Source organism: Aythya fuligula, chromosome 2 (genome assembly GCF_009819795.1).
Source record: "Aythya fuligula isolate bAytFul2 chromosome 2, bAytFul2.pri, whole genome shotgun sequence".
Lineage (NCBI taxonomy): Eukaryota > Metazoa > Chordata > Aves > Anseriformes > Anatidae > Aythya > Aythya fuligula.
Window position 1 is genome coordinate 82,016,510 of NC_045560.1, and position 60,948 is coordinate 82,077,457.

Below are 60,948 nucleotides of genomic sequence, written 5' to 3' on the forward strand. Positions count from 1 at the left end.
AGTTGAATGAGGGATTTTTTTTTTTTTTTAAATTAATGAAAATTAAATACATTAGCACAAAGCCTTTGATAATCTTGCTTGTAGCACCAGCTAGTCCCCTAAGTGCTTTTATCATCATCCATGAGATGCAGCTGCACTCACCTTGGAAATGTTGTTTGAGCAAGCATCAACTATCAGCCCTGCATTAACATGGTAAACAGCTACAGTTCAACCTTGTGGAGGAGGAAAACAAGAGAAGTCATTGCTAAGCCTAACTTCTCATGTACAGCTTTTCTTCATTTATCTGCTCTTTCTTTTCCTTTTCTCTTCACTATAGACAGGTCTTGCAGGAGAACGTGAACCAAAGTTGGTGGATTGTTGCCTGAAGTTGCCAAAGTTGCTAGCTAGCACTCCTGACTAAACATGTTTTAGTAAAGGCTAGATTGTTTATTCCCCTAGCTCCTCTCTCCTGGCTACACATGCATGCAGAGGCTCTGCACTGGCCTCTTCAGAAAGGCCTGCTAATTCACCCTTTGCTTTTGTAGTCTAGGCTCCCTAAAATTTTGTTGCAGAGGCAATGAGTTCTTCAGTGACAATCAGGTGAAGAAGGCTTGCTTCAGGTTTACAACAACCAGTTAATGTGTGAAAACAGCTTCTTCACACTAATACTTTTCTGCATAGCAACAAACAGGTTTAAAACATGCCATGTACTGCTCTCTTAGATGTGGCCAGCACTTTCTGGGTTCAAAAAAACCAGCACTGTACAGAGAGCCCCCAGTACTTGCCAGTGCAACCAAGGACAGTAAAAGCAAGGAGAAAACCATTGCATCCTTCTCCAGATTCTAGATTTTACACTTGCATTCAGTTCTTTCCTCCAAATAAAATGCAATAATAATCCTGGACAAAAGAGAGAAAGCACTTTTTCCTTACACAGCAAAATAGCACAACTTAGTTTAATAGTGTATTTTGCAACACAGACGGTTTCCTGCCCTCCAATACTCGAGCCACGACAGAAATAACAGTGCTTCCAGCAATCTGAAAAGACCTAATGGTAAAGGAGAGCACTACATTTCACAGCAAGACAAGAGGGTTGAGAATAACATCAATTTTCCTCTATTTCCCATTGGCTTTTACCTAGGGTGGAATGGCCATTACAGCTACAAAGCACATTTCCCCTGTCCCGGATGTGCTGGTTTGTGCATTTGCTCTCTGCAGATTTCTCACTCCAAGAGCAGCTGTGTCCTCGTAACCATGGAAACTGCTCGTGGCAAATTCCCTCAAAACATGAAAGTAGAAGGATAGAAAGGAACAAACATTTTAAGAAGGCTGTACACGAAGAGCAAGATGGCAGCTTATCTTCATAGCACGCTCCCAGTGACTTGGGGATCATGTGAGAGAGAAAGCTATGGTTTCTTGAAGCTGGAGGGTTGGTTGCTCACCTTCCTAACTGGACAAAATAGAGGACTTCATCCAAGGTTGCTCTGTAGCACTACAGTTGTACTCTCTGAAGACTTGCACCTATGTAGAGTCAAAGCTTTTCTAAACTTCTGGGGGAATCGAAGGACTCAACACTGAATTTTCATGGCAGTGCAAGACAACCTTGTGCCATGCCTAGGACAGAAGTACATCAAATTTAAAAGAGTAACTTGGATCATCTTCAAAAGGAAAAAAATAAAGGCGTGCACCTGTGTAAAACTGTAACAAAAAAAGCAAGTTGTATCTGAGTAGACCTTGGTCCTCCTAGTTCAGGGTTCTGTCTCCAACTGGGCTTGTAAATAGGGAAGAGTAAATACCCTTCATGCAGCCCTTCCACCCTAATACTGCCTACCTGTAACTCCCCCTTTTAACTCTTCAGGCTTTCTCCTGCTCCAATACATCTTGACATGAGAGGACCAGAACTGCACAGAGGAGGGTGAACCTTGGAGTCATACAATGGCTTTAAAAAAAATCTCTATTCTCTTTCCTAGAAGTAATATCGTTTAATCTTCTTTCCCATTACTACTGAGCACTGAGCTGTTGGAGCTATGTATTATAAACCCCCCAGTGTCACCCATAAGTGACAAAAATGATACCATAGCTCAATATTTTATACATGAGGCCAGGATTACTTTTATCCAGGAGTTACATTTACCTGCATTGAACTTCATCTTCTATTATTACTGTCTCAAATACAGCAGGTCCTTCTCTGTGCCTCAGTCTAACTCTGAGTCCCTCCAGATCACTTGGGTGAATACCACCAGACAGACCTGGACATTGGATAGTTTTTTGTTTTCTTTGTTTGGACACCTCAGCCTGCTCCATGATTAATTCAGACTTCAGGCTGATCATTTCCTGAGTCACTGATTAAAAGAACAGAGAATTTCTCTGTTTTCCTCTACAGCTATTGGGAAAAAAAATGTTTCTCCGCAGTAGCCTTGTACACATGGCTCTCAGATAACCCCACCAACTTTCTGGTGGAGTTTTTGTTAGGTAGCCTTGATTCCTCCTCCTCCCAGAGGTTTCACAGCTGCTGCTCAAGGCCAGCTCTGACACCGTGCAGCTGTGTGACCTTGGGCCTGACCGCTGGGAACAGAGCTGGGAGAAGTCTTGGTGGGAGCCCCTGCTCTTTCCCTTGGGAAATGCTTCTAAGATGTTCTGTCAGTCCCCTCCTGAGCTATGCTGTAGGTGTCCCTGTGCCCACCTTTACTCCTCACCAGCCCAGACCCTGACCCAATGACTTGACTTCCCAGCCCCAGGCCTCATCACCACCATGGGCTTGCCTGACCAGCTGGACTCCTGCCTAGCCCGGGTCACTGCCACCCAACCTGCTCTGCTCTTTGTGCCTGGGCACTGTGGGACTGGGACCCAGCCACGAGGGAGCAGTCCTGCCAACCTTGCTTCACCTTCATTCCCAGCTCCCCTTGCCCTGAGGGGCAGCTTCAGCCCCACTGCTCCCTGACAGACAGGCTGAGGAATCAGGAAGACTGATTCTTCTAGCCGATCTTCAAGTTTGGAGCATAATATATTATAATAATATTTTTCAAACCCAAGAAAACTAAGCATGAGTTGTTTTTGAAGAGAAGAAGTGAAGACTCCAGTTTGTTCCACCGCTAGCTGAGGAGGCAGGACAGCTGTGTACTCCACATTTCCTGTACATGACCTTCATCTTGTCACTTAGATGCTCCCTGAGAGTCTCTCTTGCTCTAGAAAGGGATAAAGTTTCCTCCTGAGAGCAAAGGAACCCTGCTTCTTCCCTCACTGTACCAAAATGTCAACAGTGACGGCCCTGGCTGGGAGGCTCTGGAAGTTTGCCATTTTCCCTAGCAAGCTACCAGGCTTCACATACAGAGCAGGGACAAGACTGACTACAGGAGAAGTTGGTCCTCCTCTGTGTATTAATACAAATAATGCACTAGCACTAGGATATAAAATTGGGCATCAGATATCATTCCCAAGCCTTGTCCAAATATATTTAGAAACTCAAAGAAAGAAGGTTTTCATACAGAAGCAGCAAGAATAATCTTTACTAGAAAGTATAACAATTTGAATTGCTTGCATTGGTATAGCTAGTTTGAGCCTCAGCTAGCAGGATTTCCTTTTTAAATGGGTATTTTAGCAACAATTTTACAATGCCAAGCTGTAAAGATGAAGACCTGTACTTTTCTTCTCACTAAGCTTCAGAAAATTACTCCTGCAATATTGCTTTCCAAAAAGAGTGCTAACACAATTTTGATAGCTGTGTGTTGAGGTACAGGCACAGAAAGTGAGAAATAAAATTCAATTTAAGATCTATAGTGCATGCTTAAGCATGTTGCAAATCTAAACTTCTACAGAGTGCTAAGGGCACCTTGGAAAGGCAGGAGGTCAAAACCACCAGGCTTCTTGGCATAGAAGCCACACAAGATATTAAAATATCTATTCATACCTATTCTGCTCTGTAGCACTGCAGTTGCATGTATCATACCTATTCATTACACATTTACATTTTCCAAACTGGCTAAAATGCTTATTTTAAATCAGATTCCAGTCCCACATCTAAGTTTAAGAAACACTGGTACTAACGGAATAAAATGAAAACACGCATGTTAATTTCCTCACTTTGAACATTTAACATCAGTTCTGCATTTGACTGTCCCTACCTGGGTGCAGGGAGATCCATAAAGCATCTGCACAGAGCATGTAGGAGATTGTTAATAGCAATAATTGCAACAGGACACACTTCAGTTCTGCAGCTGAAATGGAACAAGGACTTTGAATTTTGGTCCAAAAGTCTCCCAGAACAGGCTTGACATTTCTTAGGCAACTGATCATAGCCAAAGGGAAGATGTTCCTGCCTCTCCTGTGCAGACTGTCCTCCCAGCACAGCAATCTGGTGATTGTCTCGGCTGCCAGACAGAAGCGGGTGCACTGTCACACCGGGCCCTAGGGAATCAGGGCTGCTCATTCTACATCACATCCTTTCTCCCAGGCCTTAGTCATTCAAAAGGTTTAAAGTTGCAGTGGACCTAGAGAGAAAAGGAGACCTCCCCTTAGATATGCGGGGTGGCAAGTAAAAGGGGGCATCTACAGCAGGTGACTGAACAGCAGCCCCTGCTTGAGCCCTGTCCTAACACTCACGTTGAGGTGGAAGAGCTTGGCTATCTAAATACCACACAGCAATGTGCAGGGCAGGGGCATGTGAATCCTGATCTCAGCAGCAATTAAATTTCGCCACTTTGTGAAGTGTGTGAGCAGCAAGGTGGAAAGCTAATGAGATAGGAATAATTCACTTGGTGGAAATGGCCTATGGACTAGAAAGCCAGCTGCAGGTTTTAATTGTTCAGGATAACGTTTCCTTCAAATGCATGCCCCATAAGCTTCCCTTAACCAGAAATTCAACGTTCCTAAGTACCATCAGTGTCTCTGTTCCCAAGCTGTAGCTGTGGTCCCTGCAGCAGCCATAAGCAGAAGGCAGCTATTTTTAGCCCAGCAGCCCGGAGTCCCATTTCACGGGTGTTATGTCTGAGTATGCTTCACAGACCAAAAGGGTGACACTGCTGTACGCAGGCAGGATATTTTCCCTCTTTGGGTAATTAGATGTGTTAAGGGAGGTTCCTGATGAGCACATCTAACTGCATATAAAGCACAAAAGATATCTATCTCCCTTTGCAGCTATTAGTGAATCACCATTTCGATGCCTAGTAAGCTTGCACATTAAATTCTAATTGCTTCCTGCTTCCCTCATTAACCTGAATTACTCTACCTACCCATAAAAATCCTGCTCTTCCAGGAGGTACTGCAGTGCCTGACAGTCTCTGATCAGTCTAAATCCCTGAATCTGGATCTGCAATCTCAGAGCTGTCAAAAGCAATAATTCCATCTTCTCTATTTATCACAGCCATGTAACTCTTCGGCAACTCTCTTGACTCACCCAAGTATATTTCTCTGCCCTGTTGCTCGCTTCATAAAAATCCTGGCTGGCATTGTGGGTCTATGGAAAATAATGTCTGTTTTCTATATAAACACTTAAAAAAGCTTAAGCCAAAATCTGGTTAGTTCACTATATATAGCTGTAGTATCAGTTACTATATCCCTCAGCTGGAGATCTTGCTCCTGTTTTGCTAACACCTGCTTACACGTATTTGCCAACTTTTTCTCTCCTCAGTCATGTATCTAATCACCCATCCTCCACATCTGGCTTTCCTCCTTCATTATTTCTCAGGTTGTTAAGCACGGAGGAGACAAATCTAATTGGAAGTCTTCTTACAGCCTGCAAACTGCAGATCTCTGCATTGCAATACAAGATGGGTTAAACACCCTTACTGCCTCCTGGATATGGGGAATGGGACTCCCAGCCCCCCCAGCCAGTTCACAGCCAAACCCTGGGATATCATGTTTTCCTGACTGTGCTCCAGTAGTGCTGAAGTAGGAAGGAGACCAGAATTGTTTATTCCAAGAGTTCCCTAGCTTGCACATTGAAGATAACCAGCAGTCAGTGATTACGCAGCCTCCGCAGTAATGTCCCATCAGAAGAGAAACAGAATCAAAGTTCCCAGTAACCAAACATCGACCTCAAAGACAGTAAATTGATTATTTCTAGAAGCTACATGTGAACATACTTCATCATTTTAGACTAAAACCTGAAGAGCCACTGCTGTGGTTTAACCCAGCAGGCAGTTATGAATCATACAGCTGTTCCTTCACCCCATTGCCCCCATCTGGGTGTAAGAGAGGAACGAGGAAAAAAAAAGTACAACTCATGGGTTGAAATAAAAACAGTTTAACAGGACAGAAAAGGAAGGAAATATACTACTAATAATAGAATACACAAAGCAAGAGATGCACAATGCACTTGCCCATCACCTGCTGACCAATGCCCAGCCAGTCCCAAAGCAGCAGCACCCCCCTGCCCACCCAACTTCCCCCAGTTTTATTGCTCACCGTGACACCACATGGTGCAGGACATCCCTTTGGCCAGTCTGGGTCAGCTGGCCTGGTTCCCTTCTCTCCCAGCTTCTTGTGCAGCCCCAGCCTCCTCCTGGCAGGGCAGCGTGAGAAGCTGAAAAAGCACTTGACTCAGTGCAGGCACTGCTCTGCAATAACTAAAACGTTAATGTGTAATCAACATTATCCTTATCCTAAACCCAAAACACAGCACTGTAACTGGCTAGTAGGAAGAAAATTAACTCTATCCCAGCTGAAACCAGGACAGTCATTAATTCTTTATAAGTATCAGCATCACATCAGCGTTCTCTAGAAGTTGAGCCAACAAGCAGTTGTATTCTCCAGACAAAACTAACTACGCTATAAGCTTATATATCACACAAAGAAATATTCCCAACTATCCATTTCTTTAGACATCCCTAGAAAGCACTCCCCTACAACAGAACAGTTGACATCTGTATCAGCACAGGCTTGTAAAGACGAGGTTTACCAGAGCAAGCAGATCCAGGGAACTCACTGCTGGGTGCAGCAAGGGGTCTCAGCAGCCCTCCAGCAAGCACCAAGCTGTGCACCAGCCAACCCAGATGGCAGCCTAAGAGCTTCTAGGAGCCAGACTGAAGGTCCACGCTCTTACAGAACAGCTCGGGAAGAAGCTAAAGGCCCTGGGCTGTACTGAAGGAGAGCTGTGGTGAGAGGGTGTGGCGGTGCAAGCGGTCAGGGCAATCAAAGCCAATTAGTGCCCTCAGGGCCCTGGCACCTGCCTCTGTGTGCATTCCTAACCTGTGAGTATGAAACGGAGCACACCGTGAAAGATAGATGCATGGGGGACTAAGTGAAACAGAAGCTGGAATAGATAGATCCTATGAGCTGTGCAGTGTTTTTTACAGGACAAACACCACAGATTTTGCTGCTGCAAAATGTCTGTTTCTGCAACATTCAGCACGCTCATTTAATAGAAAGGCTCCTGATCAGACACACAAAGCTCCTTCCAACAGGACCAACCAGGACCAATACCATTCCTTGCAGGATAACTGGTGAGGAACAGCAATTTAGCACCCAGATAACACCCGTACAAGGGAACCCAAGTCCACTCTCACTCTGACAAAGATGACTTACTGCAGCTTCAAGACTGAAACGATCCCTGGAGATCTCTGCTTGCATTACAATCCTTCCCTTATTTCTGCATCCCTCTCTTTCCAAGCCATCCATGTGCCCCCTTGTGCCCCCTCCACATACACCCACTGCTTTCTTTTATACCTGAAGGTCACTTCAAGACTGCTGAATGCAGCATGTGGTATCTCTGCGTGCCCAGCCACCGTAGCCAGCTCCCTCAAGACAAAAAGAAACTTGACAAATTTCTGTAGGCTTCTGTGTTGGGAAGAGCTTATGTTCATGCAGAAGTCATGGATCCTTTTCAACTCAATTTTAATATCTACAAGGGAAAATAATGGACAATGGTTGTTTTGCTGGTGCTGGTGGTATTTTTTGTCTGTTTTGTTGTTTTCATTTTACGTAATGAATTTGGCTTCCGGTACATGCAATTACTTCTCTCTCCAGTCTGATTAGTACAAGGTGATACAGCTAAGCAAGAGGTCATGATTACCAATGGATGGTTTCCAAACTAAACTGCAAAGATAAATGAAGCTTATCTACCAATGGAAATTACCGAAGCTGCTTACAGCCCCCCATGATGCTAGAGGCATTTTAAGGTTACAAGAGCTTTGTATGGAGGACCAGTGCCTCCAAGCAGTTGAGAGCCTCCTGTAAGATGCCAGGGGAGCCAAAGGAGGCTCAGCATCTCACAGTCCTTATAAACACATACTGCAATTGTGGCTAAACATTGTTTTTTTGCCAGGCTGTGTCAGAAGTAGCTGCAACAGAACACACAAAGCCTGACATAGAGCTCCAACTTGTGCTGTAAGAGATTTTAGAGAATAATCCTGTTTGTTTCTTTGGTTTTGTTTTGTTTTGTTTTGTTTTAACTTCATTTGAAAACACATGCACAAAGCTGATGCCAGTATGGTTTTACTCAAGATTCAGTGTGTAGTTGGGTTTTCTTCTTGCATCATCTGTCTTTTATCAACTATTTTCTTTATCTAAAAGCCTCTGAAAACTGTTTAACAGACTCTGTACACTAGAAGCTGGTGCCTGCAGCCTGGGCAGGAGCTGGGTCTAATCCAGCCCTTTCTGTCAGCAGTGGGCCCTTGTACAGCAGAGAGCTCATCTAGAAGCCATCAGCTTTTCAGTTCAGAGATGCAGTTAACATCACCAGGCAGCAGAAAATGAATTTTACTCCTGCGCAGTGTTTGAAAAAGCATCTTTAGAGATGAAGAAGCTTTTCTTTACAATCTCACCTGAGCAGGTTCCCATAAAAGCAGCCTTTCAAGTGACGAATGGCACCTGAAACCTCTGTGGCACCTCCCGTCCTGTGGTGCACGGTATCTGCCTGCTAGCACTGGGACAAAGACTAAGCACTGCAAAAGTCTGTCCTAGTCATCTCTTGCTGATGTGGAAGTTTGAACTGTTCTCTCTCTCACCAGAGCATGTGGGGTTATACACTTCAACTGTAAGAAGCACAGGCGCGTAATGTTAATGGGGCCTAGGAGAACCTAAGAAAGTCTGAATTCATACAATTCAATAGTAAATGCATCTGAGCAAGCTCCACATCTTCACTGTTGCTCTAATCTTTTAGGTGAATGCGAATTCTCCCACTATTAGATAGAGATATATTGTATATAATATTACCTTGATGTTCTTCCCTTACCTAAATCCCCCAATGTATGTATCACTAACAGTGTTAATTATAATGAGAATGGTTTTAGAGCCTGAAGAAATTACGCTGAAAATGGGAATGCTTTGTCTGCTATAAAACTTGGGAACAGCACTTCAGGGTGTGAATATTTCCATAAGGAAGCAATTATATTGATGAAAGCTGACTGGTAAAATAGTCTGAATAATTTGTGTATGTGTGAGGAAGGGAATTCAGAGATAGCTGACTGGTACAGGAATGAACATTACTATGGGATGCAATGGGAAAACATTCACATATACATTTTTAAAGAGGTTGGTGCTGAGCTACAGACTATTCCTTCTACAAAAGAATCCAGTCTTGGAATCCAGTGCTGGCTTTTTTAAAGGTATTTGCTACAACAAATAACAAAAAGACTGATGGACACTATGTAGTGCAGTGTGATCTCTTTTATCTTCCCTTTTCGTTCTTGAGATCTAAAAAACTCTCAAGATTTGGCAACATTACAATGCCAGTGTATTTCATGACCTGAAAAATAAAACCCAAATGAGTTTGTCATCACTGCTCCTCCCAGAAGACATGTGCCTCCTGGTCCTTCAGTAGCTAGTAGCATACTTCACCTTTGCTCGTGCAGCTAACAGCAAGCACTGGTACACATTATTGCCTTACAACACGTGAAAGGAAGAAGCCAAAGCTGCTGAGAAAATAAAGCCTGGCATTTTAACAACGCAGCTTACGTAGGAGGTGGCTTTGTGTTGTGGAGAGGGGTTTGAAGATTAAGTCCTTGTGTCATCCATTTCTGTCAGAATCATCAGAGGCTAACTAATGACCCACGCCAAAAATTACATTTTCATCATTAGATTTCTGAAGCAAAACACCGCTGAGATGAATGGCAGCACTTTGCATCCCAGCAGATATTTTCTGCAGGGTTGTGCAGGCTGGGCAGAGAGGGTTTTATACCTGCTGCAATGGGAGCACGGGGGAGAGGTCTTGTTTACAAACTGAAGAGAAAGTTTTATTTCAGCTACTCTTTTCTTAAGTGATGACAGACTAGTTTTTGGAACACAGTACTGCAGCAAGAACTGAATTCTGCACTATAATCCATGTCTGAATACACATTTAGCTATTTGTAGCAATTGAAAATAATAAATGCATTTCTGAAAAATCTCTGAAAAATTTCTGAAAATCCTGGCATCCAGCATTTTAGGGAAGGACTGCAAGGAATGTTTCTGCAGGCTGATTATGAAATTGTTTTCCTAGCACTGGCTGCAAACAAACCCCAACATGTTAGGTATGAGCTCTTCCCCCAGTCACAAAACCTGGCATTGGTTCAGGCCTTGCAGCCCCATTCCTACACCCACAAAGTGAGGGAAAACCTTTGCAAAGCAGCTGTAACTGCCTGGTCCCAGCAGCCAAGAGAGCCCAACATACGCAGCTGATTTGGTGAGAAGTTTCTTTCCACTTACTGTGCAAGTCACTGCACCACAACACTAGGGTTGTACTTCAGTGACAGCTTTTGCCCATGTATTTGCACTTTCAGTACCTCCAGAGACTCATTCATATACAACCATATAAACTGGCAGTGTTGCCCTGCAGACAAATACATGTTAACTCACCACAACCATGGCCACAAGTCATTTGAACTCCACCATTTTACTCCTTTTCATCAGGATTGCCCCATGGAAATGGCCACTTCCCACCCAGTTATTAGGAATCTAGGATGGGTAAAGCCTGCCTGTGCTCCAAAATCCTCCCCTGCCCCTGCCTGGGGATCAGCTCAAGTCCCCTGGAGATCAGCTCAAAGTCCCCACCACCACTGGCCAAGGAGCAAGGCAGAAGCTCTGGTGTGACCACCCAGCCATGAGCTCCAGAGACACGGCCCATGTGGATGCCAGGTGGCAATGAGCTCCTCCTGCCTGATGGGATCCATGAAGGAGTGACAGCAGCATGGTGACAATCAACTCTGGACAGAAATTAAGGAACAGCTAAGCACAGATGTCAGGATGAATTCCTGTTTCTCAAGACTTTTTTTTATCCTCCCAGAGAAGCAACTACAAGACAAGAATCTTTCAGCCACCAAGGTGAAAGAAGCAGCAGCAGCTAAGAAATTGTTGTTTGCTTTTTGTTGTTGTTACTTGTGTTTTTTTAAGCTTTTCACTTCTTTGAGATAAATTCTCTTCTGTGAGAGATTTTGATGTGACACAAATCTGCTGACTTAAAAATGCCCGAAAAGGGCTCTGTAAAACAGAAAAATATCCCTGTAAATCCTCCACAGCTGCCCCAACGAACAATTGCGAGGATATTTTGTGGTGATTCCAAAAGAAGAACCACATCTTACCCAGGGAGTAAGTACCTAGGACTATATTTTTATTTGCTCCTCGATACTTGATGGCTCAGCTGAGGCAGGTCCCACAGGCCCAGACGTCTTCTCACACTTGTGTTATGCAGAGGACATTGCCTGGAAAGCCAACAGGAGTGGCCCAAGCACCACATGAAGGGCTGGCAGGACACAGCAGAACACATGTGCCTACTCTACAGGGCTCAACTGCAGGTGAACTGTGTGCCAGGCTGGCCCCATAGAGTAATTCAGAGTATTTTAAGACGTGAGCTGAAGGACAGCTGGCCTGGAATAGAATCCTGCAGAAATGTAGAAAGCTCTGAAGACTGTACCATAACATACACATACAAGAAAGCTTCACTCGAAACGTAAATGAAATTTTCTAAATTTCTACTGTTGCATTCAAGTAAAGTCTTAGTAGTCTTTTAACAAAACCTTGTGCACACATAAATTGCATCTTGGACTGTAAATGTGAATTTATTTTAATTCCTCAAAGATGATATTGGTTCTACGTCATCACTGATCTATTCTGAACCTATGAATTGACCATATGCATAATTCATACTCTGAACTTTTAAGTTGTAGAGAACTGGTCTGCAGGAGAAAATTGCAGTGGTTTAACAAAATTAGTGTTGTTTCTTCTTTTTACATTAACTCTCTGCACAAAGTAATATATGCAACGATTTATATTGCTTTGATTTACCAAATAGCTAGATTTTAGTTAAGTGAAATCAATTAGGTAATCACCTCTGGAAAATAATTGATTAAAATGTCTTTTGAAAAATACAAGTTAAACAGTGCAACTTCTGTTTGTAAAGAATTTCCTTTGCCCTACACTTCCCCTTCCTTGAAGACTTCAATGTCCATGCAGCTTAGCTGTTTTTCATGAGGAATGTGGTTGTACCTTTTAGAAATTAGCAATACTTTATTTTTATAACATATAACTTAACTACTTATCATTTCCAGAGCACTTTTTCACTGAGTTAAAAATTCATAGGAACATTCAAATGAACCAGGGGAAAATATTGCATCAAAAGCCAATGACACTGCGGTGCTCTAAAAAACATTACTCTAGAAAAAACTCAGGCATAAGGCAACAAAGCAGAATTACCCAAAGCACCATGGTAGGCTGAGAGCTGGGCCAGGAACTGGAATCAAATATTCCAACTCCCAATCCAACATATTTATTTACTACATACTAACCCACCACGGTTAACTGAAAGCACTGACAGAAGAGTTAAAAATAATGAGATTAAAAACAAACAAACAAAAACCCCACTGTTTGAATTCAAGAGGCTGTGCAGAAAGCCTTTGGATGAGTGAGGACATGCACCTTTCTATTCTAGAAGTGTTATGTACAAGAATCTGCTTTATCTTTAAAAACTGTGAGTGCCAGACTTGATTTACCTTATAGTTGTAATGATGCAGCATTCCTCCACTAAACTTAGTGGTATTGAACAACATTCACAAGATCAACAGTTACGCTAAGAGGCTGCGCATGTATTGTCCATAATGCTGAGATGGCACATACTCGTGGAGCAGCATAGAAAGAGTTCCCAAAACTCAGCATTTTTCCAAAACTGCTAGAGAAAGAATGAAAATTTGGCATGACTGTGAGAGAGTCCCCAAAGAACAAGAAGGGGAGAAAAAAAAAGTAGCCACCATTTAAAGCTGCAGAAATTTTACTGAAGGCGAGTTATATTTTATTTCATTAAAATATATTTTGAAAACATACTGTGTAAAAGAATTAGGGTTCTCAATAATTTATTATTTACATTAGCAAATGCTGTTTGACTGTTATTCTACAGATAGAAATGAGAAGTCTGCAGAAGGAATTGTACCAACTTCTTCAGGACCACACAAGCCCCATTACAAGGAAACATCCAAAACACACTCCTCCTCGTTTCAATCCTTTCAAATTCACGTTTGCAATCAGATCACAAGAAGCCCAATGACAGGTCACGCTGGCGAGTGTTGAACACTGACAATGAGAGCTGGGAGTTCACAGCGCTCCCCAAGAGAGAGCCCCCGAAGAGGTTGTAACCTTGCACTACTCAGTAGCCAAGATGCTGTAGGGTCCAATCCCTCTCTTGCTCCCACTGTCTTAATGCCACTGAAACCAAGAGCATTACGTGACAAGGCCTGCACCAGGCCCCCAGGCATATCCCAGAAAGCTAGACAGACTCCTCGAGCTTCACCAGCCCAGGAGAGAGTGTATGTCCTACCACTGTAGACACACTGTAGCTTATTCTTTTTCAGTCCAAACACGTTATAAATCTCATTGGCTTCCTCCCCATCCTCTGGGGAGAAAGATGCATAGGAAATTATCTCTCTGATGTAAACAACTGTAAGCACCATTCACATTTTCTGGTCCACGTGACAAAATTCATATCCAAGTGCCTGTCATAGCCTTGACCATTCTTAGCAGGGCAGCTCAGCTTTTCCATCAGCTTTCCCGATCTCTGACATCATCCAGGTACCCAAACATTGTGTGCAGTCCATTGCAATGCCAGCTGCTGTCTGCTTTACTCATGGAAAGAGGGTAAGAGTAGTCATCTCTTCAGGGATTTTATAAAAACCCACAATTAAAAGAAATAAAGCAGTCAGCTCATGTGTCCTGTGTCCTGGAGGCACTCAATGGTATTTCTGACATCTCATGTAAGGCACCAGTCACCCGGTAGCTGAGCAAAAAGTGACCTGCAAAGCCTCCATTTAGCAACCGCAGAGGGAACTGACAAAATTCAGCTGGTTTGCTTGCCTTCTCGTTTACATAGCATAAAAAGTGTGGTCGAGACATCTGGTGGAATCCTGAAAGAGGAAGCCTCAACTTGCACTGCAAGCCAAGGAGCACGGGTGACAGCACACCACAGCACGAGTTTTCATGGCTGTATCAGTCACAGTTGCCACAGACATTGCAGAGATTTCCTCAAGCCCCAGGAAGCCTCTGCTGCCTTGCTTTCATGGAAAACGAGTTTGTTGTCAGCAGCGAAGCAGTTATCTCCTCACATGATGTCTCTGCAAGACACACCGGAAGGCCAGACTCCGAAGCCAGCTTTGTGGTGTACTTGCTGCAACTTCTCTGCTGTTGGTCCTGTCTGCACAGCCATGTTCACAGAGCTGCAATGCTGGAGAGAGCAGAGAATTCACCTGTGGACGAAGAGGTTGGCTGGATGCTGGCTGACTGCAACACTGAACAGCCTCAGTCCAGAATATCCGTCTCAAATGGGACCAGGTGGTAGTACGTCAAGTTGGTGACATAAGCTGTTGGGTCATCACTGTCTTCTAGCTCTGAGGTAAAGTCACTCACACTCTCAAACCTAAGGAGAAACCAAACCAAAAAGACATTAAGTCATTAATATTTATTTTTAAAAAGTCAAGGGAATCTGAAGAAAGGTACTGGGGGAAGAGAAGGCTAGAATATTTGAAGACTGATCCCTAGAAATTTTGAGAAAAGACATTTGTGAGGTCATTTGGAATAAGGGCTGCAGGCAAGAATGCCTCTGCTGGCATCTCAGGTTAAATTTCTGAGTAAATATAATGCACTGACTTCCTTTGCACCTGAGTAGTGTTATTGTGATAGTCTTTCTAATGCTCGTTTGCAGCTTCAGCTTTGCAAAGCTCAGTTTGCAAGGCAGAGATCTAGAGTCCCAACCCTTTTCTGAATGAAATCATCAGTATCTCCGTCTCTCAGCAGCTTGAGATTTAAACTTTAGAAGCTGTCAAACAAGGTCCATGCAGATCAACCATGAATCATTAAGTTACAGTTTCAGCCTACATATTGTTGTGCTAGTGTGGAGAGACCAGAAATGGCATCTTCTGCCACTTAAGTAAACCCAGATCCAGCACTTACTAAAGAGGGTTGAGACAGAAATGAAAAACTTTGCTCTCCATGTCCTTAATTACAAAGAAAACCTGCTTCTTTGTAACCTGTGGAAATGAATGGGCAAAAGAGCTTACTTTCAGTAAAACAGGATGGCTATTCCCTTCTAAAACTGTGCCAAAACACAGCCACACAGCACACTAGGAGAGCCAGTTCCACATCTCTTTGGACAGCAGTCTTCAGTGGAAGGGACTTTTATCACTCCTCTCCCGTATGACACTGACTCTTCACAGCACTTGTCATGGTAATACCTGAACTTATCTCATGACATCTGGTGATCGTGTTGAGTTGGAGGTGACCTGGATCAAAACCATTATTAATTGATTTTAATTTCTTAGGGCTCCTCTCCTACTAATGAATGAATGATTTCATAGGATGTAGCCTTTCTTATCAGGCAATTCTGAATACCTTTGAAACTGGATTTTTATGAGTCTAGAAGAGCTTTCCCTGTGGTATGGGAAGAGCTCCATAGAAAGTACTCAGAACTTATCCTGTCCACCTCCTCCTCAACACAGCCTGGTGTTGATGAATCAACCACAGGACAGTGAGGACACGCAAATCTTCTCATCCTCTCTGATTTTCAAAGGTAGTTGTGACGAAGGAAGGAAGCAGCAAGTGAACTCTGGTAAAGTGAGTCACGAAACTGAGGTCCACATTCTTCCATTTTGTTCTCAGAGCATTTGGCAGCAACACGAAATGCCTCTGTTCCCACACAAAAGTGGAACAGAAACTGCCTTTGTATCCAGACTGAACTTGTACCTATGAAGTGAAAGGCTATGAGTCCCTTCTCTCCATTTGGCTTTTCTATAAGGACAAATGTTTAAGACAAACAGGAAACAATGACTAAAGCATCCTTTCCACAGAGCCTTGGTATCCTCCCCATAGCATGAGATCTAGATTTTGATAAGCTGAGGATATCTGAATACAGAGATTCCCAAATTTGGTTTAATTTGCTTTGGTATTTTCCTTCTCACTTCCTACCTCCTGTGTTACAACTCGTATTTCTGCAAAGATCACTCAGCACCTCATGCCTACTGTCAACCAGAAGGCATCAACTTGTTAAAACCTACACTTTCCTCAGTGACACACATTCCAGTTCCAAGGAGGCTGCGATTTCTGCACTAAGAAAACATTTTACTTCTTCCCAGATAGCCTAGCAGTTAAGAGCAAGTCACTTCAGACCAAGGATTAAATCTCATCTTAGTTCAGGCCAGGGACCTGAAGAACTGTCAAATTTCTTTTTCGTACACTGTCACTTTAGTATTTTGAAAGAACATGCATTCATTTAATACAGAGTGAAAAAATGGAAACTAAAAAATTGCACAAGATGGAAAAATAATTTCTAACCTAGCTCTGACTATTGGATATGTCCCTTTAGGGGACATATTTTCTAACTTTTTTTTTTTTTTTTAGACTGGCATACTTCAGCTCTCCGAATAACAGGTAAACAGAGAAAGCTTTAAAATGATTTGTTTTAAAACTGCATCTATCTTCACATCAACTACTTAAACTCCTGCAGTTAAGTAGGACAACTGCAGATTTCATTCTAACTTCAAACTAGAAAGCCCTAGGACTCAGATATCCCTGAAACTCAGGTATTTCAGAAGACACAAACAGGCATGGTAGGATAAAGAAACAGAAAACATCTCCTACTTCCATGTCTTCCCCAAAACTCACTTTCTTTGGAAGCATCATGGGTTACTGGATAGCAGTGTCCATACATCCTGGAATATATGGACATGGACAGCTCTGTCTTTTCCACACTCCTGTCTGGTCATTCTCAACTCTTAATGATGAGGACCACCACTTTCTGAACAGAAAATCATGCATTTTCTCCTGCAGTGCTGTCACTATGCTCTTTACTTACAAGCACATAAAAATTACACCGAACACTGAAGGTTTATACGTTCATTCCTCTACTCCCACCAGGCTGTTTGTTAGCTTTATGTGTGTGAAGGTGCACAGAACAAATTTGACTTAGTTTCCTACAATTATTTCACAGGTGATGTTGTGTTATCTTACAGACCACCAGTGATTCAGAAACAATAGGTTATAAAACACCAGTGAGGCAGACAGAATGACAAAGCCAGAAGAGGAGGCAAGAAGGCTATTCATATTCTTCTTTCCCTCTCTTATCAATTATAGAAAACTAGACTATTACAACGTGAAGAGCCCACAGATTTTGTGGTTCTTCAACCTTACCAATAAGGTTCTACAAGCAGCACACAAGGTACAAAGCTGTGGCATTCACATGCTGTGGGTAGGCAGAAAGGATTCCTTGCTGCTGGAAAGGAAAAATGGGCACAGGGTTCTGCAAAGCTCTTTTCCTGACAAGAGCAGGATTTTGCTTTCCTGGAAACATTCGGCATCTAACTTGACCAGCTCCCACCTACTTTTGCGTTGCCACCCATGAAAGCCTCTCCCACGGATAGCAAGATGCTAATGATGACAGCAGCACCGTCCTGAAAATACACATCTGTCACTGGAATGAGTTTGCCAGAAAGGCAGCACATCCAGCTCCAAAGCCTTTGCTGCCTGCTGCTGGCTGGAAAGCCAGAAGTGCAAACAGTCCTCGCAGGGAAAGGTTCTCTCTCTAACAAAATCAGAGTTCGTATGTGCTTATTCACCACCTTTTCTTTGAGGTCTACAGAGTACTGAAAGAAGCTTATATAAGAGGACTGTTTTATGGCACCTGGAGACCAAACGCACTGGGTTCACCACGTTTTGCAATAGTACGGTGTACTGGCAACTAAAAAATGGTGGAAGAAGAAAGCAAGTACTTCAGAACAACAGAGTAAGCAACTCCAACTTGCAAAAACACTAGTTTCTTCTGTAAGAAGTTTCAGCCTTTTCAGCTGATGGGCTGCTTGGTAGGTAGCACTGTAGGCAGTCCAGCAGCTGAGCAGTGCAGCAGGGCCTCAGCAAACGAATGCTACCTGATGAAGATCCAAGTGCTTCTATCCAAAAAATACAAGTTTGCTTTGCAAAATGTCTGATTCAAGCACATCCGCAGCCAAAACCCACATGGAGTTTAATGTTGCTGAAAGGAAAAAGTTCCCATTTGAGGATATACAAGTCCACAAGGAATTAACTCTAATTTCAGAACAGAAAACATGGGTCCCATAAATCCAATTTTACAGAGACCAAAAGGGAACTGAATAGGATTCCGAAAGATTTTAAAACTTCCTTTCTGGGCTACTAACCTACACTTAAAGCACAACATAGAAAACCTTTTCTTTAAAAAAAATAAAAAAATCAATTTTTACAAAAGAGCTGTTCTACACAAATGCCATTACTTCCTAACTACTACTTTCCAGCTTCAATATACAGCTACAGGAAGAGCAAATTTAGGGTACCATGCACAACAGACATTTAACATTTATTAACTTCTTCATTTCTGATATAACCTCCTTCAGGAAGTTAAGATACAAATCCACAAAGCCAGGCTGTTATCCTGGATTTGTTTCTTCTATCACAGTTTCTGGGAAAACAAAGGGATCCTCCAGTTTTTACTGTATTTTAGTATTTAGTACTATATACTGGCTTTAGTATCTTCTGACCTTCTATATAGGACAAACAAGGGGATGACAAGTAGATGACAGCAATTTCCAAACCCATACTACTAAGTTTTGCTTGGTCCAGAGCACATTTTTCAAATCAAGACTAATTTTATTTTTTTATTTTTTAAATAAAAATATTTTGAAATAGTAAAAATGGAAAGTCTTTTGCTGCCTTTTGGTAATCTGCTCCAATTATTTATCACTCTCAGCACTAAAACAAGATCCACTGTGAACTGTCAACATTAATTTCCAGACACTGGCCACATAGAATTATCTCCAGCACATCATTTCAACCTCATTAATATAAGCTTATGAGCTTAATGCTGTTAGCAAGGTCTAGGTTCAAAACAGTAAGTGATAAAACCCTGGTTCTTTTAAAAGTTAATAGAATGGCTTTAAAGAAATTACAGTGGAGCCAGAGATACATTTCAGCCCCTGACAAAATCTCGTCAAGCTCTAAATCCTTCTGCAGACTGGCAATGATCACATTTCAAACGTGGCAAGACAGCCTTGTATTCAAAGATAAAGCCTCTATAAGGCATTTAGCACTCTGTTTCCATCATTTTGACTGCTCTAATGAAAATGTAGGTCAATGTTTCTCATTAAAAATATTTAAAAGCTTCATTACCTGCAGCTCATTGAAATATCAATCGCTTTCCATCACAGAAATTTCTAGGAGCCTATTGCCATCGGTGCCCATCTGTCATTATAGTCACTGACTTTATATGTACATGAAAACCTTTCTGGTTACTGGTCTCTGACCCCAGAATACCCACATGCATTAACAAGCAAAATTTACAAATAAGGCTAATCCAACTTCACCCCTTCTTAATGAAATACACATTTCACCAACTCAGAGCATGTGGCAGCACCTGAGCAGCTGCCCAGCTTCCTTTTTTCAGGGATGTGTTCCCCCTCTTCTAAGGATGGTGTTTTGCTTCCTAAATATTTGGGATATTTCATCAGTAAGGATTCTCCAGCTTCCAAATCTGGGATCAAGTCAGCTCCTTCACAGTCACACAAGAAAGAAAAAGCTGTTCTGTTCTCACCTGTCAGGGTCCCTATGACAGTCACAGCTTTTTGATACACAGAGGATTGAGCTCCCTGGGGTCAATAATTCTCAGACAGCCATTTTATACATTTTAATGTAAAGAGCTGCGAAGCCTTAGCAACCATGCCCAGTAATCTTTAATCAGCTGGAATGACAACTGCACTAGTCTTGCTCCCATACAGAAAATATTTTGCTGGCAAAGGCATAGAGGGAAAGAAACAGCCAAAAACTGAGAGTTTATCTCAAACTTGACAGCACGACTCATGGACAAACCACACTTACAAGTGTTCTGCTGAGTCTACGTCCAGGTGCTTCTCTTTTCCATTGGGTATACTGTGGTCGATGACTATTGTTTCAGTGTTTGCTAAACAAAATCCATTTGATCGCATGATTTCTGTCAGGGGAAGAAAGAAAAACAAGATGAGAGTCCAAAAAAAAAAAAAAAAAAAAGAGGAAGCTGGAAAACAACTGCATGTCATATGTAGTTGAAATGATTATGAAATGGGATATGCATGTGACACTGAAAATCTGCACAGGAAAGCAGAAACAAAGAGTTTGTTTCATAGCTTCTAACACCTACAAACTGCCAGCACTTAAGTAGTTTTATTCATGTAAACAACTCCTGATACAGAGCATTTGAAGCAAAACCCAGGTTCAGTCCCACTAATGCCAGTGGCAAAATCTGCATCATTTTTTAGAAGAGTGGTAGCCCATCTATATAGCTGCAATCTACCACTTCTCATAATGATACTTTTCCTGGACAGATTTCCAAGTCTTAAACACGTTAAGCAGAAAAGAATAAATAAATAAATAAATAAATAAATAAATAAATAAAAACCCCACAACAGGAGATAAACAGGAAATTAAAAGTTACCCTCCAAATTAATTCAACCAGCATCTTTAAGTCATGTAAAACAATATCATCTGCTATACTGCCCACAACTCTGCTTACTCTCTGCTTACTTGTTTCTTACTGTGTAAGAAGCTCCAGTCCAGAAGAGCTAAAATTTACAGCTAATTCCACTGACTTACCGCCAAGGACAGAGCTGCTAACTAAAGAGTAGTATTTGATATCAATGAGAAGTTAATCCACATCTGTATTAGACAGAAAGGCAAACTAGGCAAATCACAAGGATTTTTCTTCTGGTCACACAATCTTAGATGAGGCTAGGGCCAACACAAAAGGAAAATGCTCTCTATTTAAATCAGCACCAGCTTAAGCAGGATGACCGATCATTTCTTCAAAGTAAGAGGACCCTTTGTTATATCCTTGAGTTATCAGTACAAGCAAAATGAAATTCTTCTGTGGCAGTAAATATGGTAGAGAGAAGAGATATGTACAGGGAATAATGCCTAAGACCTTGCCTCAAAAGCACCAATTTCAACTACACAGCTCAAGCAATGAGCAGGAGAGGGGAGCAGAGAGGAGGTAATTTTTAAGTGCACATTTGCATATTACTACCTAAAGGTAAAGCCAGAACTCACTTTCATATTTTGAGAAAGTAATCTTCAACTTTCAATCTGTATTTTATTGCAACCCACTTCAGCAGAATACATTTGAGGTGGTAAAAACACTGAAAAGCAGCAGAATCACCTTCAGTCATGACTCATCTCGAGCCAACATCATACTGCAGAATAAAATTTACATCATACATTCAAATTGAGCTTTCATCAAAGGATGGGGGCTTTCTCTCATCCCCATCACCTACCACCCTGAACCGGACCACGTGAGGGGACAGCTTGTTTGTTCAGAGAGCACAAAACGTGTTTGCCTGTTTTCCGAGTCTGCAGCCGTGCAAAAAGCTGCACTACGGCCAACATGAATAGCGCACAGTTTTTTCCTAGTGTCCTTGACATGACCTAAAAGTTACAGCATTTCATTGCAATGCAAACTGCTTCGGACGTTAACATTTACTGCCATCTACTGACAGCACTTCCAGACACTGAAGCCATTCCCAGCGCGCAACACTCAGATGAGGCAGAGACCAATTTATTATCAGATTTCCGCCTATGTTTTAAAAATTTATTTGCAGCAGCCAGTTGAACGATAAAAAAATTACCACATGATGCTTTTGAATAGCCATATAGGTCTTTCTCCAATCTTCCTCCAATTAATTAGGTATGACTCGACTATGAAAATTAATTTAGGATTAAAACAAAACATGTTAGTGTTCAGCTAACATGGTTTCCACAGCTCCTTCACACGCAGAAGGCCTCCCTGTACTGCTAGCCTGTCCCTCAGCCAGACACCCTCCCTGTGAATTTAGATTCATCTCCACCATCTTCTCTGTTGTACCCAAGCGTGGCATTCTCAGACATGCACAGTATGTGTGCCCCAAGGGGGTACACACCTTCACAACAATTAAAGGAAATATTTCCAAACAAGAAAAAATAAATAAATCAAAAACCAAAGCAAACAAACAAAAACAATCAAGCCAAAGCAACAGTGCAGTTTTTAACCAATGCAATTCCAAATACACCTGTTCTTGATATTTACCTGTTTGCAAAAGGAACAAGGTTTAAAAGCGTGGCTGCTCTCAGTGGTACATTTTTATAGCATATAGTTCGGATCCTTCATTTCATAATGGGCAGGTACTAGGAGCCACTTTGCAACCTCTGTTCTCATGGAGTAGCAACATATTCCGGACAAAAATAGTGACTATGCTCTCAAGAGCCAACATCCAGGTGTTCAGAAGTAAAGCACATAGCAAAGCCTAGGATGACTGATGTTAGGAAACATGCACATGAGGAATTTCACCTGTGCTTTCCATATCAGCTCAAGACATCACCCAAACCTCCCTGCTCTCAGGCGGAGCGTCAGATGCACTTGTTGGCTCCCATCTCTCATGCCCAGGGAGCCATACCCACGTCACCCCCTTGGCTGTATGACCCCAGAGGCTCTTCTCGACAAGCTTGGTCCTGTCCTGCACTGCAGCCTGGCCCTGGGGGCCCTACAAGAAGGCACCAGCCCAGACAGGCTGGCAAAACCACACTTTTCATCGAGGCTCTGTGTTACATGGTACTTTTCTAAATAGTTTTTGGTAGGTTCACAAGCGATTTACCAATTTATGAAGATGATATTTAACCCATGACTAGTTTGTTTATAACCAGAGCTCAGGATCAGTTACAAAAAAAAAAAAAAAAATCTAAACAGTTTATGAGATCAGTCCTTAAGATGCAGCATTAACATCCTTAGCATGCTGATCCACTGACCAGTCATTAACTAATATATGGTTAGTACCTACGGAAACCGATGTATTTAATATTAAACATCTTAGGCACCTTGGAGGACTATGCAGTATTTCACTCTTATTTCACCCACCAAAATAAACTCTTCTGGTGACAATAAAACTGCCACCTTGTGGGACAGGTCACAGACTGCAACCTTCAAAGGAGAAGTCTGCAGTTCCCGCTAGGCTCAAAGGAAGCTTTTCAGTGTAGTAATACAAAACCATGCAAGCCAAATATCCACAGACCTTTTAACAACAGTCAGTAGCAGATTTAAGGGGGGCAGACTGAAAGGATGGACAAGTATAGAAGTGATACTGGTCTTCAGTTTACCCTCCGGGTTTAGAAACTTGCTGTCTCCAACTGTGACAGGTCTCAATGCACTTTTGCTCCATTTTCTTAATTTTTTTTTGAAGTCGTTTATGCTTTCAGCTCCATGATATCCTATGACAATTACTTGCATTCTTTAACCGTGTTCCAGATGAAAGCAACATAATATTATAACCTTTCTTTTGTTTGTCTAAACGCTGTTATCTACCAACCTACAATTCTTGTTTGGTGACAAGTACAGGGTAATCAACCTCCTTCCATTCACAGCTTTGTAGGCTTCCATTACATTCCTGCTGTCATGTCTTCTCAAAGTTGAAACGTATTTATTTATTTAACTTTGTCTGTAGAGAAGCTGTCCAATTATTTGAGCCCCTGTCCTTTATTTGTATGTTTTAAAATTTAATTATGTCCTGTCTGAGATAGAGAGACCAGAGCACACTGTATTCAAGATGTGGTGGTTCTTCTTAATTTCTTACCTAATAATTCTGAATATTCTCACTGTCTTTTTTGCTAGCCTCTGAGCAGTGAGCTTACATTTTTACAGAACTGCGTAAAGAGCTCAAAATCTCCTTCCTAAGTGGTAACAACACTATCATATGCGACAATAGTGAGGACTGCCTTTTCTTCATGTTGTTTCTCTGAACTCAGCTTTCAGTTTCACCTGTCATTTTATTGCCTAGTATGTCAAGGTTAATTATATGTTCTATGTTATAAAGCAGACTATGGAGAACTATCTTTTGAATTGCTGATGGAGAAAGAACAAAGGGAACAGCAAATGCAGTCATTTTCATTCTTTAATTCTTGTCTTGACTGTAGGAAGCAAACAACTCTTACCTGATATTTTAACTGGACTTTGAAAGCTTGGCTGAATTTTATGGACGTTGTCATTCTTTAGAACTTGGTCCAAAGGAGATCTCTCGAAGAATGTGAGGACTACTTCAGACCTTGAATACTAAAAAAGGAAAGACGTCCATTATTTTGCCAGTAGTTTGCTTTGTTCCTCTTTTCCCTTTCCATCCCACTGCCTGGAGATGTCATCACATGGTTCAGGCACTCATCACTTCTGCAAGACACTCAAATTGTTGCTTCTTTTACAGTTTGGCAAAAACCATTGCTTTCTAATCGGCATGAGAGTGTGTGTCACCATCAAGGAGGAGTCAAACCAGGCTAAGTGTGGAACTTGACTTACTCACCTTCCACGGCATGTTTATAATAGTCTTCAGAAGCTTTTCCACTTCATTGAGTCTGGCTTCTATGTCATGGGCTTCTTTTATAGTGATGAGCCCTAGAAACAAAATAAACAGTTTGTGAGCATAGGCAAAAGCACATTTTCATGTGTACACACACTTTAGCACCCAAAAGCAGCTGATCAAGAAGATGTGGAAAGACCTCAAATATTATGCCTTCCAGAAATAAGCCTTTTAACCCACACTGATCACAAAATGTGTACCCAAACTAAGGTGGGTGTAGTTACTAGCACAGTTGCAGGCCTGACACAAGTTCAGCTGTTTATGATCACATTTAGGAGCTGCAAGACAAGCAGAAGTAGAACTGCCTACTCCTTCACCCACAGTTTCACTACACAGCATTCCCAGCAATGATAATCAAAATGCCTGTTTTCTTCTTCCCAGAACCATGATTCATCCTTTCAATGTCAATAAAAATTGAAAGAAAGCCCAAAGAAGCCAAAAAATGCAACCCACAGATCAGAGGAAAAGACTAAACACAAGCTAAACAAAAGCCTTCGAGAGCACTCTTGTATTTCTCTGAATGCAAACACCAATGAAAAGTCCAGGGAAGATTTCTCAGTGCCATGTTCTCCAAGTGCAAAACAACTGTTTGCCTTTCTTTTTTTTTTTTTTTTTTTTTTTTTTTTCCCTTAAATCATTGAATTATCACAGAGCTGCAGGACGGATTAAAGAGGAATTTTTGCATTCTAGTGTCCTGAATGACGCATTACAATGCTTCTAATTTTGAATTGTTCAATACAGGGATCTTCAAGTGTAATACTGTAGAAATTTCATATTTATAATCTGCAGGGCATATGTAACTTCTGTCTTTCCTGGCAAGCTCAGGGAAATCTAGCACATCATATGCACGCACAGGAAAAATGAGGAGAAGCAAACCCCAGTACCTCACATCCTTCTAACAGCCTTTTTATTTCTGGTCTTTGTAACTCACTTGTTCTAACCTAATCATCATTTTGCTTCTACATTTGCACCGCTTTTCCAAAGAACAAGATACATATGTGAAAAGAAATACCTAAGAGACTACTAAATTCAACAAGATTCACTGGTTTAAACAAAAAGTAAAATATTTTTAAAAAGGAGCAAAAGAAGACCCAATAAATCAAAGCCATCTAAATAAAAAGAGAAAAACATCCAAAAGGCAAGCTGTTAGAAACGACCTCAATATATTGACATTGTAAGCACTAAGCTTTCTAAATGCAGTCTTCTGCATGTATCTCCACCTCTGTATTTAAAAGACGAGAAAGAGCTGTTAAATACACACAATCTCAAGCCAACATTCACGAAATGTTTCTGTCTGCATCAGTCCATGTTGCGTTACTGGTGTGACGTGACCACATACAAACTTTCCAGACAAAAAAAGCGTGACTTGGAAACTGTCAGCTCTCCTCAGATTACAGTGCTAAATAAAACAGAGATTGTCTCCAGAGCAGCCAGGTTTACTTGAAAGTCTTTCTATTGCTCAATAGTCCCTCATTTTGCCATTTTTGTCAGTGTCACTACCACTTCTTCCTCTGGCACAGCTCTCTCCCTCTCCTGACTGCAGAGCGGCACGCACCCACAGGCATGTAAGCATGGCAGCGGCACATCCTGCTTTGGCTGGTGTATACCATGGCAGAGCAGCTTTGCATGGGAACTCTCTGAAAGGCTGTAAACACAAATTAACTCATCTGCATGGGTCCACAGACTGCATATTAGCAGGGCTGTGCTTGACACCTCAGACCTGAATTGCAGACCAGCACCCTTCATCTTCCTAACTGCTGGGTGTGAGCGGGCCTGGGAGGATCCGTGTCGCCCCTTCTCAAGTATGTTCCCAGCCCACATCTGACAGAAGCTCAAACCATTCAAAAATAAAAAATTAATCTTTTTCACCCTCCTGAAAAAAAGTTTGCCAACAGCCACACAGCTCAGGAGCCCATGTGTGGTATTCAAGCCATGCTGTCCCCCTGCCACAGCCCACGTCAGAGAGAGCTGAGGGACACAGGCCCCCTCGCCACCGACCCACCAGGGATGTGCTCTCAAATCCGCCCTTGTCCTCAGAGCCTTCCCCAAATAAGCACTTGTTGGTGAAATGAGTATTTTGCCAGGAGGAGGGATGCTTTGAAACAAATGAAGATACTCATCAAATCAAGAGCAGCCAAAATAAAAAGAGAGAAAAAAAAGAAAAAGTCCACCTCACCAACAGCACTGCACATTCCTACTCAGAGGGCAACCAGCCAAGCAGTGAGATTTTCTCTCATTAGTAATCAGGCGAAGCATCTGCAGCTCCGCACAGCCTTTTTAAGCTTCAGCAAGGGAGGTTGGAGAAGACCAGCAGCCTGTGGCATGCTCGCAGCTCACCCAGTAGGAGGTTTTACAGCTTCTTGCCTTCCCCAGGGATTTCCAGCCCCTGTGTACTCCTTGCTCGAGCTGCTGGAGAGGCACCAGGCATGCAAACCCACGGAAACTGGCACGGCCAACTTCTAACATCTGACACAGTAAGAGCTGTGCCTTACCGACGCTTTTAATATCAAAACCAAAAGGCAGACAGCGTAGGAAGAAGAGCAAGCGATACATCTGCCTGGACCGATGCCTCTGCGTGTGCTTAAGGACTATGGATACACAGCTCTGCTGTGTAGGGCTGCTGACCTTACACGATCAGTCGCAGGGAACTGAGCTTGGCAGGGCTACAGCTTTCCTTTCCATACGTCTGCAGACCGAACGCACAGAAACCACTTGACTCACTATATATATATGTTGAGCCCTGTAATTTCTTCTGCAACAGCTACCAAGTTTCACTAGGCCCTCATTTATCATAATTCTGAAAGTCTCTGTTTTTAAGAGTTAACAGATGCCCTGGCGGCTTTCAGTTCGTCATGGGCTGCGATCCCACACCCCGAGGGATTGCTTACAGCCCAACATCTGCACTACCCTGAGCAAGACACTGCCTGCCCACACAGCCGGCAGGGACGGAGGCCTCAATCCCTCCTTTTGCTCCCTTCCAGCACTTGCTGACTGCTTGCTGTCATCAGCCACAACACACGTGCCTGGGAAACAACACCATGGGTTCCTGAGGTGAAGTCTCCAGCAGCAGTGCTGGTTCACGGTGTTTTCACCCTCCCCTGCAACTCATTTCCTCTCCCACGCTGCTGCAGCACACTGCTGCCTCTGCTTTGCCAGCGCAATTAAGGGAATACCTTCAGCCAGCCCTGTCAAAGACTTCACCTCAGGAAATCCCAGCCTGTGCAGGAGATGTAAGAGCCTGCAGGCCAGGATGCCTGCTGCAAGCTCCTTTCCCCCCCAGGCACCACACAGCCAACTCAAGCAGGAATTGGGATTCATGTTAAGAAAGGTCACAATTGCACCAGAGCTTTCCATCTCTAGCCCTCACTAACAGCTTGATTAAGCACAGAGGCTGCCCTTTGAGTGGGGCTTTCTCCCCTGGCTGCCTTATTTTTTCCGTTCTGAGGCTTTGACAAGGCAGAGGAAAAGAAAAAAAAGACCAGAAACTGGTCTAGGATCTCCAGACGCTGGAAACGTCTGAACAAACAGACACGATGCACGTGCCAGCTGCCTTCGTAGACAGTCCAGCACCTCCAGCTCTCGTTAATCCTGACACGAACACACCACAAGCTGGATGCATCTGGAGCACACTGCACTCACTGCACATCCACTGGCCACGTATGCAGTGTCCGTACGGCAGCTACAGCATGTCCTGATGCCTTTGTCCCTCTGCCCATAGAGCTGAGAGACGTGCCTATCTTTCCATCAGGGACTTTCTGACCCCGAGAACCTTTCTTCAGGCAGCTCGCCCTGAAATAAAGAGAAAACATTAATAAAGCTACCAGTAGCCTGGAACCAGTTGTGCTTTCTTCCACTTGTTCAGTCATGCAACAGAGCTGAGCTGAAGGCTAGGAAATCTCTTAGTGAGGTCATGGCGAAACGCTGTTCTCATGCCTTTCCCTCTGCCCTGGCTGCTGTCTGACTGCTAATTGAAAACATGTGCAAACTCCTCCCAGGAAAACTTTGCTCTCTGTCTTCTTACCCATACTGTGCTTGGACAATTAACTATCATTTCAAGTGATTTAAATACTATAAACACCTATGTTTATAGGGCTTGAGGTAAATTGGAGCCCTGCTGGCTCCCTTTTTTTTTTTTTTTTTTTTTTTAACCACAAAGCCTTTTGCTGCCAAACACCACAAACCTCTAAGATTTTTTTTTCACCCTGCACACAAGGGAGCCCACACGCTGGGTCATGGGAGGGACAATACAGACACACTGTGTGACCAAGGGTGGCACTTGCCTGTACCTGGGATATTTGGTTTTAGCAGTGTGCTGCTGTGCACACAACCCCTGGAACTAGCAAGCTGATTTTAAGGGAGGAGACGATCATTTTGACATCCCCCCTACCCCTTTCCTGATCAAGAACCCCACACAGAGTCCTGAAGACGGGGTGAACAGGATTAGCCCAGTTTGAGACCAAGCACACGTAACAACAACACACCTCTGGAAAAACAGCACAAACAGCAGCTCAGGCCTGCAGCATCCTTCCTGCTTGGGGACCCTGGTGCCAGAGCAGCTGCAGGAGACTCAGGGATCAAGCATGCAGCTGTGTCCCTGGCACGCTGGGTCACGGCGTGGGAGAGAGGCCCGGAGCTGAAAATGAGCAGGAAACGAGTTCAGCTGAGGAGGAGAGCGAACTGGGAGCCAGTTAAAGATGTCAACACACAAGCCTTGATAGCCTGTCCTATTACTGCCATATGAGCCACCAAACCTGCAACTAATGATATTTTGACAGCCACATTTAACCCACTGCATAGCTTGTAATGAAATCACGATGTGGTCCTGACAGCTGATGCCCACGATGACTGCTTTGTCTCAGCAGTCCTCTAGTGAGTGAGTTCATGCCTAAATCAAATTTGCCTCATGCGCCATCCCTCAATGATGACACAAAGTCATCTGTTTGTCTGGAGAGGGGTTGCTGTGTACAAGTTGCTAGGTCCGTGATCTCAAACTGTGGGCAAACCCTGTCCCTCCAGGCTGAAGGACTCCACGTGAGGCTTTTGGTCGGGAGAGGAGCAAAGAATGTCCAAGAGATCTCCTATTTTCTCAAAATTAGTTCAACAAGTATAGGAGACTGAGCAAGGACAGAGGCCAAGGTGTACTTTTTGGAGATGACAGTACAAATGCTATGTATTTCGGTATCTACATGAAGATTAAACCTTTGCACTGAGCCCTCCTCACCCAATCCCCTCTCAGTCCCCTGCAGGAAAAACTGCAGAACGGGTATCAAAGTGAAAAAAGGAGTAGAAGATAAATAGAGGCAGAAGTCTTACTGTGTTTTGCTAAATCCGCACTGCAATAAAGATTTATGGCCTATAGGTGCTGATCCTGAGCCCACCCTTATCTCTTTGCACAAGTCAGTGAGCGGCAATTAGGGATCCCAGATCTTTAGGGAAGATGCATAAGCTGTCTCACACAGATGACTGCCACTCTGCTAGGAAGATAGGTAAGAGCTCGTTTCACACAACTTCTCAATAATTCTGCAGAAATAACACCACAGGAATCCCTTCAGTCCAAAGGCTTGATAAGACCCAGAGAAGGGCAGATAATTAGGGCCAATCAGGGATATCAGCTCTCCAATTACCAGAGACCAGGATAGCCACTCTTCTGTTCTCTGCTGGTTATTTATGATGTCTTCTGGGGCATCTGGTTCTCATCACGACGGACAGGATCCCAGAGCTAGCTGTGGCTCTAGTCTTAGTCCAGCAGCACTGGCAGCTCCTCTTTGATGCTTCTTCCCTAATTATTCTGCACCCTTCTCTTGGGGCAGATGCACTTGCCCCTTCCTCTCGTGAGGAAATCCATCCATATTGTATGACAGCAGTCAACTGCAGTCTCTAAAACCTTTACAAAAGGTTTACTATTCATGGAGTATCACTGACATGATACATATTGTTGGCATTGCTCATGGAGCAGTCAAAAGGATATGGTGGAGTTCAAAAGAGGGGTGCAGGGGGCTGGATGTCTGCAGTTTGTTGCACATTTGCTGCTCTTCTTAACCCGGATTGCTGAGGAACAAAACAGGGACAGTGTTTCTGAGAGAGAGATGATTTCAGAAAATGCAAGTAAGCCACTCCATGCTTTTCTAAGTCTTACTAGGTAGCAATGAGCATATTGACATTGATATGAGTCTGTTAGACACTGAAAGACATAGAGCTTTGAAAGCCCTGCCTGCACTGTGTGCTTTCAGCTCTAACGCTGAGCACTTCTTTGGCAATTCATACATCGCAGGTGTGAAAATACGGATGGCACAAAGTACTATTCAAACAGCTGTCTGGCTAAAATCGATCCTCAGGATCACTTGAGGATGCTGGCACACCCAAGCAAAGCACAGGAGGCGGGTTAAAAGCAAGTTAAAAGTCCAGACCTCCAGCTGACGGGTTTTACACACATTTTTCACACGTGTGTGTGAGTGTTAGACGTGGGGAAATGGTACCTCCCAGTGACTGAGCTCAGCACAGACCTTCCCCGCAGAGCTCCCTGCCTTGATGCTTGATGAGCCACAAGAAACGAGATGTCAAAGAAGCACAAGATAAAAGTGAACAAAGCAGTCAGCACCTGATGAAAAATGCAAGCTCCTACAACCATTTTTAGTGCCAGCTCCTTATCAGGTGAGAACTGTCACGAGGAAACAACCTCATTTCCATTCCTTCCCACCAAAATCCTCCCAGACACATTGCCTGGTTGCCTCAGCCCACCACAAAAAGGCAACTTGTGCCTAGCTTTGTTACAACACAGCAAGCTTCATGTATCTCCATCATTACCGATGAACCATGAAATTCAGCCAATAAAAAAAAAAAAATGCAGAAGCCCCAAACTTAATTTCAGTCATAGAGCACTGCTAGAGCCTGATAACCGAGAGCGGCATCCTTTGTCTGCCAGACAGAAGCTCAGAGCAAGCTCCACTAATGAACTGTTGACAATGTCAACAATGGAAAGAGCACAATAGATGCAGTGTATTTATCTGCATTGTCACCGCACCGAAACAGCTGCCGTCTGTGGAAAACCACTGTGCTGCTTGTGTAGAGCTCCCTCTTTGCATAAATCACCCTCCCAGACGGCCTTGTAAACAACAACAGCACAATGCAGCATATAGAAAACCGTACGTTAAAAACGCAACGTTTACAGCGAAAAGCGTGGGCAAACAAAGTCCCTGGGACAGGTCCTTTGAACCGCAGCCCCGGAGGAGCCTCCCATGTGCTTCCCGAACACAGAAAACAGCTGATCATCTGCTTCCCACATGAGGCAACCCCGCCGCAGGGCAGGCACAAGCCTCAGAGCTTGAGCTCTGCATTAGTCACCCAGGAAGGACTGCCCAGGGGCTGCTATGGGTGATGTCCTCTGTGCTACCAGGCGAGCTACAGGCGCAGAGTTTCCATGGAAAGCCTCCACGGCTGCTGGACAGCTTGTACGGCTGGACAAAGGTTGAGTGCCAGCACAGCAGAAGATAACCGAGAAGTTTCAGAGAGCTTTTCCAGGTAAACACCACTGGCAGCAATCTGGTGAAGGTGAAGAAAAGGGAGTGCAGCTGGAGGAAAGCAAGCGGAGAAGCAGATACAATAACAAAAAGGAGAGCGAGGGAAAAAAAGGCCACAACAGAGCAGAATGAGTCAGAGGAGGGATGGAAAGAAGAAAGGGGAGGGAATGAGCACTTTGGAAAGGAAGTCCATCTAGGAAGAAAAAAACATGTAAGACTGAAGAGCATTTCTGACTTGACAGCTCGGAGTATCAGAGCTGCACCAGGCACGGGATGAACAGCCACGCTGGAAGAGCATCTGAGCTTCTGTCCCGATCATGAAAGCAACAGAGCAGTGGTATGGGGCAGCACAGACCCATATGGGGCAGAGCAGGGCTGCCAGAGAACACCCTGCCACTCCAAGGGCAAACCAAACCCAAACTCTGAAAGGTTGCTAATGAGCTCACAGGTTGATGACTGCACTGACGTTGGATCAGGTTCCAGGATAAATCTTAACCAAGAATCCTTAGAAGTAAGAGGTAGAGAAAACAGAAGGGAAAAATGAAGAAGTGCGTTTCCAGATTTATACTTTGCTTCCAGCGCCTACTGGGTCTGTTGCAATGACTTCTAAATCACCAACATAAAGTCAGCTCCTAAGTCCAGGGGCTGTCTTTCTCATCCAGTGATTTAAATACAAACATTGTTTATTCTGCATACAGCAAGGCACAGACAGATTAGTAACATCAAGAGTGAACTAGCCTGTGTTTGTCTGTGAGCCTCTTTGTGCATTTGCCTACAGCAAGGGCTGGGCACGCTTCAGACACAAATAAGATACTAGCAAGTTACTGGTAACATCACAGTGAATCATGTTTAGTCACCCTGCAGGTATGCACATATCTAACCTTGTTTACGAGCTCACTAGTAAGACGCCTCGTGTCGCTGAACATCCTTGGCCCTCAGCATCATAACACGCTCCAGATGCAGGCACGGAGCGCGTCGTGCCATGTGCTGTTATTAGTTATCAAAGACAAGACCAGGCTGCGTGTATGCCCTGCTCCCCCACAGGGACCTCCTCTTTTCTCCTGCCAAAGCAGGGGTGAGACGAACAGCGCACGCCGAAAGCGGTGCCTCCCATCCCCTCCTCTGCAACCACAAAGCGCCCTGCGGGTCTAAGTATGGGCAGGGAGAGATTGTGGAGGGCAAGGAAAGGGGCAGGGGAGGAGAAATGGAAGGAGAAGGCAGGTTGTGCTGTTTGCTCTGGCTGAGCAAGAAAAGGAGCACACTGCTGCTCGGTGTTGGCTGTTTGCTGAAACCAGCTATAACGGTGACAACCAACTCTTCCTAAAATTGCTCACATTAAGAAAAATATATAAATTCTTCCAAAAAGAAGTCAGTAACATCAAATAGCTCAACCTTGCACTCCTCAAGCACATCCCTTTACTGTAACACACCGCAGCATGACCAAGCTGCGGGATAATTCTTGTTCTTCTAATGCTCCTTAAGCAAATCTGTAGGAGCACTGCATTCTTTCAATGCAATGCAAATTTGGTTTGCAGCATTTAACCACTTCCTCCAGATAAAAGGCACGGCTAATATTCAGATTCTTTCGGAAAGCCCAAGATAAATACACCAACAAACACACATACATATGCACATACATCTGTATGCATATAAACACACACAGATCTATATGACTGAATGCTAACACGCGCAAGGCTGTATCTCTGTCAGGTGTTTTTGCTGGGTTAAACACATTGAGCTTTACCTCTGCTTTTAAACAGGACATGAAGAAACCGTGCTTACCCCAGAAGTTTTCTCAAGAGCAGACATGCGCCACGCAGCCTGTGCTTAGAGCCAAGTCTCTGCATCAGTGTCACTCGGTTAAATGAGATTTTTATGTTTCAGCTTCATGACGTTACACAAGGCTGTGGGCACTCAGTTTAAAATGCCGGCGTGATGAAGTGTTCTCCAGGCAGAGAAACACACTTGGCAAAGTAATTTTCTTCAGCCCAGGAGCACCTTAATTTTAAAGAGTATTACTGAAATTGTGAGGCACGCCGTGACTGCTTACAAACTATTCTGGGTTTTGATTCCGTCTCTGCAGCAGATTTAACCTCCACCTCCTCACCATGCTGAATAGATCACGATCTGCTTACATTAGCCATCAATTTTTCAAACCTTGGCCTGATGCTTTGGCTCATTCCAGGTCTGTTCCCGAGATAGGGGCAAGCGGAGGTTGCTGGCTCCAGGTCTCGGGCAGGATCTGAGGATGTTTTTCCCAGCTGTTCATGGACCAACATCGTGTGTCACCTGGCCCTGCCGAGCACACCCCAAGCACCGACTGTAACCCCACCTGGCTGCACCTGCCCTGACGATGCCTTGGCGATGCAGGAACCCAGCTCAGCACTCCACAGAAGCCTCATTGCGCTTCCAGGCTCTTGCAGGAGGCGCTGAGGGACGAATTTAACGAGGGGCCGGAGTCCGGGACCCCCAGGGCCCGATCCTGCCTGCCCCCAGCTCCCCAGCGGGGCCCCATCCCCAGCGCCCGCCGCCTGCAGAGGGCACCCGGCCCCCGCGAGTGGCGGCGGTGCCCGGCCGGGAGGCGACACCGCGGCCCCGGGATGCCACCGGCACCGGGGGGGGGGACACGACCCGGCCGGGGGGAGCCCTCCGGGGCTGCCCTGCCGCTCCCAGACAGCCGAGGACGGGGATAAAAGCAGGCAGCCCCCGGCCGCGCAGCAAACGGAGGGCACCCCGCGGGTTAACGAGCGGGGGCTGAGCAGGGGGAGCCCCCCCGGGGCCGCTCCAGCCGCTGCCGAAACGGGAAGGGAGAAGGAAAATGGCTCGGGCCGCGGCTGCTGGGACTGCCCTGCGCTGCACGAAGTTAGGGCAGCAACTGCGCTCGCTCCCAGCGCCGCGAGAGTCCACTGCCAAGAGCCGCTGACGGCATTTTTTCTCTCTCTTTTTTTTTTTTTTTTTCCTATTTTTCCTTTTCCTTTTTTTTCCTCTTTTTCATTTTTTTCCTTTTCCTTTTTTTTTTTTCTCTTTTTTTTTTCTTTTTCATTTTTTTCCTTTTTCCTTTTTTTCCTTTTCCATTTTTTTCCTTTTCCTTTTCTTTTTTTTTTTTTCCCCTTTTTCCCACCCCCTTTGCCGACAAGCTGGGGAGCTTCCCCCTTAGCCCCTCTCCCCCCCAGAACCCCCAAGGGTGCCAACAACGACCCAGCGCCCACCCCCGCGGCGGGGGGACCGCTCGTTTCCAGCCACGAAACCACCCCAAAAACCAACCCAACCGAGACACGCACAGCCCGGCAGGAGCTGCCGACCGCAGAGCGCCGCTCCCCAGCCCCGTCCCGTCCCCTCGCCCCCCTCGGGGCTGAAGGGGAGAGAGGGGGACACCTCCACCGCATCCCCAACCCCAAACCTTGCAGCAGCGGGGAGCGGGACAGCTCGGGCCGGTCCTCGGGGAAGGAGTCGAGGAGGCGCTTGAAGAGGCGCCCCAGGTCGGAGTAGCTGCGGTGCAGGTAGAGGACGTTGCGGTCCGACCACTCGGTGCGGATCTCGTAAAACTCCTCCTCGTCGCCCCGGCGGCTGATGACGAGCCGGCGGATGCCGTTCACCCAGCAGCCCCGCACGTACATGTTCACCAGCGAGGTGCCCTCGAACACGGCCGAGGCCATCCCGCCGCCGGCGGAGGGCGAAGCCAGCCGCCCCGCCCGCCGCGCCCCACTTAAGGGGAGGAGGAGGAAGAGGAGGAGGAGGAGGAGGAGGAGGAGGAGGAGGAGGAGGATGGGGGGTGCCACCCAGCGCACCCCCGGGGCGGAGGAGCAGGGCGGCCCGGCCCCTTCTTCCCCGCCGCCGCCAGGGGGGGAGGCTCCGGGCAGGGAGGGGGAAGCGGGGCTGCGGCCCCCCAAATCCCCCCAAAACCCTCCCAAATCCCCCCGTCCCCCCGCCGCCCCCGAAGGCCCCGCGGAGGGCGGCGGGATCCTCCTCTTCCTCCCCGGGACGGTTTCGCAGACGCCACAGACGTGACGAGGAATTTGGTTTTCCCCTCCCAGTGACCCTAGAAGTCTTTTTTGTTTTTCCTCTCTCTCTCTCTTTTTTTTTTTTTTTTTTTTCTTCAAACTTCCAGGGCAGCTGAGGAAGGAAGCCTCCAGCTGCTGCATGAGAGGCTGCGGGCACCCAGCACCCCACAGGGCTCCCCTGTGCCGTGGGGAGCCCGAAAAGAGACATCCGTGGGGAAAGGGAAGCCCGTGACAAGGAGAAAGGCGGCAAGGACTCTTGGTAGCCCCATGAGCCAGCATCCCCATTTGAGATCCAGCTGTGCTGCCCATGATGGGAAGCCCACCCTTGCACATGGGTGCCCCCAAGCAGTGCATAATGCACCCCGGGGGTGCCTGTGGGGTCGTACAGCAAGGAAATGTGGGGGGAGACACCCGGGTGCCAGAAAATGCCTGGAAGCTGCAAAAAGGACGTGTACATTCCTGGAGGTGTAGGGAATGACAGCGCGGTGATGTGGGGTGTGTCATTGGGACAGGCCTCTGCGTGCGGGGCCTGCAGCAGGGAGCACCCTGCGGGACAGGGATCGGGACGAGGTGGGCAACGTGGAAAGTCTCATATGTAAGGAACACAAATAGCAGAGCCCTGCTTCTCCAAACAGAGACACACATGCCTGCTCGCCGCAGCCTCGCTCCGCAGCGAGGCCCACCCACCTCACCTTGGCTCACCACAAAAGGGTTTTCGCAGCCCTGTAGGGCTAGACACCCCTCGTGCCGCGGGTATGGGCTGCCAGAATGTGCAATGCGGCTCCGCAGAAAAGGAATCGCCGCGAAGCTTTGTCCTGCAGGAGGATCTCGGCACAGTGCTTTTTGTTCGGGACGGGCTTTTGTGATCTCTCCTCTTGTCCCAGCACTTGGTGGTCTCCCCAGCTCTTCCATGGAAAAAATAAAACAAGAAAATAAAATGCCTTCTCGTCTGACAGTTGCTGTGGCAACCTGAAATAGGTATGTATCTGAGGGAACTGAAACTTTTAGGAAGAGAGCTGTAAGACTGTCCCCCCCCCCCCCCCCCTTTCTGAGAGATGTCAGCCTTGAGTTGCTTCTAACTATTCGCATGCTTGACTTCTGCTCATTCCTACTGGTATTTTTTGCCTTTGCTATAGAATGAGTTTTGCTGTTGTCAGCCTGCCCACGAAGTGTGTGCAACTCCCAGACCTCCGAGGCTCTCAGCACCTCACCAAAGCTCTGGCCTCAGCTTGATTCCTCAGTTAAGAGGTCTTGCAGACCCACTTTTGCTGGGTTATGGGTGATGTGCAGTGTCCTGTAGGCTTGAGTCATTAAATGTTTGGTTCAATTTTTCTTTCAGTCTGACTGGTGCCACCCTTCCAATTTTATTAAAAAGTTCAGATCGCGCTAAACCCTATGTGACTGTCACTGCCTGCTCATGACAAAATAAGCCTATGCCAACATTTTTACATCCAGAAGGCTTGAAGTTGACATACTGGTGCCAGATCCTGATTTTTAGGATTATGAAAAATTGAAGTATTCCTATAACTAATGCCGTACATGTAGAATTCGTAGGATCGGTTCCTTATTCCCCCAAGAGTACGATACTGTTCCAGAAAAAGCAGTCTTGATCCCGTAAGTTTAGAAGCACAACATCCCCTTTTTGGAGTGAAAGGGTAAGCTGTAGTGGAGCTTCGAAACCTGCCACTGAGTACTTCTGGTGGCTGCCTCGCTGCCTGTGGGCGAGTCCACAGCCCACTGGAATTTAATCTGCTTCTCACCTCAGGTGGCAGGGCACGTGTATAACATATCTGTCCTCTTGTCGACCCAGTACATGTAGCAGTGTAATGCCGGCCAGGCACTAAATCTGGGCAGAATTGCTGCTCAGGAAGGTTGGCTTAGTAATAATCATCTGTTACTGTGTGACGCTGGGAAAGTTTCGCCGGGAAATGCTCACACACAGAAAATAAATGTTTGCATTAGAATAACGGTGTGCTGAGCAGGAAGGCAGCTCTTGCAAGAGTTTCTGCACTGTGGAATGTAAAATGGATGAGGATGGATAGTCACAAGGGACACAGACATCTTGCAGATGAAAGTATCTCCTATTATCAGCACCTTCTATTGTTGCTATACTAATTGTATCTGTCATGCACTTTTAAAAGTACATAGAGGGCAGTCATTTGCATTTGACTAGTTTTTCACGTGCATGCAGCATGGGCAGAGGCACTGCGCAGCAGCTGCTCTTCAGCAGAAAATGGGGAATATGGATTTGCCCTTTTTAAAAGACAGGCTTTTATTGAAAGCCATTTTATTCCTTTTGTGTGTGACACTTTGGGTTACTATTTTCCATATTTAAGTTTGGAGACATAAGTGGCAATTGCACCTGACAGAAGAAAGATGCTGGTTGAGTATGTATTTTATTCCTTTGCATTTTTTGTGCTCTTATTGTTTCATTGGAGCCGTAAAATACTAGTGGGACACATGTATTCTCTTGGGCCATTTATTAGCTTCATTTCTACCTACGAGTTTTTCAGTCTTGTGTTTGGTTTCACAAGCTGGTAATCAATTTCATTCATTTAAAATACATGCAGAGCACCTATCACATACTATTAATCACCTTGCTGAGGTGACCCAGGCTCTTTGGAGATTAATCTAGCCAAAAATTCACCCCCAAGTCTTCAACAGATGCAAAGTGATGCAACAAAATGGCCTGAATTTGCGAAGAGGCCAGCATCAAATCACAGGGTTTAAGAAGCCCAGGAGCAGGTAACTCTTCCCTCTTACATTTAGACAGTGAACCATGGCTGGAAACACAAATGAAGATGATTGAGTGGGAGGTTCTAGCCTCATGCCATGCTGGGACATCTGCCAGCCCTGCTTTTTCAGGTTTCTTCATCCATGTAGTGGTAGTGATAGGGATACTTGCCTTCCGTCACATACAAACAGGCTATGGGGACTTCTGGTAGCAGTCCCCACACCACCTACCTTTTCTCCATGTGTCCTGCACCCTCCAGTCCATTGCAGCACCTCCTTTGCCCTTACTGGTTATAGTCTCCACTAATTATTGACTCCAAGACTGCATCTGCATTTGGGAGGAACTTCATGTAAACATCCAAGAAGATCTCTCTCTGTTATTGTTTGAAAGTCATTAGGGTTTCCTTTTGCCATTATACCTTCAACCCCCTTAGCTGAGAGGCATGGTGATTCACCCTCTTTCTGTCCACATCCGTAATCTATATAATTCACAGGGTAGGGAACAGGCTTTTTGTGCTACACAGATAGATAAAGTCCTAATTTTTTTGGCAGTAGACTTTACAGCAAGCAATAAGGACCACCCACTACTGCAAAACATGGCATAAGGAAAGCAGTTTTCACCTTAAGGAAAAAACACACCGTCTGAACCAAAGTGTCTTTTGTGAGTGCATCCCCTGAAGCTGGCAGGTTTCACGACCTTGGTTTAGCTCATTAGCCTCCCTACAAGGAAACACATTGCAGAAATAGCAGCAGCCACCAAGCAGGCAATGCACAGCCCCATCTGCCAGGTGATCTGGGTGAAGCGCGCAGTATTGTGGCATGGAGGAAGAAGAACCAGCCAGGAGCAGAGAGGGGAAGTATTTCCTTCAGCTGGCACTGCTACCAAAACTCAAGCACTGGAAAATGCCAATTCAAGAAGGAGGCTGAATGGCTTTGGTGCATCACGCTGGAAACAGTCAGAGGCAGGAGGGGGAGAATGCCTGCCTTGGGGGGAGAGGCTCTCTGGTCAAGTCTTCCCTTGCTCAAAGAAGCTGACTTTCTTCGTTCTTGTAAATAAGACAAAATTGCACCCCGGGTGCCTGGCTCCATTAAGCATTTCTCTAACTGGAACAAGTGCTCAAGACCCCAACATTTCAACAAGCTGCTTAACACATCAAAAAGCAGGAACAGCTCCCAAGCCTGGAGTCACCGAAGAGCTCTTGCCTGGGGAATTTATAAAGCTGTTCCTGCTGGGAAAACATGGACTGCCTGGACTCTGCAGCGGAAGATGAAGTCACACTTCCAGCATCAGATTTGTTAGCGCGGGAGACCAGAACCTTTGCAAAGATGCTCAGCTCATTTTGCTCTGTTACCAGCGTAGGATTGGAATAAATAAACTATTCAGCTATTCCCCTTGCTTGGCAGTACCAAAGCAATTTGGAAAGCAAGAGGGACTGGAGCTTTATCCACTTACATGAACTGTGAAAAGATGACGAGCGTTGAAAAGCAGCCCACACCTCTGTAATGCTTGCAAACAGTGAGGAGTGGGCCCCCTTCTCCTCTCCCATGATGCACACCCTTCTGTTAAATTACTTTTTTTATTTTTTTTTTATGTGCAATCTGAAGGCCAGGCAGCTCCTTGTGTTTTAGTCTTTAGCTCACATGACAAGATGGTCCCTTGGTCCCTTCTGAACACCTCTGGCGGGAGGGAGCCCCTGAATAAATGAGCTACTGACTGAAGCATCCTTTCATGCTCCTGTGGGGTGGTTCGACTGCACGAGGGTTGAACGCGCAGCCAGAGCACTGCTGGGGCTCTGTATTCACACTTTGTTCTTCTCCTCTCTCCCCCAGGCTGATCCTGTGAAGTACTGAGCCCTCCTGGAGCCAGTGGGAGTTAAAAAACGCTCAATATCCTTCCAGCTTTGGCTACTTCATAATATAGCCATTAATGTATGCACAGCCTATTTTTAGAGTCTGTTACATGTTTTCTGGGTAAAAAAACTGTTTGAAAGACCCTTTCCTCTCCCCAGACATTGACATTGAATTTGATTTAATAGAAGAGCCTGAAATTCTTTCCATTAAAAAGTATATTATAAATGCTCATGGAGCTGTAACTGCAGTTGAAAGCTAGGTATATTCCTGCCAAAGGGTAAACTTGCTTCATCTAATAGGGGAATATTTCTAGGGGAACAATTTACCCTTTATGAGCTTTCTTCCTAGAGACAACATAGAAAGTATGCCTTCACTATGTTTCGAGCAGAACAAAATAAATTAAATACACCTGCAGGTACACTAACAAAAAACACCAGCATGAAAATAGCCAAGACAAAATTTATCTGCTTTTTCAGTCTCTCAGCCTAATGCAATCAACCAACTGGGCAATGCAAGGTCTGCAGCACTGGGATTTGGTATGGGTTGTAATGATCCCTTGTATGGCCTAAGACTGCAAATTCGTATTGCACATCGAAATAGAAAGCCCTAAAGTGTTCAGCAATGACAAGCATTATTATTCTGAGTCTGCAGAAGGGGAGACAGCCACAGAGCAGAGAAAGCAGCTTGCCTAAGCCCGCAAAAAGAGGTTGTCCTAGAGGTTAAAATATTTGTAGCACTTGGCACATGGACTTGTATGCAACCCTTAGAGAACATACTGTTTTGCAGGGGGAAAAAAAAAAAAAAAAGCACATTGCATATGTCCACTAGACTCATAAATGCAAAAGTGAACCATTTACACATACTAAGAAGGCATGGGTTTTTGTTGTTTTCCTTTTTTTTTTTTTAACCATGAATTAGCTCTAATGCTTTCCCCCCCCCTTTTTTTTTTTTTTTTTTTTTTTTTTTTTTTTCTCTTTGTAGTGAAGAAAAATTATCCAGTTTAAAAATGGTGTGCTGAGGATAACAAATTCAAGCTGGGCATTTTTTTGCTACTGTTGTTAGTAACTGGAACAAATTCTTCCTTTGCTTTCCCTGCACCACCCTAGGATAAGTCATTGGCCTTGTTTTAGATGCTGAAACCTCTGGCTGTATCCGAACTGGTGATAAGTCTCACTGAAAACATACGAGCCATCCAGCTGAACTGCAGTACCCTGCTCTTGCACTTAAAATTAAGGGCACGTTAAGTGCTTAGCTATGTGAATATGGAGCCCTTCAACACCTGCCCATGGCAAGGAGAAGCTCTCAATGACAGAAACGCATGAGGAAGTTGCAGCAACAGGAATGCTGAGTATGAAAGAAATGCAGGATTGGACCCTGAGCCTGACGAACAGGTATGACTGAATTGCATTCATTCACGTAGCTGCATCCGTAAGATACAGCTCATCAGTGTTTATGCTTCAAATGCTTCAAGTCAAAACAAGCGTGAGTGATTTGATGTGTCTACATGGCGTAATTAGAGATGTAAACAACGGCTGCCATTGCAGAAACTAGAGCAATATGCTAAGTAACTACCTGAGTTATTTCAGTCGAGCTATATTCTGCATCATTAGTGTAATTACAGGAATAAAATTCAAGCCCATCATACCTTCGGTAGTTCAGCTTGTGTATTGTATAACAACCTGTTCTTCAATTTTTGTGATGTTTCTTCCCCTATCACCAGGGTGGCCCATGCTCTCCCCCATTTTTAGCTGTCTAAACCACAAAGGAAAGATCCACTAATGAAAACAAGGTTAATTATGCTTTCATCAGAATGTTTTCAGAAGGGATTCCTTCTGAGAAACACTAGACTGGGGAGTCCATTCATTCTGCTCCCTTCTGCCACAAAAAATAAAGTAAAACCACACAATGAATGTCTCTATTTATGTTTCAGAGTTCTTTTCATGCCAAATGTGTCTATGTGAATGTACCAAACACAAATGGAGCATTAATAATATCCGACTATTTTTCCTTTTTCCTTTTTTTTTTTTCCTCCTATATTGCTCAGCACTCTATTTTTCTAACTCTTCCCAAGAGCAAGAAGGAAACCATTTCCCTGCCCCCTACTTCTTTGTTTCTTTTTCTTCTTATTCAGGAAGGGGCTTGTAGTGAATCTGCTAGGACTATTGTGCTATATTCATCGCTGTTACTTAGCGCAGCTCATGTGTGAGTTGAGGCTCTTTTCTCTATGAGAAAATATATTTCCCTTTATAGCACTGTAAGTCAATTACTGCGTTGGCCTTATGTATTTTTCCCTTTGAACCAGACATATGATAAGTACTATCCCTAAAGCCCTTTTATTATTTATCATGTTACAAAAAACAGAGTACCTTGAACATGTGTATGGTTCCTGTATATGCTACACTCACTGAAGAAGGTAGTAGCACCTTCTTATAAGCAAAGGGCAAGATCTAATGGACAACTCTTGTTATTCTCAATATAAGGAGGTTAAGAAAGCACCTACAAAATTTTTGTCCTTGCATAGGTCAGGGATGTTTTGTTCCTTAATAAATAAAATCATTAACTTTGACCAAGGGTTGACTCTCAGCTGAACACACTGCGAAGCCTCAAAGGAACATGAAGAATGATGCAAGAGGCACACCATGGTTTTAGTACAGATGATTTTTGGAAGAACAACCTCTACCCATGATAAAAGCCTTTGGCTTTGATTGTACAATTGCTCCAAGCATAAAAAAACATAGGGTTGCAACACTAAAGGTATTTTGTTTGTTTTATTTTGAAGAAAGTGGAATGGAAAGCCAGTGGGAATTGTTCCCATACAGTTCAGGTATACAGCTCACTGCACTCCAGCTTAAGTTTCCAGCACAGTCAGGCTCAAATTAGGCCAGCTAAAAACCTACAGAAGCCTTCTGGTTTTCAGCACAAAATATTGTCATGTCCCATGGGCCAGAACCAACAGACTCTGTAACATGGTGCACCGATCCAACTTACTTTGTGGGACAGGAAGGGTCTATACAGTCCTTGTCAAAAGTACAAGTCCTTGGTTGCTCCTGCAAGCAGAGGCTATGCTAATGCAATATCCTACTGCAAGATTACTGTAATTCCACTGCCTGTCTACTTTGGGCCTTTCCAGTGCAGTTTTAGCAGTTTTTTATGAGCCCAATGCAGTCCTTAGTCCAAGACCATTTCTTCAGTCGCTTCAGTGAAACTAAAACAAATATAAATTAATTGTATTAGAAGTTTGCAGTTGTGCATACAATCATTGACCACAGGAAACATCTGGAAATTAAGAGAGTTCAAGGAGCTCTCCCCAGACAGGACTAGGTTTTAATGGTAACAGTTCAAAAAAATGTGACTTAAAAAAATTAAAGGTGCTATATAATGGGTAAGCAAAGAACGATGTCATACAGAGGTCTCATGGAAAATACATATCATTAATAAGCAAAATTTTAAAAAATAACAAAAGAAGAAATTGAAAATATATAAAGATGAAAGCAAAAGGTTTTCTGAAGAAATCTAGTAGGGAATTTAGCAATGAGGTCTGAAAGTCTTTCTTAACTTCAGTTCAGGGACTGAGTCAAAGAGTTCTTTGCAACCTCTGTAGATGGGAACCGCTACATGAACAGAGGTTCAGTGCTGCAGGAAGACCATCATGGTGCCAGACGCTTCTTTTATCCCAGACTACAGCAGCTTACACAGTGTCATGATTTAAATGATTTAATTATGTAAGTAAATAAATGGGATAATAAAGCTGTATCTTATTGTAAATATGGCATAAATTGCATCTTCTGGCTGGTTTGTGGATCAGTCTGATTCTTCAGTTGTTGCCTGGAAAAAAAAAAAAAAAATAAGGCTTGTTTTTCTTTTCTACTGCTTAGGTTTCTCTGCTTGCTAATTCTCCATTTGCATAACTGAAGCAGAGGTGACAAAAACTGCCTGGAATGGTTACTTGTTGCTGCTAAACCATGACTCACATTTTTTTCCCTCTAATATTTAGTGAACATCCTATGCTAGTTCTTCTGTTATCTCAAAGTAACCGCTATACTTAGGCCTACTAAAAAAAGTTAATATTAAATGAGAGGTATATACAATTAGTTAGATGTTTCTTCTCCAAATGAGATGTAAATTCCACTATTAAGTGCAATTTTCCTTGAATTGCATACTTTCAGAAACCCATTTGACAGTGTAGATTCCCAGTGCACGCTTTGTTTCAAAAAAGTAATGGCTCTGTGAGGATATGTTCTCTTTGCCTTTCAATTGCTTTCCCATAACATCTGTGATCCAAACAACACAATACTGCTCATGGAGTGCACCTCCCAAACAAAACAATCTAAAATAAAAGCACTGCTAACATTTTAATAATAGTGTTTGCTCACAGGGTCCCAAATGCAAAGAAAGATTTTTTTGTTGTTGCTGCAAGAATTTTCTAATCATTCAGCCTGCAGGACTGTATGGGAATAGAGGAGGAAACAGCCTTCAGGAGGACTGTATGCCATGGAAAATGCCTTCTCCCTCAGCCATAAAGATATTCCCCTCAAGAACTGGAAGCTTCTCTGCATCCAAGCATTTTAGAGTGACATAACTGCACAAGCCCAACTTCATCAGTGCAAATCTCCAGGAAGCTCTGATTGCACCGATGTAAAGGCATGTGTCAGCACAATTAAACACAGGTGCCAAGTAAGCCCATGCAGAAGTAAGCACAGAATCAGAGTTTTATCACAAAATGCTTCAGTGGGGCCACAAAAGTTTTCTTTTCCTTCCTAAAAAGTAGGGGCCAGGAAGGATCTCGGGAAGACAGAGGCATCTGCATAGATGAAAAAGAGATGAGAGACCCTGGAAAGACCTGCAGGGAATAAGAAAACTGACAGTCTAAACCCTCAAAAGCACAGCAGCTTTCTTGTCTTTTTAGCTGCACAGAAAAATCAATGCTAGGGCCCTATCCTGAAAGGAAACAAGAAACACAAAGGCAGAACAGCATAACTATCTGCCATCTGCTTGGGGGGAGCTGTCAGTCGCATGCTTTGCGATAGGTGCTGGACTGAAGCAAGCCTGTCCTTCTGGCAGGTGGGGCAGCCCCAAGCTTTTGCTCTCACCTTGTCTCGGCTCACAAAAAATACGTTCTTTCAAGCAAGAAATTGAATCACAGAATCACAGAATTTTCTAGGTTGGAAGAGACCTCAAGGTCATCGAGTCCAACCTCCAACCTAACGCTAACAGCCCTCCACTAAACCATATCCCTAAGCTCTACATCTAAACGTCTTTTGAAGACTTCCGGGGATGGTGACTCCACCACTTCCATGGGCAGCCTGTTCCAGTGCCTCACAACCCTTTCAGTGAAGAAGTTCTTCCTAACATCTAACCTAAAACTCCCCTGGCTCAACTTAAGCCCATTCCCCCTCGTCCTGTCACCAGGCACGTGGGAGAACAGGCCAACCCCCACCTCGCTACAGCCTCCCTTGAGGTACCTAAACAGAGCGATAAGGTCACCCCTGAGCCTCCTCTTCTCCAGGCTGAACAAGCCCAGCTCCCTCAGCCGCTCCTCGTAGGACTTGTTCTCCAGGCCCCTCACCAGCTTCGTCGCCCTTCTCTGCACCCGCTCAAGCACCTCGATGTCCTTCTTGTAGCGAGGGGCCCAAAACTGAACACAGTACTCGAGGTGCGGCCTCACCAGAGCTGAGTACAGGGGGACGATCACCTCCCTAGCCCTGCTGGTCACACTGTTCCTGATACAAGCCAGGATGCCGTTGGCCTTCTTGGCCACCTGAGCACACTGCTGGCTCATATTCAGCCGACTATCCACCATCACTCCCAGGTCCTTCTCTGCCTGGCAGCTCTCCAACCATTCCTCTCCCAGCCTGTAGCTCTGCTTGGGGTTATTGCGCCCCAGGTGCAGGACCCGGCACTTGGCCTTGTTGAACTTCATGCAGTTGACCTCAGCCCATCGGTGCAGCCTATCCAGATCCTCCTGCAGAGCTTTCCTACCCTCAAGCAGATCGACACACGCACCTAACTTGGTGTCATCTGCGAACTTACTGAGGGTGCACTCGATGCCCTCGTCCAGATCATCAATGAAGATATTAAAGATATTAAAGAGGAGCAACTTCCCTCTTTAGAATGGCTTGATTCCCACCACGTGCCAGAAAATAAATAAATAAATAGAAGTCCAAAGTAGTTAGAAACATAAGTACACACACACACACATATATATACATATATATATATATACATATATTATATAGCCAGCCCCTTGCACAGCAGCTGAGTAAAACAAGTGAAACTTCCAACTTCCTCTTCTCCCCAGTTTTCATCTTATAAAGGCATGCGTGGGGGGAAAGACTCAACTGCCTCCTAATTGTTCCCTGGCTTCCTGTCAGAAAAATCCAGGCCTAAATCCCAGGAAACTTGTCATTCCCTGTCTGAGGCAGAGCTCAGAAGAACAATAGCTGGCTACAGTCAACAGCAGCAGAGACTTAAACGTTTGCATTGCATTACACTACTGAGAAGTGCCACTGTATAACAGCAGCACAGGACACTTACAGTAGACATGTATTAGTAAGTCTAAGTACTGAAAATCACCAACTAATTTATCTTTTAGCTTCTCTGATGATTGCTAGTAAGAATTATCTCCCTTTAAAAAGCACCACCACCAGCAAACAGATGGATAGAATAAAAAGGTCTACAAAGAAATTCATCATAGTACAGTGCAAAACCATGGCACAGTGCGGTTTAAAAAAGCAGCGCTCACTATTCCCAAAGCCATCATTTCTCATCTTCATTTCAGCTCCAAGGACTGATGATGCTATAATGCCTAAGATGGTGAAAAGAGGGTGGCCCTTGAGTCATTATTCTCCATATCCTTCTCAGTGCTATCTCACAGCTTCTAAATTTATTAGATTAGCAGTTTCTTTTGAGATAAGCCCAAAACTTGTTTATCCTGAGGCACTAAAAGTAGTTTTCCAAAGCCATATTTGGTACTCAAATGAGTTGGCCTGATATCTCCAGAAAAAGCAACCCTTCTCTGTCTCCTGGAGCAATGGGAGTTGTCCAGCGTGGCAGACAGGGCCTGTACATCTAGCCCCTCAAATGGTTGTTACTGGCAGGCAAGAGGCCATAGAATATGACTGAGGGAGATAAATATCAGAGTACCTCATAGGCTCTATCCTTCCAGAAAGTCGCCATTGTCTTGAGCTTACTTTCCACCACTGTCAGCATAAAACTATTAAAAATGCATAATTTATTGCAGATTGCTTCAATATAGCTGAAAAGATCATCCCTGTAAAGGTCTCCGTCTTCAAATCCTGCACAGATTTCCTCTAACAGCAAAGGACATTAAAAAAATTAGAAGAAAGAAGTAGGAGATTTGAGACTAACGTATTTGAGAAGAAGGTGAAGTGTCATCTCTTATTTTTCTCTCATGTTGCTGACACTCAGTTGAGTCTCTCACTCTCCACTGGGAACATCCAAGATGTCACCCATTTGGAAACTTGAAAAAACAATTCTGAGAACAATGAACAGGACTGGAGGCCCAAATCCTGTTTGATTGTCTGGCTTTAACACAGAACTGCACATAGAATCAGCCCATTCTTCAAGAAAGCATGATGTACAAACACGGTTGTATAAGCCTCAGTGGATTCCTTGGGGAGATCCAGTCAAAACACAGCACGTCAGGTAAATTAAGAGGTCAAGCAGAACACATTCTCTGTTCTGGTGAGAACTGGGAGGTTTAATGATCTAACTCTCTCAAAAGCAGACTGCTTACTAGAAGCATCTCTGCATATGAATGTCTAGTCTACCCACAGGCAATCAAGCTTGACCAAGTCATACAGCTTAAAAATGTCAAGATCACCAAGGAAATTCTGTGGGGAAAAAAAAAAAAAAAAAAAAAAGAAAAAAGAATAAAACCCTTATTGTCCTATTACTACAAGGCTTTCTTTCTTCCATTGTTAAAGTAATTCATTTTGTATAGACTTAACAAACTAAATCTTAAAGTTCCTCCTAAACCAGACTTGGATCCAAGCTACGCTGTACGTTAGTTGGTGTAACCGAGATCAGAATTCAGACTTCCATTCTTCGTCATTCCATACCAGGCAGGTTCCCCTCTCCTTCAGAATAAAGCGTAGGTGTTAGTTACAGAATTAAGGATTCATCTCTATGTATGCAATGAGAAGTGCATATTTTACAGTACTTTTTACCTCATTAAAGATACCATGGTATTTCTGAAAAGTGATGGTGACTCTTACAACCAGTGACCATTTTAGAAATGGAAGTACCACTACGTTGCTTTGCTTTCCCTAATAGGATCCTGAGCATGCAGTAGAAACTCCCTGCGTGCGTCTCAGTCTCCCATGGAGATCATTAACAGAGATCATTATAATTTTCAATAGAAGCACGTCACCACCCTTCTCTTCTCAAGGACAGGAAAGACCACTGGAAGGAACTCATCACAGTTATTAGGCCACAGGCTTCTTATGCTCAGAAAGGGCCACTGAGCTCTTAACTCCTTGAAGAAAGGGTCTACAGAAAGCTCAAAGGGAGGAAAGGTGGCAGCTGGGGCTGCCTGGCCAGAAGCTGTGCTGCTGTGAAGGCCCTGGGGTGGTGGTGGGCTGTGAGCTGGGCAGAAGGCCCAGCATGGCAGCCAGGAAGGCCCACAGCATCCCAGGCTGCACCAACAGCACCTCAGGCAGCAGATTGAGGGCAATAGTTATTCCCATTTTCTTGGCACTAAATTAGACTGGAATATGCATTCAGTTCTGGCCCTCGGGACAAGAGGGAGGATGATCGTGTAGGGCAAGTCCAGGTGACTGGGGCACAGGCCAGTGAGGAGAGGATGAGGCACCAGGGCTTGTTCAGCCCAGAGAAGAGACAGCTTCAGGAACCTGAGAGCACCTCTGAGAAGAGATGAGAAGGAAGATGCACAGCACAGAGACAGTAGCCACAAATTGAAAAGGGTAGAAGGGGGAAAATTGCCCACTGTGACAGTCAGACAGCAGCTCAGTTTGCCCAGACAGGCTGTGCAATCTCTGTCCTTGGAGGTTTTCAGGACCTGACTGGACAAAGTCCTGAGCAACCCAGTCTGATCTTATCACTAATCCTGCTTTGGGAAGGAGGTTGGACTAGAGACCTACTGAGGTCCTTTCTAACTTAAATCATTTTATAGAAAATTACAAAGCAATAAAAGATGCAAAATATCTACACAAACAAGTAAAAATCCACCCTTTTTCACAGTAGATCTGCAAAGTTTTAGGAAGCAGGACTTTTCAGATGTGATGTATAAAAACAAAACCAAACAACCTCCCTCTTTCTCAGTCTGTAATATTGAGCTATTACATTAAAATCTACTCCAGATATCATTATCTGACTTGTAAACTTTGTTCTGACTAGTCACTTCAGAGATTAATGCATCTGGGATTCAGAAGAAAGAAATCCCTCCTTTCTTCTGGCAGGTATTCATAGCAAAGCAAAGAAGGGAGTATATTATTAAAGCTTAACTGCTGTTTAAGCTTTTGAAATAGGACTTTTGCCTGTTTCTTCCAAGAAAATCCCTTCTCCCTTGCCCTACAAACATAAAAAACAGACTAAATCCACCAGTGTCATCCAGAGAGATTCTTATCCTGTTTACACTGGCCTGGGTCTGAATAGTTCCCCAAGAAAGAAATTCATCTCAATATACACCACTGTGACTGAGAAATGCATGACCTAATGAATTTCATCATAAACAACCATACAAGAAAGAAGAAAAAAAACAGGCTAGGTGTTTTTTAAGAAGACTGAAAAGGCATTAAAAGAAAGCAATTAGTGAATATCATTCTTTGTTGGCACAAGGCAAAAGTAGGAAGCTGCATAACACTCTCAGCTCCTAAATCTGCACGACATGTAAGCCAAAGGGGTCCACGGCCAAAGGGTTCTGGTGGGACCTGAGCCAGGGAAGCCTGCTCCACAGGGACTTCTGAAGTCTTCTCAGCTACACAAGAATAGGCATGAAATGTCCAAAGTGGTTATTGCATGTCCCATCAAAGGGCCAGACAAGGTACTGCCTTCTTAGAGAAATGAAAGGAGTCAGAAACCACTTGCAAGTCATACTGTTGCATTAACTCGTTTGACATTGAAAACTATGGGCCTAGTTTAATTCTTCATAATGACCTAGACTGATGATGACCAGCTTGAGAAAAATGTTCAGGATCTGGTTCCACATGAAGAAAAGTTTTTAACTGGATCTGGGGTGTGTTATAGGTTTTTGATCTAGAAAGAATGTCTTTATGGCAACTTCTAGGGTGAAAAGTAAGCTCTGCCTGAAAACCTACCTCATTTAATGCTTTGAAATGCTATACTCTGTTTACAAATTAACTTCTGCTCCTCTTGGGTAATGCACGTTTAAATACTCCTTCATATACATCTGTATTTTAAAAAGGATTCCAGAATGAATCCCTCCCCCTTGCAAGAAAAAAATGCTTTGGGGAATTTGTAGGAGGATTAGAGCTTTAACAACATGTACAATAAAATATTAAAATCATATAATGCCCTTTAAGAAACCAGTCTTTCAAAAAGTGGCATTTTCATTTGTTCTGGTCTTTGGTAGAAAGCCCTGCCCATGAATTTTCTCTGCTTTGAAGTCCTAGCACTTTTGCAAAATAGGAAAAATTGAATTTGGAACATTGGGACTATAATTAAATGCCATCATTCAAAATAAGGGGGAATAAAAAGCACATGCTTCCTTGAGTCTTAAAGCTGTAATGGCCTTGACCATAAAGAAGCTGGTAAAGCCTCAGGATAAAATTCCAGCTTTGCTGAAGTTGACAAGGGCTCTACTACAAGATTTCACCCTCGGGATTTCACTTCGAGGACTTGAACCTGGCCTTGTGTGGATTTAGGTCTTCTAGTTTTAAAGATGGCATCGAATTATGCACAACTCCCACAGATCAAATGAAAAAGACCAGGTGTAAAATTCTTCTTTTCCTCTGCCTCACACACATAAAAGGAAATGTTCAAATCTTTAACTCAGTGAATAATACAGAAATTTTTGATAAATAGAAAATAAATTTCTGTATAAGAAGTTTGCAAGGTATTTTTGTTTTTTTGTTTGTTTGCTTGCTTGTTTTCTATAGAAAGGATATATATATATGTTTTACTTCAGAGCAAATGTGGTATTTTTCACTCCAACCAAAGTCATGAACTGGGCTAATGAAGAAACTTATTATACATGTGGACTGCATTCTTTTCAGAAGAGTGCTGTTTTTCTCTAACATACTGCTCTAGACAGGGAAAGATATTCCAGAAACAGAGCTAGTGTTCATAATGAGGGAAGAAGGCCAATGATCAAAAAAGACTGTGTAAAACAAAGATTAAGAATATTCATTTTTATGTATTATAAGATCCTTGGAAATGTAAGAAATTATTAGCACTCAGCAGGTTTGATTCTTTCCTTCCTTGAAATTTTTCCAGCGTGAATTTTTGGATTTCCTACTATCAATCAGTGACAGAAAGAAAGATAAAGAGTAACATTTAAAAAGGGAAATTCCATTGTCCAGTTTTGCTTTGTCTGCAATAAACTTATTGCACAAAAAAGGAAGACAAAGGAAATTGAAAGAAACTGTCTCTTGTAGTGGTGGGAAGCAGAAGAAAACTAAGTGTATTTGCTGGCAATTCCTTGTATACCATCCTGAAGCATAATGTAATAGCAGCTCTAAACTGATTTTAAGAACAATTTCACCTTCGCTATACTGAATCATGAAGGGTGAAAACTTTCATGAATGGTGCTTTGTCCCAGCATACCATATAGGCATGCATAGTGATGCAGTGAAGATCAGTGATCCAGGTCAGACATGATATTTACCACCAGCTTCAAAAGGAAGCACATTTTAACACTACTGCTATCTAGTCTTATCACCTATATTTTGTTAACCATTCATACCCTGCTTGCAAATTATGTTTTGCGTCATGCTTGTAACCCTGTAATTCTGCTTGCATCAGGCCATCTGCCCCAGATTGTTACCACGACCTGCCCAGAAGTAACACGGTTTTGGAAAAGCTTTCTTAGAAGTCTCCCAGGTCATTCCCTTCCATTTCTCCTCAGTCTTGGTGTAGGACTGTAACTACAACCCAAGTGCACCTCCTGGCACATGGCATGCTGTGTAATACAGTACACTGCACTTGATGTATAATTTACCTACTGTTTTGCAACAGGTAATATTATGTTGTTGCTATGTTCTGTTGTGCCCCGAGTAAACCTCGGCAAGATATTACAAACATTTCAATATTAGATTTATTCTTAAAGTTGTTCTCCTTGGGTAGTTATCATGCCCCATAATTTTCTTTCATTTTAAAATACTTTCAAGGATTTAGAACCCAAATGTCCTTGTTGTACCCAAAGAGAATTAAATGTACTGGAAATACTAATGCCTATCACATCACCATCTTCTCTTTTGCCATGTTTATGGTCATTCCCTGCCCTTTGATACACAAGGGATTCACTCCCATGAAAGCAAAACTGGGACGGTATTGAAGGAAAGATTCTCTTGCAGTGCTTTAAATGACACATAACTATTATGGTCAATGACTGTGAGTAACAAGGTAGTCATTTAAGTGGCAATAAACCCTATTTTTGGACAATCTTAACTCTTCTTTGGTCATTTAGACTAATAAATGAAGTAAGATCTTTCCCAGATATCTGTTCCCCCCAAAAACAAGAGACAGAATTTTTTAGATAGGTACACTATAGTATTATTACAGAATGTTGCAATGGATCCCCTAACACTTCCATACTGCTGTTCACCTCTCCCATTGCTGCTCCAGTCCCCTCAGAGGATCGTTTTAGAAGTAAAGGGACCAAAAATGCCTGGATTCAGGATCTTCCACCCTGTAGAATACATCCACAGAGTCTTAACAGTGATATCTGACAAAGCATCAGTACTCAAGAACTTCAATGATTTACTCTAGCTTGAAATTAAAAATAGTCTTTATACCACGTAGTAGCCAGACAGTGTGGTCCAAAAGATGCTAGGGAAGAACAGTATCTACTGCACGCTTCCTGTTGTTGTTTTCACTAAGATTGTGAGGATTTACTATTTGTTTTGTTGTAGTGTAAGACATTCCAAGAAATAATAAAAAGATCAGTGTCTAAAAAAGACAGAAAAAGACTATTCTTATTTGGTGTGCCTAATTTAAAATAAGCAAACAACAACAAAAATGCTTAAGCGTGCTCTTTCCTCATCTTTCTGACATCACTGGATTTTGGCAGCTCGTGTGTTTTTTAAATCCTGTCTGAAAAAAAAAAAAAAAAAAAAAAAAAAAAAAAAAAAAAAAAAAAAAAGCATTTTCCTAATTGGAACCTAAATAGTTCAGAAGGCAAAACTGCTCCCTTGGAGTCCCCTCAAACCTCCACTGTGATGTGTCCCCTGCAAATACAACCACAAATACAATTTTTAGATTATTGGAACAGGACAGCATTCTGCTTTTCTACACCTCAAGTATTGAGCGTAATCAGCCTATTTGTCCTGCTTAATTTAGTCAGTCATAAATGCTGGAGTGGAGGATGACATCTGACTCACTTCCACAGTAATTAATTGTGATTTCATAAAAGCATTGTTATGTTATTTATTCTGGCAGAGGAAGTTGAAATAGATAAATAATAGTTAGCAATTACACATATACCAGCTATAGTCATGCTGTGTACTGGTAAAGCCCTTCAAGGAATCATACAACATCTCATTAAATATGATGATGGAAGATACATAGAAAGCATACGTAAAAAGGTAGCTTAGCAGAGACTAGCATTCCTACTTGCTAGGAACAAGTATAAGCTATAATTCAAGTACAACACTGACAGACACTCCAGAAAGTTAATTCAGAATAAAACACTGAACTAGAATAAAGAAGATCCACCTCCAATTCTCCCCAGGAACAGAGTTTCTCTCAAAACTTTTAACGAGTCTCTTCTAATTTGTATTCTGTGTGAAATTGTTTTCTCTAGTCTAAGAAACTCCAGTGCTTCAGTATTTTCCTTGTTTTATATCAGTGCCAAAGACTCTTCTTAGGGTTAGCAGAGACCAAGCCTGAGTGCCCTGCTTCAGATCAAGAACTTAAATGTGATCTTCTGAACTTCAGGATATTTTGTGCAGGTACAAACGAGCAGTTTGTCTACAACATTTGCCTTTGATAATTGCATTCCTTAATGAAAAATCTCATCCCAATATGAGATTTTATAAATCTCATATTATTTAAAAATCTCATTCCCACCTCTAACATTTTAGAAGCATTGATAGTCAGAAGTCACACTTCAGTTCAATTTCTCCAGACGTAGGCAACATTTCTTTTGGTGTCTTTACAATGCACAGCACCATGAAGGAGGCATTCAGTTGTGCTAAGTCAAAACACTCCAGATGTCAGCATGTTCAGGAATACAGCCTCATTTATGCTGCCTGCAGAGCAGAGCCAAGTTTAGGACACTATGGTCCTAAATGATCCTAAATATGCCGATATGCAGCAGATCATTAATCTGTAGGTTATCTTGGTGAAACTGTTTGAGAGACCAAACACATCTGTCAGGCCAAACAGCAGACTGGATCAGGTAAAAGAAGAAAGCCTGTGTTTGTAAAGAAGGTGGCTTCACCTTTCTGGTTTCATAGCATGACTCCACAAGCAATTGCATCTGGCTCCTGTTTGGAACAGGAGAGCAGCAGAAACAAACCACACTCTAATTTAGTGGCTTCATTGCTGGGACTGATCCTGTATTCTAATTTTGTTTTAGTCAGCAGCGAATCTCCCATTTACTTTATCAGATCTAAAGTTTATACATGTTTGCTTCTATTTGTCACTTCAAAAGCTCAGTTTGTCATAACTGGTTCCTACTCCGAGTTTCCCCTTAAGCACTTCAAATGCTCTCTGTCTAGACATTACTTCTATGTAGCAGGTCAAAATTATTTTCTCAGTTGTGCTCAGCTCTGGGCAATAACACCCTCCTGTGTGGTAAACTCTACAGAGCCCTACCCCTTCAAAACCAGAAAGGACGATAAAGGCAGTATTTTCCTCACACAGAAGTAGCACCCACCCACCCCACACAGATGTTGCAGACCCAAAGAAGAGCATTTAAGGATGAGTTTTCACTGAAACTCTTCTCACTTTCATTTGCCTGCTTTTACATTTTGAGATGGGTTACAAAAAGAAGCAGAAAAACGAGTTTCTATATTTGGTCGGTTGGTTTGAAATCCATTTTCTCCTCATTTTCACATCCAAAATACTTTCCAGGAAAAGAACATAACAAGTAATAGACAGAAAGCAACACCAGCTTCCATTTTCTCCACCAGGAATTAAAAAGAACCCTATGAAGAAATTATGAACTCTCTATACACACATACACACTAACTCTTTCATCTTCTCCATTTGAAATCTAGGACATTTAAGAGCATTTTACTACCCGAAATATATTTTCCTTCATGATTTTATTCATCTTTGCAGAAAATGAAGCCTATTTCCAGTCGGCAGTCCATAACAGCATAAACATTTTAAGAGCTCCCTTGGCAGAACACCTTATCAGGAGTTGCTCTATGGGATTCAGACATGGCATTTCCAGGCATAGAACTACCTGGCTGTGTGAACAGCTCCATAAAGAAAGAGATTCAACTTTGCCCATTCTTTATTTTTTTTTCCCCCAATAAATTTAACAGAAAGGTTGAAACTTCAGGGGTTGATATGTCTTCAGCCAAGGCTAGCGGGGGACTTCTGCCATCAGCAGCAGTGATGTAAGTCCACCCTCACAGAGCGTGATGGTTACCAGCACTGGAAAGGAGGCTGGAACATCTTCAAAGTCAGACTCAGCCTTGAACTCTGAAAATCGAGCGGATTCCATGTATCCATGGAATTGCATTAAAGCCCCATGTTGGATGACTGGATTTGGCCCATGTACATCAGTAAAACTATTCTCAAGTCAAATCTTGGTTACTGGGGACAATAGAGGTATTTGGGTGCACCAGGAGTGCAGCACAGAACCAATCTGGGCATGCTGAGACATAATGAATGCCTCTGCGAGGGGGAGAGGAAAAAAAATGCTTCACACATATATAAGCCAGACTTTTATCATTTGAAAAGGGTTCTTTTAAGGACACTCTCCAAGGACAGGTTTGCGAGTTTTTTGATAGCTGCTATGTCACTTCCTTCTTGTCCAGCAAAAGATGAATTAATGCTTTTTGACAAACTCATACAACTCAGATAATTCACAGCCAGCCATCACATACCATACAATTTAAACCAGCATGAAAATAAAATAATACGAAAGGTTTGGAGTTAAGAACAACCTTTTACAAGTTCAGCTCAAACTTGCTGCCACCAGAGATGGTTGGTGCTCTGGGGCTTTCAATGGCGGCAGACTTAGCTTGCAGCTCTGGACACTTGATCCAAAAAGCGCTCATTTTCAGGTCAGTAGTTCTGAAAATCTAAGTTTAACAGTAGAGGACATGACCACTATATCACCTTGTAAAGCCAATCTGCAGTTGTAAGCTTAAGCTATGTTTTTGATAGGAAATACTGGACAATATCTCCACTGGGCTTACTGGTGTATGCATTTGGAAGTCTGAACAAGGGAGAAAGATAAGGAAGATCTCTTTTACTGATGTATATTGGCCTGCTGCCTCTGGAGAGTTCTGCAAGCTGAAAAACTGCAAATCACATCAACTTCAAACCTGGACTGGGTAATTTGCATAATGCAAAGAGTCAGCAAAGCTTATAACGTAGGAAAGAGGAGAAACCCATAGGAAACAAGACTTGAAAGGTTAATACAAACTATTAAAAAGGTATTTTTGGTATCTGAACATTCAGCTACACTTTTATAGCAAACATAAATGGAATACTTTAGTTATAGGATATCAGAGGAAGACCATGGAGATGCCTTCTCTGAAAACTTTACTAACAGTGAATCATTTATTCTAATACATTCAGCACATCTTTTTCAAACCTGTTATCCATATGCATTACATCCTTATTGCTGCTTTAAAACTAAAAGGGTCTCCATGAAGGGCTCAGATATCTTAAGTAATGGAGACTGATCAAAGTGAGAGCTACTAACGCACAATGGTCTACAGAACCAAGCTTCAAATGCTGGAGACATCCAGCTTCAAGCTGGAGGCATCTACGGGCAGAAACCTGTTGATTTGGGTTGGAGTGGGTTTAAGGTTCCCTGCTGAGCATATACAAGATGGTGTGAAACAGAACTGGTGGTACCTTGTTGGCAGGCTGGGCCACACTTGCAGTTGTACAGATGACAGAACGGCAGACATTAATACCCCACTCTGCCACTGCTCCCTCCCAGGTAGTTTCCTGATGCAATGGAAGAGATGACGCTCTGAGAGGTTAAATGGGGTAGAGAAGAACTGGGACCATCACAAGCCCCTGGCCCCCTGGCAGGATGAAGCTGGGAAGAGAAGAAAGGAGAAGCAAAAGGGAAAACATACGTGGTCTCCCCACATTGAACGTACAGAGGAGACTGCGATATTTTTTTTATTTTATTTTATTTATTTTTTTCTTTCCAGGAGACTGGAAAGCATCAGCACTCACAACCTCTGGTAGGCAGCTGTGGGACAAGCACTCTGAAAAAGAGGATGGTAAGACATACAGAAAGTTTGCAGTTGCAAGAACTACTGGAATGCAAAAATTACCCTGAGTGCAATGAAATACAGCCTATAGGAGCAACAAAGCGTGTAACCTTGCAGTTCAAATGAAAACCAAGTTATGTCAGTTCTTAGTAGGTGACCTCTCAGATGTATGTACACATACATAACAAGATGAGACAGTTCTGTGCAAAGGAAGAGCCAGCACTGGTGATTGAATATAAAATGACAAGCCTTTTCAAAATAATGGGTTTGTTTCAGATATGGTTTATCTTAACAGGCTTTTCAGGCAAACTGTTGCAGTCTGACTAGTCTCACCAAGGCCACAGAGCTGTAGAGATGGAAATCAAGGATTAACTCTGAATGTGGTTCCAGGTCAGTTTTGACAAAAACTTCCAGACAACTCTTCAGAGGTGGCAACAGCCACTCTGCAAAAAATTCCAAACCCGTGTCAAGGTTCCTGTGAATTTAGACTCCAGCTTCAAGAAACAGACCATCTTCTTAGAGTTTCAGGTCCTATTTTGAATGATCAGTTGCATCTGGGGATTGACATCTGGAAAATACACACATATATGCAACAGGGAAGAAGTACAGTGCACAACTTGACCTTCTCTCCAGGGGAAAAGAAAATAGCAAGAGGCAAGAAAAATAAGAGATTGTATGCAAAATAGGGAGGAAATAATTGCAATAAATGTATCAGCCCATGAACAGCACTTTCCAGTTTGGAGGCAAGAGAAGTGCAGTCATGACCAAGATTTAAGGCATGACACAATGTCAGAGAGGTTAATTGCCAAGAAGAAAAACACCAGATGTGAAACCCCAGCTCACAAAACCACGTGAGTTTTGCCACTGATTTCAGTGCAGCTAGGCCTTGCTGCAGGTTTCTTTAGGGCAAGCTACAGTAATTTCCTTGTGCTGCAAAGGAAAACGTGGAATTTCCTCTTTCCTTTGCCTGAGACATTTTCAAGTTTACTGAATAAGGCACAATGAGGACTTTGCATAAACCAGGGTAAAGCACAGCCTTTGTGTAACTTCCTCTGAATTTGCTGGAATGGTATTTACACCAGGTCTCACTGGTAACCTCAGTGGATGTCTTGCTCGTGTTGACAGTCCCTCACAGAGTTTGTTTCTGCCACAGTGTATTATCTAGAAATCTCATGTCTCAATTAAAGACTGATTTCCAAACATCTCCTACATCAAATTCATTATGCAGCACTACAGTGTAGGACAAATGAAGACAGCACATTTCATTACAATGACTACATTTTACAGAATATGGCACAGGCATTAATATCTAGGACTGCTGCATCTCCTCTCCCGAACCCACCCCAAATTTACATTTACCTGACGTGGAAGCTCTCAGAGTAGAGCCCAATAGATGACACAAAAATAACTGTGTTCACTTCAAGCCGCGACTCCATGCATCTAGAAGTTGCAGCTACCTTTCTGCGACTGTAAAATGAAGGAGACTTTTAGAAAAGGAAGAATTATTGGTACAGTCCCACTGCCCTTCTGAGCCCTCTTTGGTTCCTCTTCACCCACAGCAGGTATCCCACTTCTCTTCTGAGCTGCATGCTCACTCCCTTTGGAAAACGTCAGACACAAATTCCTGTCTTCGTATCTCCAACCCCAAATGGTTGCCTTTCAAGACAACCTCAAAAGTCCACAGCAAGTCCTTCTCTCTGTCTCTGGGCTTAATTCCATTTTGGTCCTCCATGGTCTAAAATAGCCTTTCTGCTCTCCCCAGGCAATGTAATCTCTTTAATAAATCTCCACCAGGGAAACATTTCTTGCACAACTTCCTGGCGCTTTCCTGCCCTGAGGCAGAAAATGAAAGAGAAACTTGCACATTTTGCCTGGGATTGTAGTTTGGAGCCCCTACAACAGGATTAGTGCCCACACCACCACTGCGTTTGTTGTACTAGCTTTTCCTCTTGGTATGCTTTACATTGCTGCAGGGGTCTTTCCCTTCCCCTCCTCCTCTGGCTTGCAGCCAGCTCTCTTGGATAATTTCACAATTATCACCCCCGGGGAGCTGTGACATTTCTCTTAAGGAAGTTCCACAAAGAAAGCAAAAAGAAATGTGCACTGCACGGCCTTGCATTCAGCAGGCTTTGACATATGGCCTCTGACATGAGCCTCTGATCAGGCACTCGAGATCACATCCTTCCCAAATCCTTTGCTGTAGGCTTGTTCAGGTGGTTCCTGTCTTGTGGAAGATGAAAACAAGATATCAGCCTGCTGACAACCTCGTGGTCCATCTATAAACACTTCCAAATCAATACAGTTAACACTTGGGTAGTATAAACTTGTGTAAAGATGTTTACGTAGCATCCAGATTTTTGATAAACCAAATCTAGAAACACACGTGAGCACTAAACTCAGGAGAAATCCTGTTTTATTTTGTATTCACTCCTCCTTTGGGTTCCTCTCTGCTGTCTCTCCTGTTCTGTGTGATTTCAAATTTTTCTTATTTCTAGGAAATGCT

General features: G+C 43.5%; 1 protein-coding gene across 1 annotated transcript; it reads right to left on the bottom strand.

Moving 5' to 3' along the window:
- Positions 1 to 13,097: 13,097 nt before the first annotated feature.
- On the bottom strand, positions 13,098 to 35,961 carry PXDC1 (PX domain containing 1). Its single transcript, XM_032182089.1, has 5 exons — positions 35,685 to 35,961; positions 24,711 to 24,802; positions 24,352 to 24,469; positions 20,242 to 20,353; positions 13,098 to 14,785 (listed from the first exon to the last, which is right to left on the bottom strand). Exons 1-5 carry the CDS (start codon positions 35,938 to 35,940, stop codon positions 14,668 to 14,670), a joined length of 696 nt encoding a protein of 231 aa, XP_032037980.1. The 5' UTR covers positions 35,941 to 35,961; the 3' UTR covers positions 13,098 to 14,667.
- Between the last annotated feature and the right edge of the window lie 24,987 nt (positions 35,962 to 60,948).

Coding starts and splice junctions, on each gene's coding strand:
- PXDC1 (XM_032182089.1), bottom strand. CDS start 35,940: ATGGCCTCGGCCGTGTTCGAGGGCACCTCGCTGGTGAACATGTACGTG. Junction 24,803..35,684: donor CCGCTCCCCGCTGCTGCAAG/GTTTGGGGTTGG, acceptor TTTTGTTTCTAG/GGCTCATCACTATAAAAGAA. Junction 24,470..24,710: donor TTATAAACATGCCGTGGAAG/GTGAGTAAGTCA, acceptor TTCCTTTTTTAG/TATTCAAGGTCTGAAGTAGT.